The following is a 72,089-nucleotide window of genomic DNA, read 5'->3' on the forward strand; positions in this document are numbered from 1 at the left end:
CTTAGTGAAATGATTTTACACAGGAAAGAGTATTTTAAAAGAAGGGGGAGAGAAAGAAAGAGAAACTGGGTAAGAGAGTGAGAAAGAATTTGAAATAGGAATGGGCTTTGAATTCTGAAATATTTCTTGATCCCTGACCATGTGATCAGGTCAAGTTGGTCAAATAACCTAGTGAGGAAAGGAGAGTACCTTTCTGATGTCTCAATATATTCCCTAAATTATTGAGGTGCGGTCAGGATGTGTCTCTAGTATTTTAACACATATTTTAGCTTCTGGCCAATGACATTAGGGAGCTATAGTTTTAGCCTTGTGTTTTATTTACCTTTATATATAAATGCTGAGTTTCCAGGATGATAAATTCAGGGAAGTTCTAACTTACTTTTCAATATCTACCAAGAATTGTAAATTCTGTCTAGATGTTGAGAAAGTTGAAAAGAGACTATTCACACACATAAAGTAACTTTGGTAGTAGTGAGAAACACATCTGGTTAATAACATGATAATTAATAATGGAATCAATTAACATTATTGAACATTTAGTAGGTGGGAGAAGCTGCTACATGATTTTATGTGCATCACTTAACAGACTCATCCATGTTTTTAAACAAATATTTACTGAAGATCTATTATTTTCCAGAAACAGTTCCACTAGCTAGACACATAATGATTTTTTAAAAAGTGCTCAATATTATAGAGCTTACATTCTAGTGGGAGAGAAGGCAATGAAAAAGCTGGGCAATCAATACTTCATAAGCTATCAGATAATTATAAGTTATATGAAGAAAAGAAAATAATGTGTAAGAATAAAGAATAATGGAGGCCTGGGATGATTAATTGGAGAAGGAAATGGCAACCCACCCCAGTATTCTTGCCTGGAAAACTCCATGGACAGAAGAGCCTAACAGGCTACCATCCCTGAGGTTGCAAAGAGTTCAAGTCTCTGAGATAGTAGAAATAGTCCTTGAGATAGTACAAAGCTAGATTGGGATCACCAAACCAATAAGGCACAAAGCACTATGAATGAGGTCCATGAGTCAGGCAGGGTACCTGGGCTTTGAAGAAGAGGTTTGGATTTTCTCCTGAATGTGATGGAAAGCTCTTACAGGGTTTGGGAAGAATGACAAAATTAGATTTATTTGTCAAAAGATCTTTCTGGTTGCTGAATAGGGACTTATTTGTAGGTTATAAGGGTAGCAAGGGAAGAAGCTGGTAGAACACTTGGAAGCTATGAAGCCAGTCCAGGAAGGAGACAGTGGTGCCTGTGAAGGATGGAGGTTGGAGGGAAGTAGTCAGGTTTGAAAGAAGGCAGAATTCTCTTCTGATTAATTTCATTCTCTGATTAAAATTCAACTCCAGCTTCTTTGGCATTAGTGGTTGGGGCATAGACTAGGATTACTGTGATATTGAATGGTTTGCCTTGAGAGCAAACAGAGACCATTCTGCAAAAGTAGGAAGTCAAGAGATACTTGTAGTAATAGGCAAGTTTGGCCTTGGAGTACAAAATGAAGCAAAGCAAAGGCTAACAGAGCTTTGCCAAGAGAATGCACTGGTAATAGCAAATGTGCTCTTCCAACAACACGAGAGATGGCTTTACACACGGACATCACCAGATGGTCAATACCCAAATCAGACTGATATATTCTTTGCACCCGAAGAAGAAGAAGCTCTATACAGTCAGCAAAAACAAGAGCAGGAGCTGATTCTGACTCAGATCATGAATTGCTTATTGCCAAATTCAGACTTAAATTGAGGAAAGTAGGGGAAATCACTAGGCCATTCAGGTATGACCTAAATCAAATCCCTTATGATTATATGGTGGAAGTGACAAATAGATTCAAGGGATTAGATCTGATAGAGTGCCTGAAGAACGATGAACTGAGGCTCAGGATATAGTACAGGAGGCAGTAATCAAAATCATACCCGAGAAAAAGAAAGGCCAAAAGGAAAAATGGCCATCTGAGAAGGGCTGACAAATAGCTGAGAAAAGAAGAGAAGCAAAAGGCAAGGGAGAAAAGGGAAGACATACCCATCTGAATGCAGAGTCCCAAAGAATAACAAGGAGAGATAAGAAAGCATTCCTAAGTGAACAATGCAAAGAAATAGAGAAAAACAACAGAACGGGAAAGACTAGAAACCTCTTCAAGAAAATTAGAGATACTAAGGCAATATTTCATGCAAAGATGGGCACAATAAAGGACAGAAATGGTATGGACCTAAGAGAAGCAGAAGATATTAAGAAGAGGTGGCAAAAATACACAGAAAAACTATACAAAAAAGATTTTCATGAGCCAGATAACCATGATGGTGTGATCACTCACCTAGAGCTAGACATCCTGGAGTGTAAAGTCAAGTGGGCCTTAGGAAGCATCACTATGAACAAAGCTAGTGGGGGTGATGGAATTCCAGCTGAGATATTTCAAATCTTTAAAGATGATGCTGTTAAAGTGCTGCATTCAATATGTCAGCAAACAGAAAACTCAGCAGTGGCCACAGGACTGGAAAAGGTCAGTTTTCATTCTAATCCCAAAGAAGGGCAGTGCCAAAGAATGTTCAAACTGTAGCACAATTGTAGTCATTTCACATGCTAGCAAAGTAATGCTCAAAATTCTCCAAGAGAGACTACAACAGTATGTGAACTGAGAACTTCCAGATGTTCAAGCTGGATTTAGAAAAGGCAGAGGAATCAGAGATCAAATTGCCAGCATCTGTTGGATCATAGAAAAAGCAAGAGAATTCCTGGAAAACATCTACTTTTGCTTCATTGACTATGCTAAAGCCTTAGATTGTGTGGATCACAACAAACTGTGGGAAATTCTTCAAGTGATGGAAATACTAGACCACCTTACCTGCCTCCTGAGAAATCTGGATGCAGGTCTAAAAGCAACAGTTAGAACTGGATATGGAAAAACAGACTGGTTCAAAATTGGGAAAGTAGAACATCAAAGCTGTATATTGTCAACCTGCTTATTTAACTTATATACATAGTACATCATGTGAAATACCTGGCTAGATGAAGCATAACCTGGAATAAAGATTGAGAGGAGAAATATCAATAACCTCAGATATGCAGATGACACCACCCTTATGGAAGAAAGCGAGGAGGAACTAAAGAACCTGTTGATGAAAGTGAAAGAGGAGAGTGAAAAAGCTGGTTTAAAACTCAACATTCAAAAAACTAAGATCATGGCATCCTGTCCCATCACTTCAAGGCAAATAGATGGGGAAACAATGGAAACAGTGAGAGACTTTATTTTCTTGGGTTCGAAAATCACTGCAGATGGTGACTGCAGCCATGAAATTAAAAGTCACTTGCTTCTTGGAAGAAAAGCCATGACAAAACTTGACTGTGTATTAAAAAGGAGAGACATTACTTTGCCAAGAAAGATCCACCTAGTCAAAGCTATGTGTTTCCAGTAGTCATGTATATATGTGAGAGATGGACCATAAAGAAGGCTAAGCACTGAAGAATTGATGCTTTTGAACTGTGGATTTGAAGAAGACTCTTGTGAGTCCCTTATACTGCAAGTCCAGGGACCAAACAAGTCAATCCTAAAGGAAATCAGTCCTAAATATTCACTGGAAGGACTGATGTTGAAGGTGAAGCTCCAATACTTTGGTCACCTGATGCAAAGAACTGACTCATTTGAAAAGACCCTGATGCTAAGAAAGATTGATGGTGGGAGGAGAAGGCAACGACAGAGGATGAGATGGATGGCACCACTGACTCAATGGACAAGCAAGCTCCGGGAGATGGTGAGGGACAGGGAAGCCTGGTATGCTGCAGTCCATGGGGTCTCAAAGAGTCAGACACGACTGAGCAACTGAACAACAGAACTGAATGAAAGCAAGTTAAAGCCATTAGCTGAAAATGTCAAGGTTTGAAGAGCCTAGAGGAGGTGTGAGTTTGTCCTCAGAGAATAAGAAAGTGAATATACTAAGGCTATGTGAGAAGTAGTAGAGACTACTTGAAGTTTGTAGTCCTGAGTCTGATCTGGCACAAAACCACACGGTTGTGAGTTCTCCATCCACGTTCTGGTAAAGGCAGAGAATTGGGTGTAACTGTGCTAGGGTTTTGCCAGGTGAGTGTGGTGAACAAGAAGTAGAAACTGAGAGATTATACTTTTGAATTCTGGAACCTAAACCAGTAGGAGAAAGTAATGGTATGAGATGGCAGTGGTAGGTCAGAAATATGGACATTGGTAGATCAGACTGTCCTGATGCTGCCAAAGAGCGCCTGGAGTGTGTGATGGACTGAGTATTTGTGGCTCCTCAAAATTCATATATTGAAACCTAACCCCCAAGATGACAGCATTTGGAGGTGTGATCTTTGAGGGGCAGTCAGATTTAGATGAGGTGATGAGGATGGTTTTTCTAGTAGTCATGTATGGATATGAGAGTTGGACCGTAAAAAAGGCTGAACACCGAAGAATTGATGCTTTCTAACTGTGGTGTTGGAGAAGACTCTTGAGAGTTCCTTGGACTGCAAGGAGATCCAACCAGTCAATCCTAAAGGAAATCAACCCTTAATAGTCATTGGAAGGACTGATGTTGAAGCTGAAGCTCCGATACTTGGGCCACCTGATGCAAAGAGCTGACTCATTTGAAAAGACCCTGATGCTCGGAAAGACTGAGGCAGGAAGAGAAGGGGGTGACAGAGGATGAGATGGTTGGATGGCATCACCGACTCAATGGACATGAGTTTGAGACAGCTCCAGGAAGATGGTGAAGGGCAGGGAAGCTTGGTGTGCCGCATCCAGGGGGTCAGAGAGAGTCTGACAGGACTGAACAACTGAAAAATAACAACAAACGAGGGCAGTGCCCTCATGATGGATTAGTGCCCTCATAAGAAGAGATCAGAAAAGTAGCTCTCTTTTTCCTTTAGGTAAGCATACAGCCAAAAAGAGAATCCTCACCACAACCTGATCTTGCTGGCAGCCTGAACTGGCACTTCTAGCTTTCAGAATGGTGAGAAACTGTTGTTTAAACTACCCAGTCTATGTGTTTGCTTGTTTGTTTGTTTTATAGAAGCCCAAACTAAGACAGGCTAGCAATTGGAGTGAGTTGAAAAGTGCGGTGGGAATTGGCTCTCAGATGCTTAATGTGGAGACTTTGAAATGACCAGGGCCATGTAATCCTGGAAGTGGGTTATCTTACTTAGCATAACACAGTATTTTATATTTTTGAGTTTTTTCTCCTCTATATCATTTGACACCTCTGGGTTGCCAAAATAATCCTAAAGTTGAGACAAGCCAAGAACATCACCAATAAAGTGAAGGACTTAATTTAGATTGTCAATGGCTGAGAAGTGTCTCCTTTTACGGTGATGACTGTAACATTGACGTGGTTCCGGGGGTGCGATGATGAGGTAAGAGCATAATATCGTGGCTTTGGGGCTATATGAGGATGCCCACACATCCGCCTCCACCAGTGCCTCACCATTCCCAGACAGGCAACAGTGAAAGTTTATCAGCAGGTTAAGTCTGCGTCCTAGGGAGCCAGGGAGTCTCCTAGGCAGAGAATCCTCAGTCGGGGAAGTCATTCCTGGATGGCAGCCAGCTCTCAGTGAGTTCCCACCACGGCCTACTTTTCAGTATGGGATCTAAGTTTTAATCTTGCGCAGGTGGAGGTCGGTTTTCGCGCTGCGGGTCAGTGCGCAAGAGCTGAGCTTCCGCTCTCCAGCAATCCTGAAGTTAGAGTTCCTGGAGGGATCCAGGAGGCTTCCCGGGGGGCCGTGGGTGCCTGGTCTCCTCAGCCTCTCTGCTGCAGCATCCAGGGGTGCGTCCCCCTTTGCCGATTCTTGACGTCAAGCCCCGACCGCCACGAAGCCTCGCCAGGGCTGTGGAGAGCAGCGGGAGGGTGGCGGGGAGGGGAAGCCATTGCAGCAACAGCTTGGAGGAAGGAGCTGGACGTCTCCGCCGAGAAAAACCGGGGGTGGCAGCCAGAGTAGAGGAGGCGGAGGACCTGCTCGCTCTGGGAGCCGCTGGGTTGCTGCAAAGAGGGGCGGGGAGAGGCGGGGGCGCTGCCTGCACCGCGCTGGCTCCAGCGGTGCCCGCGGGGAATGTGACATCAGCGGCGCCGGGCGCTTGCGGCTGGAGGAGGCATCTCGCCTTGGCTGCGCTGTGCACACCTCGCCCCGGGGAGGACGCATCCCGGGCAGGCGGCAGGGATGTCGGCGAAGGAGAGGCCAAAGGGCAAAGTGATCAAGGACAGCGTGACCCTCCTGCCCTGCTTTTATTTCGTGGAGGTGAGTTGGCCCAGCGCCTTGGCGTAATGCAGATCCTCCGGGGGGCTCCGGAGCCAGTTCGGGTCCCGGGAGGTGTTGGAGGCGCAGAGACCGTGCTGGGTGCGCGCTGCTGCCCCCAAATGCCCCCACGCTCCCCTTTCCCCCTAGGTTTCTCGGGATCTCCCCGGAGTGTGCCTGTGAGTGCCCGCCAGCCAGGGCTGGTTGCCAGTAGCGTTGCCACTGCTAGGTGGCCTGCAGACGGGGAGATACCTGTGTGAGTGAGTGTGGGGCTAGTTCCCTGGCCCTCCTGGACTGCCTGTGTGCACAGCGTCGTCCCTGGCCCGGAAGGGCCATGATGCTGATATTTTGGGATTTGTGTCCTCAATCTACGAGTACCTGTCTAGAACTCTGTGAGCTTTCTCAGGGAGTTCAAATACACAGTCATGCCCTGGGTGTCTGAGGGCTGGGGATGTTTATATAGGATTAGGAATATCGATTGCTTTATTACACAAAAACAAAAACAAAAAGCCCCTCCCCTATTAAAATTACTATGGTGTTCATATCTGCTTCTAAAATTGGGCCCACATCTCTAGGTATCAATCTATTGGCTTTTTTCCATGGTTAACAAAAATTATATGCATATATACATGTATATGTATATTTATGCATATGTATACGTATGTATATTTTTAAAATAAATGACATCATCTGATTTTACATGTTTGTACATGTGCATTTATTCTGTGCTGAGCAGTATCACAGATAAGCAGTTAGCATGCAGATATATTCATAATGAGCGTCTAAGTTACCAAAATGCGGTATTTAAGGGAGGAACAATTTATGGGAGGGTTATAAAGATTGACAGGCCCAGTGATTCCATGCACTGTGGTCCATTGCATTAGGAAGACATTTTTAAGCAAGAGGTTTATTAAATCATAGGTAGAGAAAAGATGTGTTGGATATGTTTAGTGAAATCATATGTTTTTTAAGCATAAAACTATATTCTGTGTAATTAGAGCCTGGATTGCAGAGAGAAGTATAAGACCATTGCTGAATTATAAATATCCTTCCTTGGCTGTCTTTTCAGCCAAATATGGAGGTTTAGCACTTACAAGTACAGATAGTAGATTCTGTATCTGATAATTGTGAGGCTTATCTGTGTTGAGGTATAGTCACTGTTTTGAAACTTGAGAGAAGTGACATTGTCAGATTGTTTTTATAGATAACAGTATACCTGCAAGTTTCTCTTAGGTTTTGCAAATTTTTTAAAAAATGGTTTCAGGATTAAGAAAGATGTACATGATTTGCATAAGTCTCAGAGAAATGCTGAGTGATTCCTTCATCCATGACCCATAGAAAAGAAGGGAAAAAATTGACCTGTTTATTTAAAATAATTAATTGATTCATTTATTTTTGTCCTTTCTCTTTTCACAAGGGATTTTGAGGCCATGGTTTAGATAATTTTGTTGAAAGCTTATGAAGAGTTTTCCCGAGGAAAAAAATGTGGGCACAGAAGATTTCATGATGAACAGGGTAAAGGGATAGAGAGATGAGATTCCTGCCTTCAAGTTAAATCCTGTCAGGCCACTTGTCGCATTGCTAATCCGCTGTGGTTTTGTGCAAAAGCACGTTCATTCCCTTCTGGATCTATTACATCTGTCCAGGAGAAATCAGTTAATTGCTGGCTTCTGCCTCCAGGACAGAGCACACCTGAGGTCAGCTAGAATCTGACCACATTTAGATTGCAGCTGTATGGCTTCGAGGAAAACACTTTCATGAAAGAGGATGCAAACCAGAGAATTAAGGATGTACCCTAAAAGAATCTATGTGTGCACTTTTGAGGTGCCTTTAATAGGAGTACACTATTTTTTAATTTAAAATTTTAAAAGTAAAAATGCCTCAAAAGACATTTGAAATATGTTCTCTAGGAACAAACATCTCACAAATGTTTGTTCTTTTCCATGAATGGAAACAGCCCAAAATCATTACCTTCACTTTGACCCATTCAGATACCCTCTATGGATTCCCTAGTAGGGCAAGCTATAGAGCAATTGCTTGAAAACAATTCATGGAGCCTGGATGTGCACTTATGACATTATGTCTTGAGAGTAACAGATTTCAAAGGAGGAGCCACAGAACTGGATTGCAAATGATCTCTCCGAAATTCATATTCATGATGAACCACTAAAGAGCCTCTCAAAATTGGAAGGAGACATTAATACACTGATTATTTAAAGAGTAATGGCACTTTGCTTTCCAGCATAGTTTCCCCAGACCTTAGTAATTAAAATGGAAGAACGAAATTGAGTGAGTCTTTCACCACATATCAACCCAAAGCACATATTCAAATCTTTTCTGCTACGTCAGACAATAATGTCAGGAGTAAAAAGGTAAAAAAGACCAGAAGTTGAGGAGAAAATGGTGCCTAAGAATTAAGTTAGGTTCCTACCATATCCCATACAAAAATAAATTCCAGATAGACCAATAATTTAAATTTTAAGAAATGGCTAAAAACTAAACAGTAATAATAGCATAACCATGTATTTTTTTTAAGATTTTACAGTGTGAAAGACCTTTCTTAACATATAACTAAAGTCAGAAATAATATAGGAAAAGACTAACACATTTTCCTACCATCCCAAATAAAGTTTCTCTATAACAGAAGATAAATTTTAGAGAAAAAGTCTCTTGAGTCTCAAGTCAGTGATACCATGGACAATTTAAACTTTGCCTTTCTTTTGGAGTTCAGGCTGTTTTAAATTGCTATTCATGATAGGCATTAAATATGAAAAAACTAGGTCTTCCTTGGTAGCTCAGTTGGTAAAGAATCCACCTGCAATGCAGGAGACCTGGGTTCAATTCCTGGGTCAGGAAAATCCCCTGGAGAAATGAAAGGCTACACACTCCAGTATTCTCAGGCTTCCCTGGTGGCTCACATGATAAAGAATCTGCCTGAAATGCAGGAGACCTTGGTTCGATCCCTAGGCTGGAAAGATCCCCTGGAGGAGGGCATGACAACCCACTCCAGTATTTTTGCCTGGAGCATCCCCATGGACAGAGCAGCCTGGGTCCCTGGGGTCACGAAGAGTCAGACATGGCTGAGCCATTAAGCACAGCACAGCACATGAAGAAACTAACTAGGGAAGTGAAGAACAACATTCATTCCAACCAGAGGGGGCTGAAATCAGGCTAAACTGAACTATGGCCAGAAAGCCTGGTCTGATAGACAGGCTGACCTGGTTCATATACCACCTGTTCTACATACTACTTGGATAATTCTGGCCAAGGTACTTCTCTCATCCTCAATTTCTACATATGTGATAAAAATTATATGATATGACATAAATATGTTTATTCATATGTACTAGAAATTATAATATTCATGTATCTTAGAAAATATGCAGTTAAAGCATGAAATATACCAGCTATCATACCTGAACTAGAATATGCACTCAGGATGTATCAGGTGCTTTTGCATGGTGACAAGGTATAGAAATTATATCCTATATACAGGCTGAGGTACTCAGTCAGTAAAATCAAGTAATCATGTCTCAGGTGATGTCCAAACTTGATGGTAAGCAAATGGTAAATTAATGGATAGAATTCATTTTTTCTTATGTTTTTGGTTTATGCTGCCAATTGTTTATGCTGATAAAGGGGTTTATGTTTGACAGTAATTAAATATACCAATATTACATGTTAATTTGAAAAACAGAAATTATTTCCAACATGGTACCTCACTTTATGAACATGTTTGACAATTCAATTTTGCACTGTTTAATTTGGGAAGAGAAAAGTCAAGTTATGAAAGGAACTTTAAAACAAGCATACCCTAGGCCTTATCAGGTTAAACAGAAGAGCGGGTGAAAAGGAACATTCCACTGAAGAAAAGGTTTCTGTTGCCTTTGAAGTTCCAAAGCCCTCTCCAAGTGATGGTTGTATCACTTACAGTGCAATTGCAGCCAGCAGCACACCTCAAATTAATAAAAGGTGTTGTAGCTTAGGAACCCAATATTATACATGAGAAGGCTAGTTGTGTGCCTAATTCATTCCCTTTATGCAAAGCTTAACAATGGTTCCACCTGTGCTCAGACTCACAATTTTGTTCTCGTTAGTCATCCTTTTCCAAGATATGAGTTCACATTGACTCAGTATCTACTAGAAACAAATGGCAAATTAACCTTGAAACCAAAAGTTGCAAGTTCTTAATAAATAAATGGGGAAAAGATTCTCTGTCCTTTGAATGTGAAATAACTACCTGAAGCCAATTCAAAATATTTTAAAGATGACAGGCTTGAAATCATATAGAAAATTTTCACTAATTGAATATTGTACTTAATGGATATATTTCAGGATTTTGTTAATGCAGGTTAGTTACTATAGTTTAAATCAATATCTAGACATTGTGTTCAGGAGTAAAAGCCATCATTTCTCTGTTACTGTCCTGCCTGAAGAAGTTCAAAAGGCCTTTGTTTAAGCAAGCAAAGATACCCTGGTTAGTTCAGTCTGAACATCATGCCTAGACATTATTGTGTCTTGACAGAACCTTAATATATTTTTATGTTTTTCCTCACTGGAAAGTGTCCACTGTATCTTAATTGTAGCAAACATTAATTCATAAGATTTCTGTTTAGCTCAAGATCTATGTGAAAATTTTATAACTCACACTATCTTCCTGGGAAATATAGCTAGCTGATTTCCTTTTACATAAACTTTAGCATCAGCAGGAAGTACAAAATGACAACATTTCTACATCGCACATACCAAAATAGTAGTTGTAGGATTTTTCCCTTTTCAGCGTGGCATAGGTGGTCCACTCAAAGAAGTAGAAACCCTACCAAGAGAGACAAGCTGACAGATCTTTCTTCCTTTTTTAAAGTTACAGTGCAGAGACCTTTGGTGAAAAACGAAAAGGAAATAGAAACAATAATAGAGTCCTGGGTTTTAGAGACACTAAATGAGGACATTTCCACAAATACTGAAACCAGGTCTGAACATAGAACCAACTGTTAGGGAATCCTATATTATTCCTAGGTTGCTCCACTTTATGGTCAAGTCACTCATAGTAATCCCTATCCTAGTAAGGAAAAAAATGGGTGCCTTCTACCAACCTTAAAGGGATGTTTATAATAATGATAATAATAATAAGGAATAGTCGATTTCAAGCCTCCTTTAGATTACAGACTCTATGTATACATTATCTTTAATCCTGAGAACTACTTTAAATGGTAGTATGATTTGTATTTAGGTAGTATCAAGAAGGGGCTTCCCTGGTAGCTCAGCTGGTAAAGGATCTGCCTGCAATGCAGGAAACCCCAGTTCGATTCCTGGGTCAGGAAGATCCCCTGGAGAAGGGATAGGCTGCCCACTCCAGGGTTCATGGGCTTCCCTGGTGGCTCAGACAGTAAAGAATCTGCCTGCAATGCAGGAGACCTGGGTTTGATCCCTCGGTTGGGAAGATCCCCTGGAGCAGGGCATGACAACCCACTCCAGTATTCTTGCCTGGAGAATCCCCATGGATAGAGGAGCCTGGCAGGCTACAGTCTGTGGAGTCACAGAGGGTCGGACACGACTGAGCGATAAAACACAGCACAGCAAGAAGGCATTATTATCCGTATTTTTTAAATCAATATATTGTAACTCAAAGAGCTAAATGTCTTTCTGGGGACACAGCAGTTAAGTGCTTGTCCATCTTCCTCTTGCATTACCATCACCCCCAGTCTACCTCACAATGACTCTAATAATGCTAACCTTAATGAGGGAGTGGGTTGGGGAGACCTCTCCTGTGACTTGGCTAGCTTTGTGATCTTGGAAGTCATGTGTGTGGATGATGTCTTGTGGGGGTTCTACTCTGTGGAACAGAGTTTTCTCTTCATTTAGCTACTGAACTTGGCTTTGATAGTGTTATCTTCTGCAGAGAGCAACTGGTTTAATTCTAACACAGATTTGTAGATGGCACAGGGGCTGTCTACCCAAAAAGATGCTTCCTTTGGGAAAGCACAGGTGGTACCCTTGAGACTCCTGTGAAGGAAGAGTGAACATGGAGCTTTGGGTAGACTGAGAGGGCAGAGTCGGAATTTAAAAAAAAAATTTAGAAAAATAGATTGTGTATGTCTATGAGAATAAAATCCCATGGATGGAGGAGCCTGGTAGGCTGCAGTCCATGGGGTCGCTGAGAGACTGAACGACTTCACTTTTACTTTTCACTTTCATGCATTGGAGAAGGAAATGGCAACCCACTCCAGTGTTCTTGCCTGGAGAATCCCAGGGACAGAGGAGCCTAGTGGGCTGCCGTCTATGGGGTCGCACAGAGTCGGACACGACTGAAGTGACTTAGCAGCTTAGCAGCATGAGAATGATAAAGCACAGAGGAAAGAATTCCTCATAGAAGAGAAATGGAGGGAGGTTAGACCAAGGAGGATTAGGAGAAAAGGCATGTGAAGGCAATGGACATTGAATCTGTGAGCAAGCCATGGGGATTCCTTTAGGGGACTGAGTTGTCTAAATTGGCTTGTTAAATAAAAAGCATTAAGGGTGCAATTTTTAGTGTTTACTTTGGGAATCTGTTACAAATATTATCACAAAGATTTCTTCCCTTCATGTGTATACATCACAGGCTATTTCTCATGCAACATATTAACAACAAAATGTGAGGAAATGTCTCATTGCTGAATTAGGTCTAATAAAGTCATGTACTCCCAGAACACTTGGTTTGAGTCTCCTATCACAAATGAGAAAACTGTGGCTTGAAAAGGTTAACTGAGTTACCTAAAAACACTATGGTTAATATCAGACAAGAATACAGCCTGTCTCCCCACTGCTGTTCTGGTGCTCCTCTCTGATTATACTATTTCTAGAATTCCTTACATTACAGGATTTCCCTCTGGATTATAACACAATATAGGTCATTATAATTCTACACATAAACAAATTGTGTTCACTTTTTGAACTTTATGTCTACATACCTTTACATATTTCATATCACATTGCATTAGCAAGTTAAAGCAATTATGAATGGATCTTCTGCTTTTCCAGATTGTTAGGCTTGTTGAAAAGCATGTTTACAGCTAAAAATCATAAAATTGTAAGTGATGTTTTTATTTCTCATTGCCTAATTGTCTACTTATCATTTCACAATGACTTCTCTGGACATGATGAGGTCTCTGACAGACAGGAAAGGAAAGTGGAAACATTGAAAGGAGTGAGGATATAATTTACAATATCAGTGACAAAATAACTGAATTTTCTTTACAGTTTGTTGTTTTTTAGTCTCTAAGATATGTCAGACTTTGCAACCCCATGGACTGCAGCAAGCCAGGCTTCCCCATACATTACCAACTCCTGGAACATATTCAAATTCATTTCCATTGAGTAGTGATGCCATCCAACCATCTCATCCTCTGTCACCCCCTTCTCCTCCCACCTTCAATCTTTCCCAGCATCAGGGTCTTTTCAAATGAGTCAGTTCTTCTCATCAAGTGTACAAAGTATTTGAGTTTCACCTTCAGCATGAGTCTTTCCAATGAATATTCAGGACTGATTTCTTTTAGGATTAAATGGTTTGGTCCTTAGACTTGCAATCCAAAGAACTCTCAAGAGTGTTCTCCAACACTATAGTTCAAAAGCATCAACTCTTCAGTGTTCAGCTTTCTTTATAGTCCAACTCTCACATCCAACCATAGCTTTGACTAGACAGACCTTTGTTGGCAAAGTAATGTCTGCTTTTTAATATGCTGTCTAGGTTGGTCATAGCTTTTCTTCCAAGGAGCAAGCATTTTTTAAGTTCATGGCTGCAGTCATCATCTGCAGTGATTTTGGAGCCCAAGAAAATAAAGTCTCTCATGGTTTCATTGTTTCCCCATCTATTTGCCTCGCAGTGATGGGACCAGATGCCATGATCTTGGTTTTCAGAATGTTGAGTTTTAAGCCAACTTTTTCACTTTCCTCTTTCACTTTCATCAAGGGGCTCTTTAGGTCTTGTTCGCTTTCTGCCATAAGGGTGGTGTCATCTGCATATCTGAAGTTATTGATATTTCTCCCAACAATCTTGATTCCAACTTGTGCTTCATCCAGCCTGGCATTTCGTATGATGTTCTCTGCATGTAAGTTAAATAAGCAGGGTGACAATATACAGCCTTGATGTTCTGCTTTCCATTTGGAACCAGTCTGTTGTTCCATGTCCAGTTCTAACTGTTGCTTCCTGACCTGCATCCAGATTTCTCAGGAGGCAGGTAAGGTTGTTTGGTATTCCTACCTCTTTAAGTTTTCCACAGTTTGTTGTGATCCACAGTCAAAGGCTTTGACATAGTCAATAAAGCAGACATTTTTCTGGAACTCTCTTGCTTTTTGATGATCCAGTGGATGTTGGCAATTTGATCTCTGGTTCCTCTGACTTTTCTAAATCCAACTTGAACATCTGGAAGTTCTCGATTCGCATACTCTTGAAGCCTGCCTTGGAGAATTTTGAGTATTACTTTGGTAGCATGTGAGATGAGTGCAATTGTGTGGTAGTTTAAGCATTCTTTGGAATTGCCTTTCTTTGGGATTGGAATGAAAACTGACCTTTTCCACTTCTGTGGCCACTGCTGAGTTTTCCAAGTGTGCTGACATATTGAATGCAGCACTTTCACAGCATCATGATTTAGGATTTGAAATAGCTCAACTGAAATTTCATCACCTCCACTAGCTTTGTTCATAGTGATGCTTTCTAAAGCCCACTTGACTTCACATTTCAGGATAGCTGGCTCTAGGTGAGTGATCACACCATCGTGTATCTCAGTCATGAAGATCTTCTTTGTATAGTTCATCTGTATATTCTTGCCACCTCATCTTAATATCTTCTGCTTCTGTTAGGTCCATGCCATTTCTGTCTTTTATTGTGCCCATATTTGCATGAAATAGTCCCTTGGTATCTCTAACTTTCTTCACGAGATCTCTAGTCTTTCCCATTCTATTGTTTTCCTGTTTCTTTGCATTGATCACTGAGAAAGGCTTTCTTATCTCTCCTTGCTAGTATTTGGAACTCTGCATTCAGATGGGTATATCTTTCCTTTTCTCCTTTGCCTTTTGCTTCCCTTCTTTTCACAGCTATTTGTAAGGCCTCCTCAGACAACCACTTTGCCTTTTTGCATTTCTTTTTCTTGGGATGGTCTTGATCACTGCCTGCTGTACAGTGGTGTCATGAACCTCCATCCATAGTTCTTCAGGTGCTCTGTCTATCAGATCTAGTCCCTTAAATCTATTTGTCACTTCCACTGTATAATTGTAAGGGATATGATTAGGTCATACCTGTATGGTCTAGTGGTTTTCCCTGCTTTCTTCAATTTAAGGCTGAATTTGGCAAGGAGTTCATGATCTGAGCCACAGTCAGCTCCAAGTCTTATTTTTGCTGACTGTGTAGAGCTTCTCCATCTATCGCTGCAACGAATATAATCAGTCTGATTTCTGTGTTGGCCATCTGGTGATGTCCATGTGTAGAGTCTTCTCTTGTGTTTTTGGAAGAGGGTGTTTACTATGACCAGTGCATTCTCTTGACAAAACTCTGTTAGCCTTTGCCCTGCTTCATTTTGTACTCCAAGGCCAAATTGGCCTGTTACTGCAGGTATCTCTTGACATCCTACTTTTGCATTCCAGTCCCCTATAATGAAAAGGATGTCTTTTTTGGGTGTTAGTTCTAGGAGGTCTTGTAGGTCTTCATAGAACTGTTCAAGTTCAGCTTCTTCACCATTACCAGTTCCAGACATAGACTTGGCTTACTGAGATATTGAATGGTTTGCCTTGGAAACGAACAGAGATCATTCTGTCATTTTGGAGATTGTATCCAAGTACTGCATTTGTTTACTATGATGGCTACTCCATTTTTTCTAAGGGATTCTTGCCCACAGTAGTAGATATAATGGTCATCTGAGTTTAATTCACCCATTCCAGTCCATTTTAGTTCACTGATTCCTAAAATGTTCATATTCAGTCTTGCTACCTCCTGTTTGTCCACTTCCAATTTGCTTTGATTCATGGATCTAACATTCCAGGTTCCTATGCAATACTGCTCTTTACAGCATCAGACTCTGTTTACATCACCAGTCATGTCCATAACTGGGTTTTGTTTTTGCTTTGGCCCCATCTCTGCATTCTTTCTGGAGTTATTTCTCCACTTATCTCCTGTAGCATACTGTGCACCTACTGAACTGGGGAGTTCATCTTTCAGTATCCTATCTTTTTGCCTTTTCATGCTGTTCATGGGGTTCTCAAGGCAAGAATACTGAAGTGGTTTGTCATTCCTTTCTCCAGTGGACCTCGTTTTGTCAGAACTCTACACCAAGACCTCTCCATCTTGGATGACCCTACACTTCATAGCTCATAGTTTCATTGAGTTAGACAAGGCTGTGGTCCATGTGATCAGTTTGGTTAGTTTTCTGTGATTGTGGTTCATTCTGTCTGCCCTCTGATGGAGAAGGGTAACAGGCTTGTGGAAGCTTCCTGATGAGAGAGACTGACTGAGGGGGAAACTGGGTCTTGTTCTGATGGTCAGGGCCATGCTCAATAAATCTTTAATCCAATTTTCTATTGATGGGTGGGGCTGTGTTCCCTCCCTGTTGTTTGACCTGAGGCCAAACTATGGTGGAGGTAATGAAAATAATAGGACCTCCTTGAAGAGGTCCCATGCAGGCATGTCACACTCAGTACCCCTGATTCTGCAGCAGGCCACTGTTGACCCATGCCTCCACCGGAGACTCGTGGACAATCACGGGCAAGTCTGGGTCAATCTCTTGTGAGATCATTGCTTCTTTTTCCTGGGTCCTGGTGCACCCAAGGTTCTGGTGTGCCCTCCAAGAGTCTGTTTCCCCGTCCTGTATAAGTTCTGGCAGCTCTATGGTGCGTTTAATGGTGACCTCCTCCAAGAGGCCTTATACCATGCCCGGGTCAGCTGCACCCAGAGCCCCTGCCCCTGTGGTGGGCCACTGCTGACCTATACCTTCTCAGGAGACACTCAAACACAGTTCTGGTCAGTCTCTGTGGGGTCTCTGGGTCCTTGTGCTCACAAGGGTTGTTTGAGCCCTCTGAGCATCTCTGGTGGGTAAGGGATTTGATTCTAAATTCGATTTTACCCCTCCTATCGTCTTGCTGTAGTTACTTCTTTGCCCTTGGATGTGGAGTTTTTTGTTTTTTTTTTTTGTTTTGATGGGATCTAACATTCTCCATTTGATGGTTGTTCAGCAGCAAGTTGTAGTTTTGGAGTTCTCACAGAAGATGAGCACAATTCCTTCTACTTTGCCATCTTATGCCACAAAAACACTGAATGCCAGAAAGGAACCCTTCCTGCTCACACCTCCCAGGGACACCTTGGGCCTGGTTTTGAAATCAAGATGGCTTCCGTACATTCTGCTAAAACTGACATTAGGTCATTTAGGTACAAATTAAAGAGAAGAGGAAATAAAGGTAATAAAAATCAATGTATTTTCAGGAAAAGGTGAACAAGTTATCAGTACCTTTAATGGACAGTTGTTTGTGAGTAATAACCATGGAAATATGTGGGGATGTATGGTCTACAATTTAATGTCCTCACCAAAGCCTGTGCTCTAGGAATGCTTTGGTGGTAAAATCATCATTTAATTAAGTTCTATTCATGCCTCAGAAACTGGGCCTTCATGGATGGTCTAAAAGAGACCATTTTTATATTAAAGATACTCTAAAATGGGTGCCAAAGTAAAATAGCAGAGTGTATTCTGTTTGTACTTTTATGAAAATTCATTTATTCATTTAATAAATACTTATTGATTGTTTATTATATGCTTTTTAGTTAAATTAATGGAAATAATATGGAATCATTACTGGCATACCTTCTAATCTATAGTAGAATTTCAATAAAGTTCTATTGAATGGATGGAGTAAAATAAGACTAATAGTTATGAACATAATTGTTTTTCTTAACTTTCTTTTCTCAGCTAGTGGTGACATTTGTATATGAAAAAGTTGTGATGAAGGTTAAGATTGAATCAATCTCTAAGATCTCTAAGTCCTCATTCTTAATTATATTTTTGCTCATTTATGATCTGGAGCATACCTACAGATTATTTGAGATTTGCAACTTCAAAGAGAGGCATATTTAAACAAAGAACTTGTAGTTTTAATTTTCATAGAAAATTATTTGATATAAAGTACACATGCCAGCAAAGGCATTTTTTTATTGTTGCTTTGGGAGAATAAATTATTAGAATTGTTAGTAATAAAATGTGTTTCTTTGTGAGATATACTTTTATCCCATATTAGATTTTATTTCTTTTATATATTTTGTTCATAATTTGACTTTTTGGTGCATCTCACAATGAAACACATAACAATCATAATTTAATCATACCCTTAGGATGTTGGAAAATTAAAGTTATTAATGTCCCACATTAACAGCCCCCCTTGGATATCTCTTATTCATCAACCCCTTTTATAGACATATTTAAGTAAATAAGGTCTTAAGCAGCCTTGGAAAGATTTTAATCCTGAAGGTTGGCCTATAATGTGCATTTAAATATGATCTAAGAGTCAGACATGACTTAGCAACTGAGCAACAACAATTATATAGGAGACAAATTTGAAAAGACAGTGGCTAATGATATACTGCTGAATTATCATCTCCCAGAGTAGATTAGATCCCTTCTCTGGATAACTTATGGATTGAATGAAATATATCAGGCACATGGTATACACTCAATAACCATTTGCTAGATAAACTAATTAGTTACTACATAATATAAAACATAAACTTTTATAGTCCTTAAATAAAATGGTTTATTTGTAACAGCGTGGATATACCTAGACATTATCATTTTAAGTGAAGTAAGTAACAAAAGAAAGATAAATGCCATATGACATCACTCATTTGTGGAGTCTAAAAAAAAATGTACAAATGAACTAATTTACAAAACAGAAATAGACTCATAGACCACAAACTTATGGTTACCAAAGGGGATAGCTGAGTGAAGCAAGATAAACTAGGAGTTCGGGATTATTAGATGCACACTCCTATATATATAATCAACAACAAAGACCCACTGTATACCACAGGGGACTGTATTCAGTACCTTGTAATAACCTACAATGGAAAGTAATCTGGAAAAGAACACACACATAATTGAGTCGCTTTGCTGTACACCTGAAACTAGCACCATATTATAAACTACCTATACTTCAATTTTAAAAATGGTTAAAGAAAGTGGTGGAAACTACATTTTGAATAAACTTTGAAGTTAGTATGACATGAAATGTTTTAAGGACAAATTTGATACTTAACTTAGTAAACAACTCAAAAGAAGTAGTTTACAAATATTGATGTCTCAAAGTCAATAATTTATGTGTATATAACTTAAGATTGTCACATTAAATATCAAAATCAGAAATTTGTTTCTCTTATTCCATATCTCAAATAGAGAACTTTTAGTTAATTTTATTACTCTGACATCATTGAATATTTTTTCCACTTTTTCATTACCTCCTATTTCATTTGATATTAAGACATATGTGTTGGATCCCAAAATACTATGTGTTCTTTTATTAAACTATTCAGGTCCAAATATATATGTTTTTTCTATATGAATAAAATAATTACACTAATAGTTAAAATATTATTTGAAAGTGAAGGTGAAGTCAGTTAGTTGTGTCTGACTCTTCATGACCCCATGGACTATATAGCCTGCCAGGCTCCTCCGTCCATGAGGTTTCCCAGGCAAGAACTGGGTTGCCATTTCTTTCTCCAGGGAATCTTCCTGACCCAGGGATTGAACACATGTCTTCCACATTGCAGACAGACTCTTTACCATTTGAGCCACCAGGGAATCAAAAAATACTATTTAATCAAAAATTACTATTTAATCTGAGTTTATGAAGATCTTACTTTTTTTAGGAGTACCACTCACAGCAGAAATTGTAGGATGACATTCATAGTATACAAAGAAAAAAATGTGCATTATATTAATTTATTTTCTGCTATTTCTCAATTTCTGCTGGAGAGTAAGGTCAGTGGTAAAAATTTTTAGGAAGAGGGAGTTGGTATACAAACATGAACTCAAATACTAGATTTCTTTATTTTATAATCTAGTTAACAAACTGTATAATGTTGTATAAACCATGTGATACTTCTGTGTTTCAGTTACCTCATCTGTAAGATGGGGATAGTAATAGTACCTTCATCAGATGGGTGTTTTGAAGATCAAATGAATTCAGAAATGTAAAAGTATGAACTTTAAATGATACCTGTCGAATATTAGTAGCACTAAGTTGTGATTTATACTCATGTTTTTAAAAGACAGGTATATGTTCTATGAGCAAAGAAATTATAGCTGTCAAGGCTATGGTTTTTCCAGTGGTCATGTATGGATATGAGAGTTGGACTGTGAAGAAGGCTGAGCGCCAAAGAATTGATGCTTTTGAACTGTGGTGTGGGAGAAGACTCTTGAGAGTCTATTGGACTGCAAGGAGAGCCAACCAGTACATCCTAAAGGAGATCAATCCTGGGTGTTGACTGGAAGGACTGATGTTAAAGCTGAACTCCAACACTTTGGCCAGCTGATGCAAAGAGCTGACTCACTGGAAAAGACCCTGATGCTGGGAAAGATTGAGGGCAGGAGGAGAAGGGGACGACAGAGGATAAGATGGTTGGATGTCATCACCGACTCTGTGGACATGGGCTGGGTAAACTCCGGGAGTTGGTGATGGACAGGGAGGCCTGGTGTGCTGCGGTTCATGGGGTCACAGGGAGTCGGATATGACTGAATGACTGAACTGAACTGAAGAAAATATTTCAAAGCAGGTACTTTTAAGAATTAAAAGGTCTCCAGCCTCAGGTCTTAGTCTCAAATTAGCTTTAAAGAACAAAATGCTTTCCAAGACAGTACATATACTTGTGTAATTATGTAAGAGGAGCAAATCAGAACCTGAGGATAAAGCTGGTGACTACAAACTTAGTTCAGTTCAGTTCAGTCGCTCAGTCATGTCCGACTCTTTGTGACCCCATGAATCACAGCACGCCAGGCCTCCCTGTCCATCACCAACTTCCGGAGTTCACTCAGACTCATGTCCATCGAGTCCATGATGCCATCCAGCCATCTCATCCTCTGTTGTCCCCTTCTCCTCCTGCCCCCAATCCCTCCCAGCATCAGAGTCTTTTCCAATGAGTCAACTATTCCCATGAGGTGGCCAAAGTACTGGAGTTTCAGCTTTAGAATCATTCCTTCCAAAGAAATCCAAGGGCTGATCTCCTTCAGAATGGACTGGTTGGATCTCCTTGCACTCCAAGGGACTCTAAAGAGTCTTCTCCAACACCACAGTTCAAAAGCATTAGTTCTTCGGCTCTCTGCCTTCTTCACATCCATACATGACTACTAGAAAAACCATAGCCTTGACTAGACAGACCTTTATTGGCAAAGTAATGTCTCTGCTTTTGAATATGCTATCTAGTTTGGTCATAACTTTCCTTCCAAGGAGTAAGCGTCTTTTAATTTCATGGCTGCAGTCACCATCTGCAGTGATTTTGGAGCCCGAAAAATAAAGTCTGACACTGTTTCCACTATTTCCCCATGTATTTCCCATGAAGTGATGGGACCAGATGCCATGATCTTCGTTTTCTGAATGTTGAGCTTTAAGCCAACTTTTTCACACTTCTCTTTCACTTTCATCAAGAGGCTTTTTAGTTCCTCTTCACTTTCTGCCATAAGGGTGGTGTCATCTGCGTATCCAAGTACTCCAATCTTCATGCTAGATCAATATTCAGGTGATAAAACAACCTGCATAATAAAAGAATCCTGCTTTGCAGGCAGATTCTTTACCAACTGAGCTATCAGGGAACCCCAATAAAACAAGCACATACCATTATTTAAACTTTACTGTTAGATCACAGTGATTTTAACTAGTCTTTTTAGATCTGTAAAGATATAATTTATATTTGGGCATGAAGATATAAGGGGTCTTCCCTGGTGGCTGAGTGGTAAAGAATCTACCCGCCAAGCAGGAGACCCAGGTTCAATCACTGTCAGGAAGATCCCCTGGAGAAGGAAATGGCAACTCACTCCAGTACTCTTGCCTGGAGAATCCCATGGACAGAGGAGCCTGGCGGGCTACAGTCCACTGGATTGCAAACAGTCGGACACAACTTAGTGACAGACTTCACTTTTCATAAAGACATACAATACATTTTCCTCCTTAAACCTAACATATATATTGGATTTGTTCTCTCTTTCCTATCAATTACCATTATTATTTGAAGCACTCAATCTGAGTTTCTTGTGTTCTGTAATGTTGAAAAGAAATTATTAGAATTCTAGAAATTCACAGTAGGAGCATTTTCTACAGTAGAAGTAAACAAGGGTCTTTTAACTCGGGGGTTTTTCTTTAGTCAAGTTAACTACACTTATAAGAACCATGTAAACATTGACATCTCTATTTAAATCATCCACATATGCATTAATTTGGTACATCAAGTTTACCCAGTATGGCAGGTCCTCCCGTAATACTAGGCCCTTTGGATAGAGAAGTGAATGGGATCATTTCCCTGCTCTCAGGATCTCTTCATTGAGTAAGAGAGAAAAGCAAAGAAACAATTGCCATCCCAAATGACAGTTGCTATGTCAGAGGCACTCACTGGGCCATCTCTGTGCAGTTAGAGAAAGTGATCCAAAGGAAACACAATAGGAAAGCATCCGGGGAGCTTGACATGTGCCAATTCCTGGTATCTTGTATTTGAGTCATTTGCTATGGCAAATAGAAGTGAAGATGAAAGTCGACCATGTCCAAGATATAATTAAAGTTCTTAAGATATTTTTTAAAAAAATTAAAGAAAACTGAACAGGAAAAAAATAATCAAGACCTTAGAATACCATATAATTAAGAGCATGATTCAAAAGTGCCTGGCACCCCTTTGCTCTGGGTGTCATTAAACCTCTTGTACACATGGCCATCTTGAACTTCTGCCCTCTGATCTGGCATTTCCAGTGAAGCCTGCGGCTATTCTTTCCTGAAAAGCACCAGAATAGTGCCAGATGGCCGTGGTGACATGTACCAAAGTGGCAGCAGGGTGTAATGGGACTCATGCTTCCAGGAATTTAACAGATTGGGTTCCTACAATTGGCCTGTACTTAGAATCCAGGCATGCTGTTCACCTTATCTTGAGCAGGGTCTTCATCTTAAAGTTTATCTTAAGTTCCCAGAAAACTTATGGGAAAATGTTTAAATAAAAAGTCAATATATTCTTTTTTTTTTTTTTTTTTTAGGAAGAAATGCTCAGTATCTTTTTTTCGGAAACAAAATGAAGAGAGCTCTAGTAAAGATAGATACCAGATTTGCTCAAAAGAAGCAGTTTTCATGTTTGAGTGATACAAAATCGGCAGAGAAGCTGTTAAGCGTATTTCAGCATTAAGAGCAAGGGCGGGGTGTTTTCATATTGCACACTTCCTCTGGAACACCCTCTTCTCATTTGGGAATTTCAGCCACTGTAGCAATGTCGAGAAGGAAAGCAGTTTGAAACCCAGGAACAAAGCAGTTTAGAGCATTTTTCCTACACTTAGGCACTTAGGCAGGAATCTGGGTGATCCCCTTTAGCTGCTTTGTGACCACTGGCCAATTGAGGTGACCTCTCTCAGTTTCCTCATCTGTAAACTGGGGATACCAATAGAGGGTATATAGGGTTGCACAACCGAATGCAGCAGTCTATCATAGAACTAGCCTAGTATCTTTCACCTAGGGCCTCAACACATTCTATGTACCGCTAAGAAGCTGTCCATGTTTTCTGTTTATTTAATAGTAATATCCTGATTTCTTTCAATTAAATTCGGCAAGCATTTTATTGGACACCCCAAATTTTCAAAGCACTGTGTGAATTACAAAGGTCTTACTTTGTAGTACCAGATCTTAAGACAAAGGCTGATAATAAATAACTATAATCCAAGGCAGACTAACAGGTCCTACAATAAAGATATACATAAGCACATGAGGCAAAATCTTCAGTTCTGAAAGGAGACCATGAGGGAGGTTTCAGGGAGAAAAAGGTTATGTGATCTCAGTTTCTACGAGGATAGTTTTTATGGGAAGCAAATGTGAAAATGTAAATCAGAGGCTTGAACATGTCTGTCTGGGACATAAGTGTAAGGGGATCATAAGTGTTTGTGGTTGAGCAAGTGAAGAGTAGGTACAGAGCACAATTAAACAAGAAAGGCAGATGGAAGTTGTAATATGAAAGATCATGTATAATACAAAAGGTTATTCTGGGAAATTTGCATTTTATTTTGTAATTAGTATGGAATCATGAAAGGCATGATTAGAGGTGAATTCCAGAAAAATTAGACTTGAAGTATTATGGAGGATGAAACAAATTATAGAGAATAGAGGTAAAAAAAATCTAATATGTTATATGTGGTAGTAAGAGTATAAAAGAAGTGTGAGGGATGATTTTTACATCATGACAGCACATAGAGAATTTTAGATCTAGATGACTATTAGAAGCCCCCCATTTCAGTGATGACAGATAAGGCCTAGAAAGTTTAAGTGACCTGCTCCAAATCCCAGAAGCCGTGTATGTGCTCAATTCCTCGGTTGTGTCTGACTCTTTGGGACCCCATGGACTGTAGCCCACCAGACTCCTCTGTTCATGGGATTGTCCCAACAGGAACACTGGAGTGGGTGCCATTTCCTTCCCCAGGGGATCTTCCCAACCCAGGGACCAAAACTTCATCTCCTGCACTGCAGGTGGGTTCTTTACCACTGAGCCACCAGGGAAGTCCAAAAACTAGTGGAATAACTGAGGGAAGAAACTGAATTTTTCTGGTCCTGAGGTCAGCATTGATTTCCCTCAGTCACACTGTCCTGTTTTAATTTGTATCAATGCATGTCTTTGATATAAGCCACATCCATTCTATTTGTGAAAACTTGTTTAGATTTCTAGACCTTGAATACATTACAGACACATTCTGACCTACTCTTAATGATGTTACAAGTGTTAGTATGCTTTTCATGATCTATATTCTTGAGGTTCATTATAGTTAACCTAAATATGCTACAGTTATGTTGAAGATAAACCATAAAGCCCTATACTATATTATTAGATATTATTATTTTCAGTATTTAAAGGAAATATTTATCTCTATTAACTATAAGGCAAAAATGCTAAGGAATATCATTAAAGGTTGCACTATAGGAAATGGAAAAGTCTATCACTGTGTGTTGACCTATGACCACATTCTTATTGGCCACCAGTTTTAATAAAATTACTTTCATCTGCTAATATTTCTTCCATTTTGAATTTCATTTGAATAGAATGTGTGTTTTAAGTTTCATATTTTGTATGCCTGGGGGATACTTGAATTGATTCAGAGTCTGACATTTAAAATTTGTTATTAAATAAAAATGTTCTTTTTCTCTTAAATTATCTCTTGCATATAAGTGGTGTGAATATACTCAATTATATTCTTTGATTCTTGTGACATTATTTGTATCAAAACCAAGTTAATTTAAGTTTGAAGTTTCCTGTGCAAGTGGTGCTTTTCAAAACTAAAGGTAATGGTGTTCAAATCATCCTGTATCAATGACATGCAGCTTTCTCCCTGCAACTTTGGACTCTCTTTAGACCCAGATTGGCATCTTACTCTCTTCTTGGTATTTTGATATCTGAGAGGCATCTCAGTTTGAATATTTCCAAAACAAAGCCTTAGGTTCCTCCTAGTTAAGCTTCTCCTAGCCTTCCTCATCCTAGTAAATGACACCCCCTAGCCCAATCACTCAAGCCTCCAATCCTTAAAATCAACCTTTATTGTTTTCTTTTCAATAACCAGCTCATCAACAAGCCCTGTCATTTTTGTCTCTAAAGTTATATCCAGAATCTGCCAGCATCTCTTTGTCTCAGTGTTGTGTGCTGTGTCTTATACTAAGTCGCTTCAGTGGTGTCCACCTCTGTGCGACTCTATGGACTATAGCTTGCCAGGCTCCGCTGTCCCTGGGATTTCCCAGGCAAGAATACTGGAGCAGGTTGCCATTTCCTCCTCCAGGGGATCTCCCCGACCCAGCGATAGAACCCATGTCTCCTGCATTTGCAGGTGGATTCTTTACCACTAGTGCTGCCTGGAAAGCCCTAGCACATGCTAGGCACTCAATAAGTATTTGTTGGGTTTTGAAGAGCCTTCTAATTTTCACCCTGCCTTTACCTTTGACCCATCACAATCATTCTCAACTCAACTGCCAGAGTGATCTTCCTAAAATATATTTTGAGTCTTACTGCATCTCTGCTTAAACACTCCAAAGTTATTTCCAAATGTACTTTGAACGAATAAAATACGAACGCCTGCCATGGACTTCAATGCTCTGCAAAGTCTGGTCCCAAATCCACCTCTCTGACTTTAGCTTTCCATTTGGCTATACCTTTTCTCTGGTTTTTATATGGTTAGTTCATTCTTGCCCACTCAAGTCTCTGTTTTAAAGATACTTACCTAGGTAGGTCTTCCTTGATCTAAAATAGCAATATAGGCAATTACCACAGCCCCCTGTCTTGTCTTCTTTATAATATGTGTTTTTGCTGATATTGTAATTTTTATTTTTTATCTGCATTCCTCAGAAAGAATGAAATCTTCATCAGATAAGGACTTTGTCTTTTACCGCAGTTGTATTCCCGGGATGTAGAACAATGCCTTGAACTAGTAGGCTTCAAAAGACATTTGTTGAATGAATAAATAAATGAGGCATGGATACAATGTATGTAACTGACCTTCTGTTACCATGATCCTACCAGTTTATGAATATCTCAGTGGACTCCAAATTTACCATGTCTGTGTAAAAGGAAAAGAATGGAATTGATAGGTCTCTAGGCTGAGAGCAAGTGAACTCCCTGAATGAGAAAAGTTTGTTATTATCAAGATGCTAAAAACAAGTAAGCTATCTGACCTAGATAGAATGTCATGATAGATTCCATAAAATGTTTCACTAACATTGATGTACACCTTGTATCTGTCTTTTTCAAGTTGGCATTAGAAAAATCAATATTATCTAGTAAATGCCATCTTTTGAAATACATTTCTTTTGTTTGCTCTGTTCTCTAAACTATTATAATTTTTTCTCTAAAAATTGCCCTATTATTTTTCTCACAAGTCTCGTATCAGAGGATAATTATAAAAATCAATCTTTTCCTTTTGAAAACCACGTTCCCAATCTTCAGATAATTTCCTTTCTCTGTATTGCTGCATAAAAATAGTGTGGTTTACACTTTTTCCTTTGCTCTGACATAACTAGAAAATAAAATTCTTAATACTTGACTATATAAGACTTTAAAAATCTCTTTTTAAATCTCATCTTAAATGCAATCAAAAGCTGTCTGTGTGATTTTATGTATATATATCATTTTATATATATATATATATCAATTCTATATCTATGCCAAAGTTAGCACATACTGTCTGTTAAATTTCTTACATTCAAAAGAAAGTTATTGTTGTATACTTCAAGAGGTAAAAATAATCTTTGAAGATAAGTATGTTAGAAACAAACATTGCCATTTAACCCATTGCACTGTCCAGTAGTAAAATACAGTATAGGAAAATAAGGTCTAAAATTACTTTTACCCCAAATATTTTAATAAGTATTTTGTTTAAATCTCTTTCGTAAAAACCAAAATTGATATAAAAGGCAAAGAGTAAAAGATACCTTTTTTAAAAAGTCAGAGAAACAAATATCAAAAGGGAATGAAAATATGATTCTTATTTTGAAGACAGATGAAAATCTTGAAACAGGCTTCAATAGAACCATATAAAAGATATTAACATATGGATAGAAAGATATATGGATTAGAAAAACTGGAAAAATTAGCCATTTCAAGAAGGCTAATGTCTTAAAAGGCTAAACTGCATAATATTAATAATGAAGGAAATTATTTTCACACATATTTGTTTATAATATATATGCATATATATTTGAAAGACACTATGATATTATATTATTAGTTTAAATATTAAAGTGAATAAGCTTAGGCCCCATCTTAAGGATATTTTCATTGGAGAAGCAGAAGAAAGGCTGTAAGTAATCTATACCAGATCACTGTAATAAAGAACAGTGTGTAGAAATTTCCAAAGACAAAGTAGTGGGAAATTAAGAAAGAGGAAATTACTCTCAAAAAGGACTACCAAGTAAGGTAAGCGGGAAAGGTTACATTTGAAAAGTGTATTATTATTAATATGTATAATAGCAACAACCATCTCAAACATGACTCCTGGTTAAAACATATATGTACAAGGTCTAAAATATGAACTAATGGCATCAAGGGGAGAATGTAGATCATCAAATCTGGTTAAATATTTGACATTCAAAATAATTGAGGGATTTTTTTAAATTTATTGAAACCACATTTCTAAGATTGTTTATGCTAAGTGAAAGTGAAGGTGAAGTCGCTCAGTCGTGTCCGACTGTTTGCAACTCCATGGACTGTAGCCTGCCAGCTCCTCCGTCCATGGGATTTTCTGAGCAAAGGCACTGGAGTGAGTTGCCATTCCCTTCTCCAGAGGATCTTCCTGACCCAGGGATCGAACCCAGGTCTACCTGCATTGCAGGCAAACGCTTTACCCTCTGAGCCACTAGGGAAGCTAGTGAAACTTACTGTTAACTACAGATTTGCAAATATAAACTCTTATTTAAACAGAACTGCAGGTTAAACAATACCCCCATTCATTGATGCTAACTGTATTTCAGAATACCAGACCACCTGACCTGCCCCTTGAGAAATCTGTATGCAGGTCAGGAAGCAACAGTTAGAACTAGACATGGAACAGCTGACTGGCTCCAAATAGGAAAAGGATTATGTCAAGGCTGTATAAGGTCACCCTGCTTATTTAACTTATATGCAGAGTACATCATGAGAAACGCTGGGCTGAAATACAAGCTGGAATCAAGATTGCTGAGGGAAATATCAATAACTTCAGATATGCAGATGACACCACCCTTATGGCAGAAAGCAAAGAAGAACTAAAGAACCTCTTGATGAAAGTGAAAGAGGAGAGTGAAAAAGTTGGCTTAAAGCTCAACATTCAGAAAACTAAGATCATGGCATCTGGTCCCATCACTTCATGGCAAATAGGTGGGGAAACAGTGGAAACAGTGTCAGACTTTATTTTGGGGGGCTCCAAAATCACTTCAGATGGCAACTGCAGCCATGAAATTGAAATACGCTTCCTCCTTGGAAGAAAAGCAATGACCAACCGAGACAGCATATTAAAAAGCAGATATGTTGTTTTTTCCAATCCAAAAGAAAGGAAATGCCAAAAAATGCTCATCTCACATGCTAGTAGAGTAATGCTCAAAATTCTCCAAGCCAGGCGTCAGCAATACATGAACCATGAAATTCCAGATGTTCAAGCTGGTTTTATTAAAGGCAGAGGAACCAGTGATCAAATTGCCAACATCCACTGGATCATCAAAAAAGCAAGAGAGTTCCAGAAAAATATCTATTTCTGCTTTATTGACTATGTCAAAGCCTTTGACTGTGTGGATCACAACAAACTGTGGAAAATTCTGAAAGAGATGGGAATAGCAGACCACCTGACCTGCCTCTTGAGAAACCTATATGCAGGTCAGGAAACAACAGTTAGGGACATGGAACAACAGACTGGTTCCAAATAGGTAAAGGAGTCAAGGCTGTATATTGTCATCTTGCTTATTTAACTTATATGCTGAGTACATTATGAGAAATGCAGGGCTGGAGGAAACATAAGCTAGAATCAAGATTGCCAGGGGAAATATCAATAACCTCAGATGTGCAGATGACACCATGCTTATGGCAGAAAGTGAAGAAGAACTAAAGAGCCTCTTGATGAAAGTAAAAGAGTAAAATGAAAAAGTTGGCTTAAAGCTCAACATTAAGAAAACTAAGAACATGGCAATTGGTCCTATCACTTCATGGCAAATAGATGGAGAAACAGTGGAAACAGTGGCTGACTTTATTTTTCTGGGCTCCAAAATCATTGCAGATGGTGACTGCAGCCATGAAATTAAAAGATGCTTACTCCTTGGAAGGAAAGTTATGACCAACCTAGACAGCATATTCAAAAGCAGAGACATTACTTTGCCAACAAAGTTCCATCTAGTCAAGGCTATAGTTTTTCCAGTAGTCATATATGGATGTGAGAGTTGGACTGTAAAGAAAGCTGAGAGCTGAAGAATTGATGCTTTTGAACTGTGGTGTTGGAGAAGACTCTTGAGAGTTCCTTGGACTGCAAGGAGATCCAACCAGTCAATCCTAAAGGAAATCAGTCCTGAATATTTATTGGAAGGACTGATGTTGAACCTGAAACTCCAATACTTTGGCCACCTGATGCAAAGAACTGATTCATTTAAAAAGACCCTGATGCTGGGAAAGATTGAAAGCGGGAGGAGAAGGGGACAACAGAGGGTGAGATTGTTGGATGGCATCATCTATTCAATGGACATGAGTTTTAGTAAATTGAGTTAACTCTGGGTGTTGGTGATGGACAGAGAGGCCTGGTGTGCATGGGGTAGCAAAAAGTTGGACAGGACTGAATGACTGAACTGAACTGAACTGATCCTAAAACTCTACTCCCATTTTTGGAAATGAAGCACAGAACTATGTTTAAGAAATAAGACCTTGTGGCTACAATTCGTGGATTCAAAATCCAACCACTTCTACTTGCTAGAGGATACTGAGCTTATCTATCTGAAAAGTATAAATAATTGTTTAGCATAAGTACCTCCCAAATAGTTAGCACTTCTGTTATAATTGAAAGTTTTTAATTAGATGAATTAAAATTAATAAAGTTAATTAAAATTTCAAAAACAGAAAATTATCTGTCATATTGAGTGCTATTTAAAGTATTTGTTGAATTTAAGATAGAATATATTTAACTTGATTTAAATGGAAAAATCTTAATTGTGCACAAAAACCATAAAGTGTTGATTTATTGGTCGAGTCTGGAAGCTACTACTTCTTACAGGGGAGGGAAATGGTGAGGAGGAATGACCAGATATTTAGAGTGGTCAAACAGTCATGGATTTTAATAAGAAAAATGTGTTTTTACAGGCTTTTGTTCTCTCTATTGAAAAACACCCAGGTGAAAAACAGAAAGACAATGCCAGATTAGTTTCATACATTCTTAATTTTTCCAATAAACTTAATTCTCACCTCATTACAAAAACTATATTGGGAATAGAAGACATAATACTGTCTTGTAAATTTATTTATTTTTAAACCAGATGACCGAAATTATGGATGGTCAGTAATATTTTTTTAATGAAACTTGATCTGCTTTGTTAAATAAATATTGTATCCTCCACTAGTAAGTCAGCCTTAAGATAGAAAATTTTTTCAATGTTGTAGAAATCTGTGTCTTCAGATTCTGAAAGACCTGGCATTGGACATTATATTTGAAGTAGCTTTCTCTAGCTGAGAACAGGTGTCTAAGTAAGCTTATGATCTTTAATCACCAAGCCCATGTCTTGTTTGCCATATCACAGTAAGGACCCACATAGTTCCTGACACATTGTAGGTTGAACAAATGAATAATTCAATCTATGACACAAAGGCTAGAAAGTGAATTGTGCCTAGTTTAGATTTAGTAGACAAACTGGAGGACATCCAGTGAAATTAGAATTTCAGATAAACAATTTTTAACCTAAGTATCTCCCAAATATTACATGGGGACCACTCTAAAAGTGATTTATTGCCTATCTGAAATTCTAATTTCACTGAGTGATGTATTTTCATTTGCTGAATCTGGTAACTCTAGTCTAGTTATTGTAATGAATTAATATTTGCTTGTTTATTCAATTAGTCATTTATCAACAGGCATTTATTGTTTTATTAAATTATGAAATGATATATTGCATGCCTACCATGTGCCAGGAATAATTCTATACCTTGTGGACTCAGCAATAAATAACACTGGCAGACTCTCACTTCATGGAGCATGTATTTCAGTGGGAGATGAGGGGAGAAGAAAAATAAATAAGTGAAGTACTAAATCAACAAGACAATTTCAGTTAATGATAAACATCATGAAGAAATGAAATGAGATGATAAGGGTAGGGGGAAAGATGGATCAATGACTAATGATGATACAGAAGTCATCATTAAATAAGGAAAAGCCATTCAGACAAAGAGCTGGGGGAGAGCACAAGAGAAAGAAGAAACAGCACATGCAAAAACCCTAGGCAGAAATGAATTTGACTGCTACAGGGTAAGAGTGAAGACCGTAAGACTACATCAAACTAAAAAGCTTCTCCACAGCAAAGGAAACCATCAAAAAATGAGAAGATAGCCAATCAGATGTAGTGAAAGTGAAAGTCGCTCAGTCGTGTCTGACTCTTTGCGACCCCATGGACTGTATCGTCTATGGGATTCTCCAGGCCAGAATACTAGAGTGGGTAGCCTTTCCTTTCTCCAGGGGATCTTCTCAACCCAGAGATCGAACCCAGGTCTCCATATTGCAGTCAGATTCTTAACTGACTGAGCTATAAGGGAAGCCCAATCAGATGTAAAAAAGTATGTATAGATCATTTACCTATTATAATGGCATCACCAACTCAGTGGACATGAACTTGGGCAAACTCCAGGAGATAGTGAGGGACAGGGAGGCCTGGTGTGCTGCAGTCCATGGGGTTGCAAAGGGTCAGAAAAGACTTAGCGACTGAACGACAAAATCTATTATAATTAGGGCCAATGTCCAAAGTACATACAAGGGACTCATACTACCTAATAGGGCCTTCTCCAGTGACTCAGTAGTAAAGGATCCACCTGCAATACAGGATACGTGTGTTTGATCTTTGGGTTGGGAAGATCCCCTGGAGAAGGAAATGGCAACCCACTTTAGTATTCTAGCCTGGAAAATCCCATGGACAGAAGCTAGCATGTTGGGCTACAGTCCATGGGATTGCAAAGAGTCAGGGACAATTTAGCAACTAAACAACAACAACAACTTAATAGCAAAAAAAAAAAAAAAAAACCTCCCACAAAACAAGAAAACCCAAGCAATTTTATTATAAAATGAGCAGAGGATCTGAATAGACAGTTTTCCAAAGAAGATATACAATGGGCAATAGATATAGGAAAAGATGCTCAATATCACTAATTATGAAGGAAATGTAAATCAAAACCACGTGAGGTACCACCTCACACCTTAGAATGGTTATCCTCAAAAAGACAAGAAATAACAAGTATTGACGTGGATGTGGTGGAAAGGGAACCATTGTGCACTGTTTGGGTGTGGAAATTTGTGCATCCACTATGGAAAACAGTAGTTTTCTAAAAAAATTAAAAATAAGAGTATCATATGATCCTGTGGTTCCACTTCCAGGTATTTATCTAAAGAAAACTAAAACACCAACTGGAAAAGATATATGCCCCACTGTGTTCATTGCAGCAGAGTTTGCAGTAATCAAGACATGGATTCAACCTAAGTGTCCAATGATGGATGAAGAAGTAAAGAAAATGTGGTACATATATAGTATGGAATATTATCCAGCCTTCAAAAAGAAGGAAATACTGACATTTGAGACAATATGGATGGATTTTTAAGGCATTATGCCAAGTGAAATAAGTCAGCCAGAGAAAGATAAATATCATATGATTTCACTTATATGTAGAATCAAAGAAACAACAGCAATAAAAAAATCAAATTCATAGAAAAAGAGAACAGATTGGTGGTTGCCAGAGGTGGGGAATGACAATGGGCAAGATGGGTAAAGGAGGTCGAAAGTCACAGATGCTCAGTTATAAGATAAATAAGTCCTGGGGATGTAATGTTCATATGGAGACTATAGGTAATAATACTGTATTGTATGTTTAAAAGTTGCTAAGAGAGTTGATTTTAAAAGCACTAATCATAAAAAAGAAATTGTTGTGTGTAGTGATGGATGTTGACTAAATTGATTGTGGTGATCATTTTGTAATATGTATAAAAATATTAAATCCTGTGTTGCATACCTGAAATTAATATAATGTTATATGTTGATATATGTCAATTATTTCTCAATTAAAAGGGGAGACCCATTGGCTTATAGTGGTTAGGGGGCTGGTTGCTACTGCTGCTGTTTAGTCACTAAGTTGTGTCCGACTCTTTGCTACCCCATAGTCTGTAGCCCTTCAGTCTCCTCTGTCCATGGGGTTCTCCAGGCAAAAATGTTGGAATGAGTTGCCATTTGCTTCTCCAGGGGATCTTCCTGACCCAGGGATGGAACCCGCCTCCCCTGCTTGACAGGCACAGATCTTACCACAGATCCACCTGTAAAGTCCAAGGGGACTGGTAGTGGTAGTTTAGTCACTAAGTCGTGTCCAACTCTTGCAACCCTGTGGACTGTAGCCTGCCAGGCTCCTCTGTCCATGGGATTCTCAAGGCAAGAATACTGGAGTGGGTTGCCATTTCCTTCTCCAGGGGGTCTTTCTGACCCAGGAATCAAACCCAGGTCTCCTGCACTGTAGGCAGATTCTACAGTGAGGGGCTGGGGAATAGTATAAATATGGTATAAAAAGATGTAAGAAACTGAAGCAAGAGCCAGATCATGCATTCAATGGTGTGAAATTTGAATTTTATTCAAGCAAAATGGGACCCACTGGAGTAGCTAAAATCAGGATCAATATGACCTAAAATAAAATATTTTCCGAATATTTAGGATGCTGGATAGAAATTGGATAGGTGGGATGGGGAGGGTAAGTGTGAAAGTGGAGCAGCATTTAAAAGTTATCCAAGAGCAAAGGTGAGGCATGCCGTGGGTTCAGAGAAGGCTGGTGAAAGAGGTGGATGAATTGGAGTTTATTTTGAAGGCAGAAGCAATAGTAAGTATGAATGATTTTAATTCTGAGATCAGAGAGGAGTGGTAAGAGAAAATGGAAAACACTTGTGTTTCTAATTTCAAGATGTACTGACTCTATGTATGACCTGTGTAGAAAAATAAATTGATCTTCTCTGTCCTTCATTCTCAGTTGCCTATATTGGCATCATCGGTGGTTAGCCTGTATTTCCTTGAACTCACGGATGTCTTCAAACCCGTGCACTCTGGATTCAGCTGCTATGACCGGAGTCTTAGCATGCCATACATTGAACCCACCCAGGAGGCAATTCCTTTCCTCATGTTGCTTAGCTTGGCTTTTGCTGGACCTGCAATCACGGTAAGAATTGCCCCCAAATTGTGTTTGTCGGCCCTAGAAGACTAAGAATGACCACATTTATGTAATAAATGAGGTGTCCCTGGTGGCTCAGACGGTGAAAAATCTGTCTACAATGCAGGAGACCTGGGTTTGATCCCTGGGTTGGGAAGATCCCCTGGAGTCAGGAATGGCAACCCATTCCAGTATTCTTGCCTGGAGAATTCCATGGACAGAGGGGCCTGTCCATGGGGTTGCACAGAGTCGGAAGGACTGAATGACTAATTTTCATTTTCATGTGATAAATGGGTTAAAAGCAAACAATAAATTTCTGATACACTTTCTCATTAATATATTTTTCATGTTTTCATGGAGAAGGAAATGGCAACCCACTCCAGTATTCTTGCCTGGAGAATCCCATGGACAAATGGGGCCTAGTGGGCTGCTGTCCATGGGGTCACACAGTCAGACATGACTGAAGCGACTTAGCATGCATTCATGCATTGGAGAAGGAAATGGCAACCCACTCCAGTATTCCTGGCTGGAGAATCCCATGGACAGAAGAGCCTGGGGGCTGCTGTCTATGGGGTCGCACAGAGTTGGGCACGACTGAAGTGACTTAGTAGTAGTAGCAGCCTGCATTCATACCATATCTCAAGTCCTAGAAACTGTGGGAAAGAAACAAATAATTCTATAGCCAACAGACTTTGTTCTCCAAAGTGCGTGTTGCTATCAATTTTAACAGAATAGCACTTTTTATTGATTCTTAGCCCTGAGCATGCACAACTGTACAGAAAAGAGGGTACAACTCACATTCCTGCCCCCCGCAAAATAAAATAATTTAGATTCAGAATAAACATTTGGATTTTAAAATGTGTAACCTAAAGAAATGACCTAACCTAATGAAATTGGATTAGAAATGTAGTTGTTTTTAGTTTGCTAATGTACAAATTGGGAATTACATATTTTTCAATAAATTTATGAATAAGTAACACCAGCATAGTCTTTATAGCATCTCTTTTGCCCCCAAAACCTACCTAAAGGACAAGAATCATGTTTCAGGATTAATAATATTTATTTCTAATAGCAGAAATGCTTACTTTACTTTTATAATGCTAATGAATGTCAGAGGAAGTGGTCATTAAATAAAAAGCTGTGTTTGAATGGAGTTTTTATAGGATCCTCTAAAGAACTGGTCTATTCTGGTTCAGTATATGGCAGCAGTTTTAGAAAAGTCTCTGCATTGACCTTTTGTATACCCTTGGATTTGTTTCTTTTTTAATTTCCCCACATTAAACAACAACATTCTATTTACACTATAAATTACATGAAATATTATCAGAAGATAAAACTGAAACTTAATTTTTCTTAGAACTTCATCATACTTAAAAGATGAATTTTGAGACCTTTTGGTCTCAAAACACTTTGTAAGTTTTAAGAAATGAGTTATCTGAACTTCAATAACTCCAGGGTGATTGGAACTGTTAATGATGTACTTGGAAGTAGCTGAGACTCTGACTAAAAGCATATTTAATGTGCAGTATTGTTCAGAGTGGGCTTCCTTGGTGGCTCAGATGGTAAATTGTGTGCCTGCAATGCGGGAGACCCAGGTTTGATCCCTGGTTTGAGAAGATCCCCTGGAGAAGGAAATGGCAACCCACTCCAGTACTCTTACCTGGAAAATCCCATGGACGAGGAGCCTGGTAGGCTACAGTCCGTGGAGTCACAAAGTCAGACATGACTGAGTGACTTCACTTTCACTATTGTGCAGAGTAACAGTATTTTCTGGTCATTTCTCTAATGACTCACCAAAAAATCTATTATCATCCAGTTATTTGACAAAAACAAAAAGTATACATGTTTTAAATCCATGAAACTGGAGCCGATTATACAGAGTGAAGTAAGCCAGAAAGAAAAACACCAATACAGTATACTAACACATATATATGGAATTTAGAAAGATGGCAATGACGACCCTGTATGCAAGACAGGAAAAAAGACACAGATGTATATAACGGACTTTTGGACTCAGAGGGAGAGGGAGAGGGTGGGATGATTTGGGAGAATGGCATTCTAACATGTATACTATCATGTAAGAATTGAATCGCCAGTCTATGTCTGACGCAGGATACAACATGCTTGGGGCTGGTGCATGGGGATGACCCAGAGAGATGTTATGGGGAGGGAGGTGGGAGGGGGGTTCATGTTTGGGAACGCATGAAAGAATTAAAGATTTTAAAATTAAAAAAATTAAAAACTAAAACTTAAAAAAATAAAAATAAAAATAAATAAATCTAGTAGACCAGAAAGCATTTCTCCTAATTGGAATATAATGCAGAAATTTATTGTAATTAATATATTTGAAGTACAATTGTAAAATACAAATGCTTGTGACTCTACTGAAGAGACTATGATGATATTTCATCCATTACATAATTTCTTTTTTATATACCCAGAAGTCTTTCTTCCCTGGGTCTTAGACTAAGTGGCTAGGAGAACACATCTGATTGTGGCTTTTCCTGCCAGCATCATTTATTTCACACTGATCCCTTTGCTGACAGTTACAGGTCCTGGGGCCAATGACTTTGGCCTCATCATTGTGTTCCCGCTTTTCTGACTCCCTCATTTCCAGTAATTCTCAGTATGCAATTAAGGATGCTTTCTGGGGGATTCTGAGTCAACACTTTCTTTCTTGAGCCTTGAGAAGTGAAAGAACAAGTTTGCTATGACTACCTCTACCAAGTTGACCTGGGGAACCCAGTGCCAACTCCTTCAGCAAAAACTGCCTGAATTCCCAGGTTGCCCCTGGGCCTCCATAAGCTCTTGCATGCCTCTTTATGGGAGGAGAGGCAAACTAGGGAAATATTTACACTGCTGGGTCCCTGATCTTCCCCTTATCATTCAGGATATTCCAAGATGTCAGTGATTCTTTTCTTCCACACTTCCTTCATGGATTTTGAGTAAACAACTTGATGGTAAAACAAATCTTGACTTTATGGACATCAAATAACTGTCTTTTACACCTTACTCGCTAAACATACATCTTCTCTGAATTTCTAATTTCATTTTCCCTTGTTTTAAAGGCTTTTCCCAAAACATTGGTTCTATAGTGTCTGTGTGTCACTATAGTCCTAGAATAGGGGTCACCAACCCCAGGGCCATGGACCAGTACCAGTCCATGGCCCATTAGGAACCAAGCAAAGCTTCATCTGCATTTACAGCCACTCCCCATCACTCACATTACCCCCTGAGCTTCACCTCCTGTTGGATCATTGGCAACATTAGGTTCTCATAGAAGTATGAACCCTGCTGTGAACTGTGCATGTGAGGGATCTAGGTTGCTCACTTCTTATGAGAATCTAATGCCTGATGATCTGAGGTGCAGCTGAGGTGGTGAGGCAAGCGGGGTGGGAGTGGCTGCCGCTGTCATCACCCCCAAACCTCGTTGCAGGAAAACAAGCTAGGGCCCCCACTGATTCTACAGTATGTTGAGGTATATAGTTATTTCATTATATACCACAATGTAACAATAATAGAAATAAAGTGCACAATAAATGTGCTTGAATCATCTTGGAACCATCCCCCTACCCCCATCTGTGGAAAAATTGTCTTCCACAAAACCAGTCTGTGGTGCCAAAAAGGTTGGGGACTGCTATGCCAGAACCATGATCCTGTCCCTAAACTTTCTACATGTTACTGCTCCAACTTCTTTCCCTACTCTTCCTGAAAGTGAAAATAACAGACTCTCATTCCCCACTTTCAAGGTTGCCATTTTCTTTTTTTCTTTTTGGCAGTATTAATCTGTTCCAAGATGGAATGGTGGGGGAGACAGAGAGGCAGGATGAATGCTTCCTTTGAAAATCACTTTCATAGTCCATTTGTGTAAGGAGAGTTGCTTCTTATTCTCACCCATTCATGTGAAGAGAAGGCAAAGCAAAACAAAAGACCACACATGGGTAGTATTCTTTAAAAGGAAGTTTCTAATTCTTTACAAAAGGAAGATCAACTGATTTTTTTATACAGGCATTTACATATAAATCATTTGATGTTTGCTTCTCAGGTTTAAAATGTTTTTTTTTACTTATTTAGTTATTTTTGGCTGTGCTTGGTCTTTGTTGCTATGTGCTGGCTTTCTTTAGTTGGAGCAAGCAAGCGGGGGCTACTCTTCATTGTGGTATGCGGGCTTCTCTTTGTGCTGGCTTCTCTTATTGCAGAGCACAGGCTCTGGAGTACACGAGCTTCAGTAGTTGTGGTACATGGGCTCAGTTGCTTCAGGGCATATGGGATCTTCCCGGACCAGGGATCAAACCAGTGTCCCCTGAATTGCAAGGTGGACTCATAAGCACTGGACCAACAAGGAAGCCCCTCAGATATTTTTTTTGATGCTGTGAAAGATATTTTAAAAATTACCTGCCTTTGTATTGTTACACAAGAAATTGTAAAACTTCATTTGTGTCTGTGAAATGTATATTCTTATTTTTTGAAACTGTCTTTAAATTTTCATCTTTAACATTAACTTTTAACTTACTTTTAAGTGATAATGAAACAAGCATTTTTGTTTAGTCCTTTGGAGATTCTCAGGGAAAATAGCACAGAATATTGAGGCTTATCATAAACCTTTCCAAAATCTATCTGAATAGAAAACATGTGTATGTTCTCTTCCCTGGAAGTAAAGGGATTAAAGGGTAAGTACATCCAGTTTTATAGAAGAATTATATTTAAATTTCTTATTGTTTCTGGGAGGTAACCTTAGCTTTATGAGAGTATATACTCTCCTTTAAGTGGCTTTTCCAAGGGCAGTGTCCATATAATAATAAGCAATGTATTTCCTCTCTGCATCTCCCCTGAAACAGTCACTTTAGAATCTCTTTCAAAAACCTGTCCATGATACTGACATGCACAAAATGGTATTGTTTCTTTTCAGGATTGTGTACGGCATAAACAGAATATTGTGGGAAGATACTTGTCATATACTGTTTTCTATTTCCAAATGACAACAGCAACAAATAATTTTGTTGTCAACACCTAATCCTTTAAACTATATTGCATCACAACAGCATGTCATTCAGAATGGGGAGACAAGCAGGCATATTTGAAAATACATCAGGAAACATCTATCCTTTCCCTGAGGAGAATTCTATCTTTAAAGCAAATTAAATCATTTTGAAAATGCATACAGTGACATGTAGGTCAAGGTTAAATGAATAGTAGTGTGAAGAGAAAATTAATGTGCTCCTTTGAGAGTGGGAGAGTTGGATGATGTCAAAGTACTGACAAGAAACCTCCATCCATAATCAAACCAGGGTGTGAAAGCACTCTCCTGACATATGAGTTTTGAGCTTATTAAGCAAAAAGTGAAAACTCTTGAAATTTCAAGGTCACTTGAGATAATGACTGCTGTGTTATATGACAAGAAGCATTTCCCTAATGACACGAAACAAATAAATTCTTACATGCTTTAGCATTCAAGGATAATATGTGAATCACTATTTACATGTATAATTAAAAAGAAACAAAATTATTCACAGAATTATTATTAAAGAAATGGAAATGAAATGAGTCTCTCAGTGCATTTCAGGACACATTTCAGAAATGAGTGGTTAATTTTCTTGAAATGATGAATTTGGGATAACCATGATATTATTCTACTTGCATGGTGCAGCATGTCACATCTGTCTGTGCAGAATATTATAGAATCTTTCGTGTTTCTATGTCTAACTTGAGGTGATGATGTATTATGGTATTTTTCAAAAAGTATAATTAACTTAGTATTCAATGATCTGAAAAAAAATTCCTTCTGATTATTTATATAATTATCCATACAGGAGTTTATCAGTGTATGCCACAAGATTTTCACACTTGTAAGGTTATTGGTAGAATTTTATTAAGAAAATTATTTTTATACAAGTAAAGGTTCTTTATAATTGTACACACACCATATGGAACTAAATATATCAGACAGAACTTTTGAAGCATAAGGTCATAGACTTAGTCATGAGTTTTAAAAATCATAAATTTAAGAACTTTATAAAATAAATGTTAAATAGGTGTTGAGAACTGGGAACTTTCCCTTGGAAAGTATATTTCCGTTCCCAGTCACTGTGATAGTCTTTAAAGTGACATGATCACTTATATCTAAGGGACTGCCTGTTCCCAGTTTTTCAGTTCCACATTTTTAGCCATACTGATTCTAATTTCATAATAATCTCTGAGGCACAGTAACCCCAAATATTTGATTTTTTGCATAAAAAAAAACACATTATTTCAAGTCTTACTTTTCTTAATAACTACCAGCCCAAATGCCCAAGGTAATGAGCCAATGAGAATCCCACAGTGAAGGTAACAAAAGCAAACCCACAATGCAGGGCACTTTGCTAGACAGAATAAAAGGTAACACAAAAAAGATGGTTTCCCCACAGAGGGTCACAGTCAAGTGAGAAATAATCAAGCTATGCTAGAGAGAAGGACAAGATACCAAGGGAGCCACATAGAAGAGGGCATAATTCAGTTTAGGATATAGTAAGAGATTTCAAGGGAAAGTTCTTAAAGGAAATGATGCCTAAATGTATTGAGTTTTTCACTGATGTCCTGTGCCTTAGAATCCAACAGGAAGTGTGCTGTTCCTTATTATAAGTACGGTCCTCTGTTTACTGAAAACACATTTTCTAAATATTTCATTCTTAAGACGTATTACTGGTACTGGTGGTGGTATAGTTGCTAAGTTGTGTCTGATTCTTGGACCCCATGGATTATAGCCCACCAGACTCCTTTGTCCATGGGATTTCCCAGGCAACTGGAATGGGTTGCCGTTTCCTTCTCCAGGAGACCTTCCCTACCCAGGGATTGAACCCATGTCTCCTACATTGTAGGCAGTCTCCTGCATTGCAGGAGGATTCTTTACCGCCGAACCACCATCACTCAGCATTACTCAGTATGAATGGATAACTCTTCAGAAATTAACCACATCAAATTCTGTTTCAGTTGTCCTGGAGCATTTTCATCCAAATGTTACTGCTTACCTAGATAGATTCTCTTATAATCTACATTCTCCAATAAGATAGTTACTAGCCACATGCGGCTATTTCATTTTAAATCTGATTAATTTATATTTTAAATTGCAGTAGCAAAAAAATTTCAAGTGCTCAATAGCCAACAGTGCTATTTCAAGTGCTCAATGGTGGCTGCCATATTGGACAAAGCAGAAAATATGTCCATCATCACAGAAAATTTTAGCAGATAGCTCTGCTTTGGACTGTCTTTCTACTTTCACGTCTGCTTTACATGGGTGATCCTCCTGCCCAATCCCAAATTTTATTGGAATAATATGCTAATAAAATATTCCTGATTCTAACTCTGGTACTTATTTTATTCTCTCCTCGGGCACCTTGTTTTCATGGTTTTAAGGATAAAATGACAAGACTCTAAGCGTCAGAGCAGAGTCAGTCACCATGTGATTAATCAGCTAAGTAACACTGGGTATTGTTGGGCATAGGGCCAAAGTCTGGGTGCTACAACCACATTGCAATGCCAGGATGCTATCACAATTTTGACCAGTATGTAGGAGCACAGAAGATCCAACAACGCTAGTTACAATGCCCTGATTACTTCTCAGTGCTTCTGCAAATACTCAGGAGAAATCCCCCCATCTCTAAAGTGCCTACAAAAGGTACATCTTTACTTAATTTAATTGATGGCATGTTAAGAGATAACTTCCCCTGTAGGAGGAAATGGCAACTCACTCCAGTATTCTTGCCTGGAAAATCCCATGAACAGAGGAGCCTAGCAGGCTATACAGTACATGGGGTCTCAAAGGAATCAGACATGACTAAGCAACTGAGCATACATATGTAAGAGATAACTTATATAATTCATGTGCACCCGTTGAATCCATTTTGCATACCCTCTTGTCTTCGCAGATTATGGTAGGGGAAGGAATCCTCTACTGTTGCCTGTCCAAAAGAAGGAATGGGGTTGGCCTGGAGCCCAACATTAACGCTGGAGGCTGCAACTTCAACTCGTTCCTTAGAAGAGCCGTCAGATTCGTTGGTGGGTGTGGGAAACCACAAAGAGAGAAAATGTTTTTCAAATAGAAATGTTATATTTAATTACAGATATTGTCTTTAAAGCTGTAATTTAGATGTATAATGTCAGGTACATGACAAATTTTACATTATACAAAAAAAAAAACCTTGTTAAAACACCCTAATTTAAGTTTTGTATCCACAATGTGTTATTTATAGTTATAGTCCTTGTTTTGAGAGCCAGTATGCCATGCATTTCAGTTTATTTTTGTCTTAGCTCTGGTAGAATCATGAATTTACTTTAAAATGGTTTCTTGGGTCTGGGTTCATTTTTTTAAAATGGAGAATAAATATCAGCAGACCAATATAAATGGATAACCCTTCAGAAATTACTTTAGCTGCATCAGCGATTCCATTTCAATTGTCCTGCGGTGTTTTCATCCAGAAGTTACTGTCCATGGAAATGTCACCATGCAGCACAGCATCAAGGCTATTTTTCCTTGGTTATATCATCTAACTCTACCTCCTATTTTTATTGGACCTACAGAATATCCATAGGCCTATATCAGAGTCAAATGAGCATCTAAACCCTCATCTCTTCTGATTAGCATGTGACTATCTTAATATTATTTGAGTCACAGACCTTTCTTTTTAACTGAATTGAAAAGTCAAGCCACAGTACATCACACCACTGTGAATGTTTTAATTCATTCCCAGTAAATCAGTAAAAAGTTATTTTCACCTGTAACCTCTGAGTTCAAAGGAATAGGTAGCTTCATTTAATACCTAATAGAAAATTAAGTACCATCGTCTCTTCCACTGGGAAAAAAATCTGGTCTAAATCATGCCCTAGACTCTGCCCCACTAAGAAAGGCACATTTTTGCTCCACGAAGACTGTACAGCAAGAATAATCCCCCTACCAGGATCATGGACTAAGACCAAGAAGTAAAACTTTAGGACATCTAGCTGATCTCAGAGGAAGTTTTCCTAATGTAACACAATGCTGTGGCAAAGGGGCATATAACCTCTCTGAAAACCTCATGACTGTGAGGATGCTCCATCTTATCCTGGAGAACCCAATCCCAGAGTCAACCACACCCATGCCCTGGGGGTCTAGAGATGGGTAGGTTTCCTCACTTACTCATACCCCTCCCCAAGATCTTACATGCTGCTAGGAATTAGAATATAGAAATAAAGGTCCAGGGTCACGAATCTGAGGTGAGTAGGTGGAGAAAGAACTGGGAGAGCGGTTGTTAGGTGACAACAAGCAGAGAAGGAAAATGCAAAAGGGGCCAGGCCAGGAGAACACTGTCGGGTTACCTGGCTGCCTGTCACAGTGATTTCTATGAGCAAATCTTGAATCAGAATCCAGAATCTCAAGTCAGAATGACTCCGGGGTGTAGAGGGAGCAGGCAGGCTAGATTCCCAAGGATAAGACCAGGCAAGGAACTCGAAGCAAGAATGGAGTTTGAATGGACAAGCCTGCATCAGGGTTTGTCAGTTTATGGCTTCAAACTAGTCCCGGAAGAGAAAAGAAATAACTTTATCAAGAGGTTTAAGAATGTCATTTCTGTATTCCAAAACGAAGGAAGCCTCCCATAGCCTGGTACTTGTATGATTATTGTTTTCACCATAGGGCTGGCTAGCTGTCTTCTCTGTTTTAATTAGCATTCCTAGTATGCTAGTCATCTGTACGTAGTCATACCAGGAACCAATCCGTAGGGTTTGTGTACTGTGGCTGGGGAGAGGAACTACTGGGGAGAGAGCCCTGGAAGCACAATTCTGCTAAACAGTTCACAGTGATTTTGAATTTTGCTTCATTCCCATATTGAATCCTTTTCGAATCACACAGTTGTCACCTTAACATGTTCCAGGTATCTGTCAAGTGACCTACAGTTAATAATATTAAGAATTGGCCTGATGTAACCAAACAGACAAAAATCCTTCAAATGACGACTTTGGAGATACTCATTGCCTTCAGCATCTGTTTGGAAGTTTAGAAATATTCTTTACTATCTTCCTGAAACAAACTCAGAGAAAGTGATTACAGTAGATGTCAAGGTTGTCGTGTTAGTGTGTAATACGCAAGATTGATGATGGCACCACATTGGCATCAAGTGCTCGCTTGGTAACAGGTTTCCTTTTCCTTATAGGTGTTCATGTCTTTGGACTCTGCTCTACAGCTCTTATCACAGACATCATCCAGCTCTCCACAGGCTACCAGGCACCGTACTTTCTGACTGTGTGCAAGCCAAACTATACCTCTCTGAATGTGTCTTGCAAAGAGAATTCCTACATTGTAGAAGACATTTGCTCAGGATCTGACCTTACAGTTATCAACAGCGGCAGGTTAGAAATGGAGATTATAAAGACTTCCATGTTGGTGTTTTTATTGTTCATTAATAGCTTGGGGTATCATCATAGGCATACCCTTTTCAATCACAATGACTTGGATTTTATTTTTCTTTTCAATTCAGTGATCTCTTTAGGGATGATACCATAGAAACCCATGATGGCTCATTCCAACTCCTCCTCTCTCTCCAAATTTCAGCCGCGTATTCATTCTGCTCATCTTCATATCACCAAACCCCAGTCATGTTCTATGATCTCCTCTATACTAATTATGGGTTTAGAAAGAAAGAAAGTAAAGTCACTCAGTTGTGTCCAACTCTTTGAGACCCCATGGACTGTAGCCCACCAGGCTCCTCCATCCATGGAATTTTCTAGGCAAGAGTACTGGAGTGGGTTCCCATTTCCTTCTCCAGGGGCTCTTCCCAACCCAGGGATGGAATTATGGGTTTAGATTATCAAAAATTGGTTTATTTTAGATGTTTATAGTTAGTCACGGCTTATCATCAGTATGTGTCATGTAGTGACTTAAGTAGAAGTTTTAATGATATTTCCAGCTCCATTACATATTTTATTAAAAAAGGAATCATATGCATTTTCCTTTTGGTAGAGTTTTAAAAGAAATAGCATCTAGGATTGCATGTGTCTCCTCTGAATAAACCCAGAAAGTCTGGACATACAGCTCCTGACCTTGCATTTCAGAAAATAAAAACCAAAAAGCTCAAGAAACTACCAAAGCATTAAACTGTTTTCAATCAATAAAAAAAAAAAGAAAGAAAGAAACTTAGATGGCAAGAGAAGTTCAAAAGAAATAAATTACAGAAGGGTGAAGGCAGCAAAAGACTGATATAAGAATTTTATTTTTCATTCAGTCAGTTCCCAAAGATTGGTTTAAGAGTCAAAAATAATTTAAATACACTTGAAGAATCAGAACCTGATATTATATAATTATATACATATGGTCCATTCAATTCAATTAATTTTGAACTTACATTTAAGACCTATATTCTATATTCTTTCTCAGTTTTTCTACATTATCTTATCTGTGTTGAATAATAGTCCTTTTTATTGGGTACCAAATAATTAGGAGGTCATTAATAAAACTAAATTTTTTCCCAATTTTTATTCATTAAAAGATCTCTGTTCTCCTTCTGTCTATCTTTCACTGTCCTCTGTTCTACCTCTCCCACCTTGCTTCTTATTTAACAAAACAATATACTTTGTGATTCTTGAGATAATAGTCATTTTCAAGTGGGATAGAGAAACATTTTGCTAAAATTAGATTTTTTTCCCATGCTTTCTAAAGTGTAAAAAACACTTCTAGACCCACTACTGCGAGAATATAATTATTCTTTCAAATATTTATGTAAATGAAGCTATATATTTAGGAGCATAAAGAAAGTTTAAAAGCATTAAAATCTTAGGTTTTATAGGCTTTTACTTTAACCTGATGTAATTATAATACCAATAAACAGTTATAATGCTTTCCACCCCATTTCTACTTTCAACCAGCGTTCTGATGGTGCAAAGAAGTGATCCCTTAGAAAGCTAACACTTTATATTGGAAAGTATATCACTACTCTTTTAATACTAATGATGATTAACAGTGTTTATTTTATCACTCAGATCTTTCTCCAGAAAACCAAACAGAAATTAAAGTTATTGCTTATTACCTTGCGGCTTTTTAGTTGAACATTTTAACCACTCAGTGTTCTTGAGATAATTGTTAGCGGTGTATCAGAAATAGAAGGCATAATTTGACTTCTTCCTTTGGCAGAAAATCATTCCCTTCTCAACATGCGACCCTTGCTGCCTTTGCAGCTGTGTACGTTTCGGTAAGTAACTGGGTCTTTTTCATCAAACTGTGTCCTAGAGAAAATCAGAGAAATGAGTGTTGTCTCCAAACACTAATTAGATTATATTATAGCTGGGTAATAACAGAAGAGTATAATGGCATAAAAAATAGAATTTAGATGCTACTATAAACAATATAATAGTAAGATAATTTTTGACACAGTCATAGTATTCATTTAGCCTCGTATTTCTTTTTTTTTTAGCCTCGTATCTCTTTAATGTGATATTATACTTCATGACAGAGTACTGTGAACTACATGAATGTTAAAAACTGTAAAACTGAAAGAATTGTGTTAAGTATATACATACACAGCACATGCTTTCATTTCAATCATTATGTAACAGCAAATGCTAAGTGAGTATAAGTTGATAAATGCTCTGCAATGAATTGTCACTATATCTTATTAATATAATAGTTTATTAGATTTTATGTGAAAAAAATGGATTGAAATTAAATGACAAGTAACATGGAGACTAACCAGTTATCTGGCTAATTCTACTGCTTTAATTTTTTTCCAGACTTTTCTGTAATCACATAAGTGGCCTGTTATTTATTTGATGAATTTTGTCAGGCATTCCTTTTTTTTCAGGTACAGAAATTAGCCATAGCAGGGGGAAAGGAATAGTAAAATTGACATCAAGTGTATCAGAGATTTGAGTTTACCTTTTTATTTGATTATAATTAAATGGAAAAAAAGACCTTTTAAACATACTTACCCCAGTTCTTTCATTTTTTAAAGATGTACTTCAATTCCACACTAACGGATTCCTCTAAGCTTCTGAAACCTCTCTTGGTCTTCACCTTTATCATCTGTGGAATCATCTGTGGGCTAACACGGATAACTCAGTATAAGAATCACCCAGTTGATGTCTACTGTGGCTTTTTAATAGGAGGAGGAATTGCTCTGTACTTGGTAAATAATTTACTATTATTCAACAAAGCACAGTTTAAAAAGGAAAATATGCACAAAATGTCTTGCACTGTAATAATTTACTTCCAATATAGTTTATATCTATGAGAAAATCGCTGACTCCTTCTCCATTCTAAGCCAAAACATATATTCTACTTTCAGTAAAGTAATTTATTAAACTCATACATTGGGCCAGAAAAGGTGATTTTAGAAAGCTTATCACATTTTCCCTTATCACTCTCCCACCAAAAAAAAGTCAAGGACTACTATTACTAGTATAATTTTATAGATGAGGAAAGTAAGTTAAAGAGAGTAGAAGTGTAATGGAAAAATTATATACTTTGCCCAATAACACAAATGTGGCACTTGGGTATAACTATAATCCAGCTAATATTTAATTTTTTGTGTATGTTTATGCTCAGTCGCGTCTGACTCTTTGCGACCCTGTGAACTATAGCCTGCTAGGCTCCTCTGTCCATGGGATTTCCTAGGCAAGAATACTGGCTTGAGTTGCCATTTCCTTCTCCAGGGGATCTTCCCAATCCAGGAATTGATCCCACGTTTCTTGCCACCTGCATTGGCAGGTGGATTCTTTACCACTGTGCCACCTGAGAAGCTCCATTGAATTCTTTAGCAACCTTCATTTCCAAACCTGATCTTCCTTTAAGGGAAATATCTTCAGCATAAAGGAACTGAAATTGTCCGTTTAATTCACGCATTCATTACCTTTACATTTATTCAAAATCTGATCTGTGCCAGGTACTATACTGAGCATCACGGCACTGATAAATAGATACATCATTTATGAGTTTACAGTGCAAAGATTAAGAAAAGTATAAATGGTTAAAATATGTTAAATGACAAAGTAGGGTATAAACAAAGTACTTTGAGGATAGCAAACTGCCTAAGGAAGCTAAGGAAGGCTTCACAGAGTTATACTTATGTTTTTAAAACATGAGAGTTTCTTAGGGTAAAGAAAGGAGGGCATTCAAGCTGAAGAAACTATATATGCAAAAAGATGGACTTATGAATGATCAAGTCTTTGTGGAGGGTGAAGGAACAAAAGGAATGAGAGATAATGGCCAGGTTTCTAGTTTGGAAGACCAGCAAATGGTGACTTCATTAGCTGACTGATGGATGTGTACAAGCTCAATTTAAAGATCAATAGGCAGTTGAATAGTTGGGTCTGGAGCTTAAAGAAGCAATGACTGGTGGAAGATAGATTTGGAAATCACAGACATTATAGGTGGAAATACCGTTATAGTTATGGGAATATATAAAATTGCCAGGTCCTAAGAATAAAAGGAGCCAGGAAATCACCAATATGCAAGCAGCATGCAGAGGAAAAGGCAATAATGAAAGAAACTAAGAGGATCTACAGAGAAATGAAAATTAACTGTCTGTTGGAGTAGTTCTAAATCTTGTGATCTTAGAATACTTGTGAAAAGCATTAATAAAAATGCGTACAAAAACAGGAAATGTACTAAAGTGAGCAATGATTTATTTTTTTCATTTTTATACACTAGTGGCATAGTCACGATTGTCACTTCAGATCTCATACTTCCTACTCATACTTTCTTCATTGAAGGAGAAAGCCATCGAAGAAAATGCATGCCAGGAACTGTGCATTAGCCTGGGTTGTCCTGGGAGTGTTCATTGGCAGCAAGTGCTACAGAATAAGACAGAACTGTCACTCTCCAGTTCATGCATTGCTTTTGTACCTGTCTGATTTTCATGGTGTCTTGGAGTCCCAAGGGTTTGGGCTCGAATCTCAGTTCTTCTGCTATTTGGCCAATTTTGCAGCCATATAGAAGCCTGATTCTTCATCTATAAAATGAAGATAATAACTATTTGCCTTATATCATACCAAGGAATCAAACAACTATATTTATTATGCCAACTTCTGGGCGCTGAATTTTGAACAATGTAGGTAGAGGTTACAGCTGTGAAAAGAAGAGAAGTGAAAAGCAAAGGAGAAAAGGAAAGATATACCCATCTGAATGCAGAGTTCCAAAGAACAGCAAGGAGAGATAAGAAAGCCTATCTCAGTGCAAAGAAATAGAGGAAACCAACAGAATGGGAAAGACTAGAGATCTCTTTAAGAAAGTTAGAGATATCAAGGGAACATTTCATGCAAAGATGGGCTCGATAAAGGATAGAAATGGTATGGACCTAAGAGAAGCGGAACATATTAAGATGAGGAGGCAAGAATATACAGACGAACTATACAAAAACGATCTTGACGACCCAGATAATCATGATAGTGTGATCACTCACCTAGAGCCAGACGTCCTGGAATGTGAAGTCAAGTGGGCTTTAGGAAGCATCACTGTGAACAAAGCTAGTGGAGGTGATGGAATTCCAGTTGAGCTGTTTCAGTTCCTAAAAGGTGATGCTGTGAAAGTGCTGCACTCAATATGCCAGCAAATTTGGAAAACTCAGCAGTGGCCACAGGACTGGAAAAGGTCAGTTTTCATTCCAATCCCAAGAAAGGCAATGCCAAAGAATGGTCAAACTACCACACAATTGCACTCATCTCACACACTAGGAAAGTAATGCTCAAAATTCAACAAGCCAGGCTTCAGCAATACATGAACCATGAATTTCCAGATGTTCAAGCTGGTTTTAGAAAAGGCAGAGGAACCAGAGATCAAATCCAACATCTGCTGGATCATGGAAAAAGCAAGAGATTTATAGAAAAACATCTGTTTCTGCTTTATTGACTATGCCAAAGCCTTTGACTGTATGGAACACAATAAACTGTGGAAAATTCTGACAGAGATGGGAATACCAGACCACTGGACCTGCCTTTTGAGAAATCTGTATGCAGGTCAGGAAGCAACAGTTAGAACTAGATATGGAACAACAGACTGGTTCCAAATAGGAATAGGAGTACGTCAAGGCTGTATATTGTCACCCTGCTTATTTAACTTAAATGCAGAGTACATCATGAGAAATGCTGGACTGGAAGAAACACAAGCTGGAATCAAGATTGCTGGGAGAAATATCAATAACCTCAGATATGCAGATGACACCACCCTTATGGCAGAAGTGAAGAGGAACTAAAAAGCCTCCTGATAAAAGTGAAAGAGGAGAGGGAAAAAGTTGGCTTAAAGCTCAACATTCAGAAAACGAAGATCATGCCATCTGGTCCCATCACTTGATGGCAAATAGATGGGGAAACAGTGTCAGATTTTATTTTGGGGGGCTCCAAAATCACTGCAGATGGTGACTGCAGCCATGAATTTAACTCCATGAACTTGCTCCTTGGAAGGAAAGTTATGACCAACCTACATAGCATATTAAAAGGCAGAGACATTATTTGCCAGCAAAGGTCCATCTAGTCAAGGCTATGGTTTTTCCAGTTGTCATGTATGAATGTGAGAGTTTGACTATAAAGAAAGCTGAGTGCCGAAGAATGGATGTTTTTGAACTGTGGTGTTGGAGAAGACTCTTGAGAGTCCCTTGGACAGCAAGGAGATACAACCAGTTCATCCTGAAGGAAATCAGTCCTGAGTATTCATTAGAAGGACTGATGTTGAAGCTGAAACTCTAGTACTTTAGTCACCTGATGCAAGGAACTGACTCATTGGAAAAGACCCTGATGCTGGGAAAGATTGAAGGCAGGAGGAGAAGGGGACAACAGAGGATGACATGGTTGAATGGCATCACCGACTCATTGGACATGAGTTTGAGTAAACTCTGGGAGTTGGTGATGGACAGGGAGGCCTGGCATGCTGCCTGCCATCCATGGGGTCACAAAGAGTCGGACATGACTGAGCGACAGAACTGAACTGAACTGATGTACAGTCTGGTGGAAGATGGTCCTAGACTTATGAATTTAAATACAATTATTAATGTAACGAGGTAGAGACTGTTTACTCTGAAAACTTTTGTAGTGAGAGCATAGATAGGTATTATTTAGAAGAAGGTTTTAGACAGGAATTAAAATACTTGGAGAGGGAGAAGCCTGACTTTATTCTGCTCCTGTTTACACTCTGCCCTGAAATTATTAGTTTATCCATTCTAAGCTAATGCCCTTGTTCATTGTTAGGCACTCTACATAATATCACATTGATGGAATTCCTTTGGCTTGATCTAAAAATTAGACAGTGGGTCCCTTCTGTTGAGATTAACACTCAAATAGTTATCTGCTTCTGGCTCTTATCTCTAAACTGAGCATCTCAAAAACTGAAAATTCAGCAGGGTTAAGACCTTCTACATTTAACAAGTTAAAAAATTCTGAATCTGATCTTTAACCTTTATCAGATTTTTACCCCCCAAATCTAAAAAAAAAAAATAATTGATCACCTGAGTATGAAGACAAGATTAAATAAAAATAAGCTCAAGTTTAGTGTAATAATACTGAGTTGATCAAATATTACCTTCAAAATTTAAGATAAGGTTTTAGTTGGAAAAGAACTTAGAACCCAATATAGGGACAGTTTCTGCCCTCTTTTCCCAGAACAGTCTATAAAATGCTGCACACATAGGGCTGAGCTCCATGTCAGCTGTGAAGATGTGTGTCTCTGACCTCAATACAAAACCTATGTCATATTTTATGAATGATTTGTTGTTCTGCATTTCCACATGCAGGTATGATTGAATGGTGTGATTTCAGTCATACCATCATGAGGTATGATCGAAAATGGAAGGTAAAATACATCAGTTAAGCCATCTGAGGTATCATTCAACAAGCAGTTCATAAATCCAGAAAAATGAATTGCTTTGAAAAAAACAGAAGATGGTTGATTCACGTTGTTGCATGGCAGACACCAACACAACATTGTAAAGCAATTTCCATCTAATTGAAAAATAAAATTTAAAAAGAAAAACAGAGGAATGCCCTTATTTCTCTCATTGTCTGACTTCTCTTCTCAAAACAGAGGATAAGATTGTCTAAAACATCTGGTGGGATGGAGAAAGGAGAGAAAATCCAACTAATAATGAAAAATAATGGACTTTATAGTTCTGAAGAGTTAGTTATATAACTTACAACTATTTCCTGAGTAATTGCACTTTTAGTTTTGGTTATTTGTGTTAGTCAGTGGTGTACAGTGAACCCATCTTTATGTGCCTCACTACATCCTCCAATGCAAACTCTCAGTAACCATGTCTCCTAGTGCCTGATGGATGTTTATTGTTTCTCCCAACACTAGGGTCTGTATGCTGTGGGAAATTTTCTGCCTAGTGAAGAGAGTGTGTTTCAACACAGAGAAGCCCTCAGGTCTCTGGCAGACCTCAATCAAGACCCCAGCCGAGTTTTATCTGCTAAAAACGGTAGCAGCACTGACGGAATTGCTCACACTGAAGGCATCCTTAACCGAAACCATAGAGATGCCAGCTCCTTGACCAACCTCAAAAGGGCAAATGCAGACGTAGAAATCATCACTCCGCGAAGCCCCATGGGGAAGGAGAACATGGTTACCTTCAGCAATACCTTGCCTAGAGCCAACACCCCATCCGTGGAAGACCCTGTGAGAAGAAACGCCACCATTCATGCCTCGATGGATTCTGCTAGATCCAAGCAGCTCCTCACCCAGTGGAAGAATAAGAATGAAAGCCGGAAGCTGTCTCTGCAGGTTATAGAGACCGAGCCGGGACAGTCACCACCCAGATCCATTGAAATGAGATCAAGCTCGGAGCCGTCCAGGGTGGGGGTCAATGGAGACCACCACGCTCCCAGCAGCAATCAGTACCTCAAGATCCAGCCTAGCACCGTCCCTGGGTGTAACAATAGCATGCCTGGGGGACCAAGAGTGTCCATTCAATCCCGCCCCGGGTCCTCACAGTTAGTACACATCCCTGAAGAGACGCAGGAAAACATAAGCACTTCCCCCAAAAGCAGCTCTGCTCGGGCCAAGTGGCTGAAAGCCGCGGAGAAGACCGTGGCTTGTAACAGAAGCAACAGCCAGCCGCGCATCATGCAAGTCATAGCCATGTCCAAGCAGCAGGGTGTCCTCCAAAGCAGCCCCAAGAACACTGAAGGCAGCACGGTCTCCTGCACCGGCTCCATCCGCTACAAAACGCTGACAGACCACGAACCCAGTGGGATCGTGAGGGTTGAGGCCCACCCGGAGAACAACAGGCCCATCATACAGATCCCGTCCACCGAAGGCGAAGGCAGTGGCTCCTGGAAATGGAAAGCCCCTGAAAAGGGCAGCCTTCGCCAAACGTACGAGCTCAACGATCTCAACAGGGACTCAGAAAGCTGTGAGTCTCTGAAAGACAGTTTTGGTTCTGGAGATCGAAAGAGAAGCAACATTGACAACAGTGAGCATCACCACCACGGAATCACCACCATCCGCGTCACCCCGGTAGAGGGCAGCGAAATCGGTTCGGAGACTCTGTCCGTTTCTTCCTCCCGCGACTCCACCCTGCGGAGAAAGGGCAACATCATTTTAATCCCTGAAAGAAGCAACAGCCCCGAAAACACGAGGAATATCTTCTACAAGGGAACCTCCCCCACACGGGCTTATAAGGATTGAGTGATAGTCATTCAAATCACTTGAGTCACCCCAAGAGACAACGTGTTGATTCTACCAGTGCTCTGTTCCAGCAAATCGGGAACCTTCTCACCAAACTAGATTATCCACCATCAGCCCGCGTGCAACTCACTAACTCTCGAGAACTATTCCACCCAAGCTTGTAGACTTCACATCAAGGGAGGGGAAAAGCACAATGCAAGAACCTAACTCATGTGATAATGTGAAGACTCTTCCTAAGACCTACCTTCAAACGCAAAACGTTTGCAGAGGGCAATATCAAAAGAAAGCGGTTTCCTTCAGTGTATACTATTGTACTTCCTGAATGTGCCAACTTTAGGGTTCTTTCTTTATAATTAGCTGTGGGAATCCAGAACACACGTTTTCCCTGCAGCAGAGGCCATGCAGTATTATATATTCTTTTTGCAGAATCTGCACCTAAAGCTCAATATGGGTGGTGCTGATTATTATAGTACATATATGGTGTAAACTCTCAATTTCTATTTAGCTGTGAAATAGTGGTGTGCAATTCCTTGTCAAAGAAATGCTACTGTTATTAAGAAGATGTTGGCTTCTTTGTGTTAGAATAGGACACCCTGCAGCTTCTCTGTAGTGGCTCTGTCACAGTCAAAAAATGAAAGGATTTTGTGCATTTCTTCAAAATTTTGCTTTCTTCAACAACAAAAATTTATAAGGATATTTTCAGTGAAAGGGAATAACCAGTACTTTTCTGCATAGCTTTTTGCTGCTTACTTTTTATTTCAAGTTACTGCTAATGAAAAATCTGTTTTTAGTGAGTAAATTTGCATAATTAAAAACATTATTTTAGAGTTTTTGAAATTGATGTTGATCATATTTTACATTTTACGGCTTCTCCTTTATTTATTGATTTAAATTTTTATGTTATAGATATGTTCTATTTTTAATGAAGAAATAACAGTTGATATTCCTTCAGCAAAATATAATGCTGTGAATTTATGAACAAGAAATATGAACCAAAACTTAACATTGTGGGTTACACTGCCAGCAGTGTTGATCATATGTTAACCTTAGATGTTTCCAGCCAGCTGGCTTAAATTTCTAATTTAAGTAATCCAAAATTTTCATTTTGTTCCAGATTATTAACATTTTTTGATATCCTGATAACCAGTTAGAGTCACAGTGGTTGGGTTTTACCATCTTCTCTAAAATATTTTGTTATTTGTATACTAACAGGATGAATCTGAAAAAAAATGAAAATTGATAAGTAAAAATATCTCACAGTGTACATTAAGAATGTATTTCTTCAAAATAGATAGGCACAGTTTTTGTGCTCAACATACAAATAACAGTTTTTGCTACCTATCCTGAATGAAGCCTTCAACTTAAATCAATGGAAACCAATATTGCCAATAAGAAGAAAGTAAAAGCAAAATATTTTGAGGTGTTTTAAGTATGAAGAAATATTTGGTTCTTGTAATTTCACATTTAACCTTTTTGCACCATTTCTTAAGAATTCTGATGTACATCTCATGATTGTCACGGGGACAAAAGGTAACAACAGTGCTGGTTAATCTGATCTCAGTTCAGTTTTCACTGAGAACAGAAATAGTTGTTTAGAGATGAGTAGTACCACATTCTTAATCAACTTCTACTGGAAAAGGGCAGAGCTTTCTAGAGTAACCAACCTCCTACGGCATTAGGGATTTAGCTGAAACCATCAGAATTGAAAACTCTGGCAATAAAATACAGATTCAACTATATCCCTTCTGGCAATTTCCTTCTCAGAGAGGGGAGTGGGAGTGAAATGTTGCCTTCCCCACTTCTCACCACCACCACCATTATGACACTCCTACTGGCTTTTGCCAATTTATAGAGAGAAAGGTGGATTGGTTTTCGTGCTCTGAAGAAAAAAAAAAGCTGCAGCATTTCAGGTGCAGTATGATATTTCCTAATCTTTCCTATTTCTTAACAAAAGATTTTAAAGTACTTCTCTAGTCATTGAAGTTTTTTTTTCTTTACATGAATATTGATATATTCTTTTTCTACTCAAAGTGCCAAAGGCTACAGTTTTTAATGACTTAAATTGTACCACATTGTTAAGGAAATATATGATAGTCGCTAGAACTCAGACCTCTGCATGTGTATTTGATAACACATCTTTTGTAAACAAAAGATTACAAAGAATTATTTGTTTACATTCCACTGGTACCTTAATTTAAAACAAATGAGACTAACAGGTGGTATCTCTTCTTAGTGTTCTATTTATCTTATTTGCTAATGAGAGCACTTCTTCCTTTGTTAGGCTGTGCTTTATTGATAAAACCAAGTATTGAATAAAGAGAGTTAATTATCTTTTTAAAGTAAATAAAATTATGAAGATATATATGATATATATAAAGTATTGTGTTTAATAAAATGTTATGCAATGTTTTCCAAACTGATAAAGTTTGTAAAGTGCTATAATGTATTTTGTTAAGTACAGATCAGAGCTATTGTGTGAGTATATTGTGCTAACATCATAGAAATAAAGATTAGATTTCTTCATCAAAATTGGAGCATTTTGGTCTTTTACTTCAGAGTATGAATTGATAATACTTTATAGGAAAACAGCTGAAAAAATCAGAATGACTCAGAACTGATTATAATTAGAAGAAAGAGTATTGCACTAAGAAGGAAAAGCTTCTCAAACTATGACATGTTTCCTTATTGTTTAGAATTTTGGTTTTATGCTTATTAAAGTTCTTTTAAATTTATTTAGAGCTAGATTTTTCACATATCAATGTTACAGAGTATTGAAAAAGAAAATATGAAAGAATCATTTGTGTAAGTACCCCTTATACTATGACTGGATAAGTAACCCTGATCCTGATACATTTCTCATGAGGTATCAGGTGAGTGGTTTCTGGGTTATACACATAAGAAGTTATCATTAGAGCCATATCATTTATGCCTTTTACAGGTCAAGTCTTTACTTGATATCTATGGGTTACTTCATATTCAAATTCAAATGGAATATGGAAATTCATTATTCAGAAAGCAATTTAATTGAAATAATTGAAGGAAATCAAAAGGAAATGGTTTAATCTAAAAGGGAAATGTGGCCTGGAAAATGGGTAATGGTTTGTTTGTGACTGAGTGTTTCATTTTCTCTGCTTATTAAATGTCTCCTGTCTTTATTCTGTAGAAAGTTTCTACTATGCTCTAAGAACAAATGCTACAGTTTGAAGGAAATGTAGATTTCAGTCATAGTATATGATATTATAGGCTTCCCTGGTGACTCAGATGGTAAAGAATTTGCCTGCAGTGTGGGAGACCTGGGTTTGATCCCTGCATTGGGAAGATCCCCTGGAGGAAGGCATGGCAACTCACTCCAGTATTCTTACCTGGAAAATCCCCATGGACAGAGGAACCTGGTGGGCTACAGTCCATGGGGTCTCAAAGAGTCGGACATGACTGAGCAACTTCACTTTCACTTTTCACTTTCGTGCATTGGAGAAGGAAATGGCAACCCACTCTAGTGTTCTTGCCTGGAGAATCCCAGGGACGGAGGAGCCTGGTGGGCTGCTGTCTATGGGGTCGCACAGAGTCGGACACGACTGAAGTGACTTAGCAGCAGCAGCAGCAGAGTGGCTAAGCACAGCACATATGATATTACAAATGAGACCCAATAATGGGAGATTCCCAGTGACAATGCTTCCTAATAGTTAAAAAAAAAGAAACAGAAGAAAACAAATGTCTAGATGGGTCCTCTGATACAGAAATGACTCTCATTTCACTGGCCATACAATTATCAATAAAATTCCCTAACTGCTAGTATTTATTCACTATCATCAATGAGAAGGAGGGGCAATCTGAGCAAAGCTATAGTGCTGCCACCAATTCTATTTAACAAACTTATTGAGTGTTCATTTTGTCTCCTTTACTTCTTCTTCATTAAGATTTTCAGTCATAGCCTAAGAGAAAAACATATCTAAACTCTAGGGTTAGATTTTACAAGTAATACAGTTGACAAGTAGATGAATGAGTTTAAAGAAGAAAAAAATATGAAATCATATTCATGTATAATCTCATTTTCTCTCAATCACCTCCTGACACTTTACACCTTACACCTGACTACTAACTGGTTCTATTCCTGGGTTGGGGGTTGGGAAGATCCCCTGGAGAAGGAAATGGCAACCCATTCAGTATTCTTGCCTGGAGAATTCCATGACAGAGGAGCCTGGAGGGCTACAGTCCATGTGTTGGCAAAGAGTTGAACATGACTGAGTGACTAACACACACACACATTAACTTATAGAAAGAAAGCTAGACATTCTCTATAAGAGGAATTTTCCCCCCACAAACTCCCTTGTTGTAGTTTGTACCTTCTAGCCTGTGATATCCTTCTGAAGAAAGATATGTAGTTTTGAGTATCAGGTAAACCTATTTCACTCCATCTCTAGCCTAGTCTTTCCCATTTTGCATCTAAATTAAATAATCACAGATATTTCTGGAGGTATGTGTGTTTGTGTTAGTCATTCAGCTGTGTCTGACTCTCTGTGTCCCCATAGACTGTAGCCCAATAGGCTCTTCTGTCAATGGGACTTACCAGGCAAGAATACTGGAATGTGTTGCCATTTCCTTCTCCAGGGGATCTTCCCAACCCAGGAATTGAACCCCCTTATCCTGCATTGCAGGTGGATTCTTTACTATCTGAGCCACCAAAGCATAAAAAGAGGCATTAAAAAAAATCAAAATAAGTCAAAAACTTAAATGTAAAATGTAAAACTAAAACATATAGGAGACAATATTTAGGCTATAGAACAAAGACTAGCTGCTAGTCCTTGGTTAGATATGTGTTTGCAAATTTTTTTCTTCAGTCTGTAGTTTATCCATCATCCTTTGAATAGAGTCTTTCAAAGAGCAAAGTTATTATTTTTGATGAGGTTCAATTTATCTTTTCTCTTTATGAGTTATTTTTTGAAAGTCAGATCTAGACTATATAAAAAAATCCTCAAAACTCAACAGTAAAATCTTCAATAACAGTAAACAGAAGAGACTAAAAGAGAAAAACAGTAAAATAAAAATGGACAAAGACATGAACAGACATTTCAAAGAGGATATATAGATAACAAGCATGTGAATAGATGTTCAAAACTACTAGTCATTTCAGAAATACAAATTAAAATCACAATGAAATATTACTACATACCTATAAGGATGAAATTTAAAAAATGTTAATACCAAACACTAACAAGAATGTGGACAAACTGCATCACTGACACATTGCTAGTGGGAATATAAAATAGTATAACCTCTTTTTAAAACAGTTTGGCAATTTCTTTAAAAAAAAAAAAACTAAACTTACATTTATATTTCCTAGGATTTGTACTCTTGGGTATTTATCCACAGAAATAAAAATTTATGTCCACAAGAAAAATGGTACCCATGTATTCATTCAGTTTTATTAATAATAACCCCAAACTGAAAAAAATCCTAATGTCCTTCCTTGAGTGAGTTGTTAAACAAACTGTTATATAACCATATCATAGACTACTATTCAGCAATAAAAAGAAATGAACTATGATACATGCAACTGAATGAATCTCCAGAGTGCTATGCTGAATGAAAAAGCCGAAAGGTTACACCTGTATGATTCCATCTCACACAACACAGATAGGAGCAGTCCATGGCTAGAGAAGTTGTTTTTATCATCTTTAATATATGGCTTCCAAAGTTGCTCTAGTTGACATGATTTCCCAGAATGATTGGGGTTGGGAAGGAGGAAGTCAAGGATAAGCAGCTTTGTCTTGAATAAAATGACGCTGAAGTTGTATCTGTCATGCATAATCCACCCAGTGGGAGCAAACTGGACTATCCTGTGGCAAAAGATGCCAGAGAATCTAGTCTCTTGGTCAGAGAACTTATTACCAACTAAAAGTTTGTGTCTTCTCTAACCAGATGGCAAAGAATCAGAATGGTTTCTAAATGAGAACAATCAGTCTCTGTCATACAGCTTCAAGACTCTTCATAGTACAACCTATAGACCCTTATAAGCCACTACTTTTCCATACAAGCCTATTGTGCAACAGGCTTCACTTCTACATTTGTGAGTGTATTTGGCTGTATGCCTGTGCTTTATTTTTAACTCTCCTTCCAGAAAGTCTTTGCATTCATTTTTAAATCTCTTTTGCCCTTCAAGACTAAATTTCAATTTTTCCCTATACAACTTTAGAACTAGAAGGGATTTCAGATATCTCACATCCTTTTAGGTATAATAGCCTAATTATCCATGTCTCAAGAAAAGTAAGACACATGAGAAGTGACTTACTCAGAGTCACACAACTGGTAGGTTCCAGGAGGGTATTGAGAGCAGGAAACAACTACCTTCTGTTCATTTTGTAATTCCTACTGTTTAGCACATCACCTACCACATAGGTTAGACACTAAGAAAACATTCACAATGAATGAATGTTTGAATGAATGAATGAAATATTATGACACCGGAGTTGGTACCTTTTTCAAAAAGGTCAAGTGATCTCTCTCTTTTGAGAATGTTTGTGGAGCTGTGTTTTTCATGACCAGTCTATTCACACTTATATAATTTGTACAATTAATCACCAATTAATAAGACATTGAATATTTACTACACACTAGACTGTAAGCTCCTTATATGCAGCACCTAACACAATAAATGATCAACAAATATAAGAATATTTGAAAGAGTACAGTATGTTCTACCTACTATGTGTGAAAAATTCATGAAAATAAGTAAATAGAATTTATTATATAAAGGAGAAAATACAAAGGGTCTTGGAACAGAAAGAAAGAGTTGTTCATTTGATTGCTCTCAGAAGTTCCACAGTTCTCAGAAATCCCTTCATGATTTTGAAGCCAAATTTATTTATATTTTTCTCTTTTTTCTTATTTGAAGCATCTTTTAAAAATGTTGACATGGTGTAAGCCAGATTTCTTGGAACAAGCTGTCTTCTCACAATAGATGTGATTTTGCAACAGTTGTTTGTTCAAATGTTCCCACCTCCACAGTAATTTCTGTAGAGGCAAGTGCCAATGAAGAATACTTATTATACTTAAGCTATCACTAAAATGTGAAAGTTGTTCAGTCCTTTCTGACTCTTGGTGACCCCATGGACTAGTTTTCCAAGCCAGAATACTGGAGTGGGTAGCTTTTTCCCTTCTCTAGTGTATCTTCCCAGCCCAGGAATCAAACCAGGGTCTCCTGCATTGCAGGTGGATTCTTCACCACCTGAGGTATCAGGGAAGCACCGTGTGTTTTTCATGGCCAATGTAGCCACACTTATATAATTTGTACAATTAGTCACCAATTAATAAGACATTAAGTATTTACTACACACTAAATTGTAAACTCTTTATATGCACCAGGACCCAGAGACCCAACAGAGACTGAGCCAGAACTGTGTTTGAGTATCTCCTGCAGAGGTATGAGTCAGTAGCGGCCTGCTGCGGGGGCAGGGGCTCTGGGTGCAGCAGACCCAGGTATGGCAAAAGCCTTCTTGGAGGAGGTCACCATTAACCTCACCATAGAGTCCCAGAACTTACATAGGACTGGGGAAACAGACTCTTGGAGAGCACAAACAAAACCTTGCATGCACCAGGACCCAGGAGAAAGGAGCAGTGAGCTCACAAAAGACTGACCAAGATTGCCCATGAGTGTCCAGGAGTCTCCAGCGGAGGCATGGGTTGGTGGTAGCCTGCTACAGGGTCAGGGGAACTGAGTGTGGGAGTGTCTGCATGGGACCTTTTGAAGGAGGTCTCCATTATCTTCATTACCTCCACCATAGTTTGGCCTCAGGTCAAACAACAGGGAGGGAACACACCCCCGCCCATCAACAGAAAATTGGATTAAGGACTTACAGAGCATGGTCTCACCCATCCCATCACAACAAGACCCAGTTTCCCCCTCAGTCAGTCTCTCCCATCAGGAGGCTTCCATAAGCCTCTTGTTCTTATCCATCAGAGGGCAGACAGAAGAAAAACCACAAACACAGAAAACTAACCAAACTGATCACATGGACCACAGCCTTGTCTAACTCAATGAAACTATGAGCATGCTGTGTGAAAGTGAAGTCGCTCAGTCGTCTCCGACTCTTGGCGACCCCATGGACTGTAGCCTACCAGGCTCCTCTGTCCATGGGATTTTCCCGGCAATAGTGCTGGAGTGGATTTCCATTTCCTTCTCCAGGGGATCTTCCCAACCCAGGGATCGAACCCGGGTCTCCCACATTGTAGACAGACGCTTTACTGTCTGAGCCACCAGGGAAGTCCAAACACAGAGCATGCTGTGTATGGCCACCCAAATGGATGGGTCATGGTGGAGAGTTCTGACAAAATGTGGTCCACCAGAGAAAGGAATGGCTAACCACTTCACTATTCTTCCTTTGAGAACCCATGAACAGTATGAAAAGGCAAAAAGATAGGACACTAAAAAATAAATTCCCCAGGTCAGTAGGTGCCCAATATACTACTGGAGATAGGTTGAGAAATAACTCCAGAAAGAATGAAGACATGGAGCCAAAGCAAAAGCAACACCCAGCTGTGGATATGACTGGTGGTGATGGAAATAAAGTCCAATGCTATAAAGAGCAATATTGCATAGGAACCTGGAATGTTAGATCCATGAATCAAGGCAAATAGGAAGTGCTCAAACAGGAGATTACAGGAGTAAACATTGACATTTTAGGAATCAACAAACTAAAATGGACTGCATTGGGTGAATTTAACTCAGATGATCATTATATCTACTACTGTGGGCAAGAATCCCTTAGAAAAAATGGAGTAGCCATCATAGTAAACAAAAGACTCTGAAATGCAGTACTTGGATGCAATCTCAACAACAACAGAATGATCTCTGTTCATTTCCAAGGCATATCATTCAATATCACAGTAATCCAAGTCTATGCCCTGACTAGTAAGGCTGAAGAAGCTGAAATTGATTGGTTCTGTGAAGACCTATGAGACCTTCTAGAACTAACACCCAAAAAAGATGTCCTTTTCATTATAGGGGACTGGAATGCAAAAGTAGGAAGTCAGGAGATACCTGGAATAATAGGCAAATTTGGCCTTGGGGAACAAAATGAAGCAGGGCAAAGGCTAACTTAGTTTTGCCAAGAGAATGCACTGGTCAGAGCAAACACCCTCTTCCAACAACACAAGAGAAGACTCTACAGAGGGACATCACCAGATGGTCAACACCAAAATCAGACTGATTATATTCTCTGCAGCCAAAGATGGAGAAGCTCTATACAGTCAGCAAAAACGAGACTGGGAGCTGACTGTGGCTCAGATCATGAACCCCTTATTGCCAAATTCAGCCTTAAATTGAAGAAAGTAGGGAAAACCACTAGACCATACACATATGACCTAAAATTATCCCTTACAGTGGAAGTGACAAATAGATTCAAGGGATTAGATCTGATAGACAGAGTGCCTGAAGAACTATGGACGGAAGTTCATGACATTGTACAGAAGGCAGTGACCAATCCCAACTCGAAGAAAAAGAAATTCAAAAAGGCAAAATGGTTGTCTGAGGAGGCCTTACAAATAGCTGAGAAAAGAAGAGAAGTGAAAGTCAAAGGAGAAAAGAAAATATATACCTACTTGAATGCAGAGTTCCAAAGAATAGCAAGGAGAGATAAGAAAGCCTTCTTCAGTGACTGATGCAAAGAAATAGAGGAAAACAATAGAATGGGAAAGACTAGAGATCTTTTCAAGAAAATTAGAGATACAAAGGGAACATTTCATGCAAAGATGGGCTCAATAAAGGACAGAAATAGTATGGACCTAACAGAAGCAGAAGATATTAAGAAAAGGTAGCAAGAATACACAGAACTATACAAAAAAGATTTTCATGATCCAGATAATTATGATGGTGTGATCACTCACCTAGAGACAGACATCCTGGAATGTGAAGCCAAGTGGGCCTTAGGAAACATCACTATGAACAAAGCTAGTGGAGGTGATGGAATTCGAGTTGAGATATTTCAAATCCTGAAAGATGAAGCTGTGAAAGTGCTGCACTCAATATGCCAGCAAATTTGGAAAACTCAGCAGTGGCCACAGAACTGGAAAAGGTCAGTTTTCATTCCAATCCCAAAGAAAGGCAATGCCAAAGAATGCTCAAATTACTGCACAATTGCACTCATCCCATACGCTAGCAAAGTAATGCTCAAAATTCTCCAAGGCAGGCTTCAACAGTATGTGAACTGAGAACTTCCATATGTTCAAGCTGGTTTTAGAAAAGGCAGAGGAACCAGAGATCAAATTGCCAACATTTGCTGGAGCATCAGCAAAACAAGAGAGTTCCAGAAAAACATCTACTTCAGCATTATTCACTATGCCAAAGCCTTTGGCTGTGTGCATCACAACAAACTGTGGAGAATTCTTCAAGAGATGAGAATACCAGATCACCTGTCCTGCCTCCTGAGAAACCTGTATGCAGGTCAAGAAGCAACAGTTAAAATTAGACATGGAACAACAGACCAGTTCCAAATTGGGAAAGGTGTATGTCAAGCCTGTATATTGTCACTTTGCTTTTTTTAACTAATATGTAGAGTACAACATGAGAAATGCCAGGCTGCATGAAGCAGAGCTGGAATCCAGATGTCCAGGAGAAATATCAATAACCTCAGATATGCAGATGACACCACCCTTATGGCAGAAAGCAAAAAAGACCTAAAGAGCCTCTTGATGAAAGTCAAAGAGGAGAGTGAAAAAGCTGGCTTAAAACTCAACATGCAGAAAGCTAGTCCATGGCATCTGGTCCCATCACTTCATGGGAAATAGATGGGGAAACAATGGAAACAGTGATAGACCTAATTTTTGCATGCTATAAAATCATTGCCGATGGTGACTGAAGCCATGAAATTAAAAGACGCTTGTTCCTTGGAAGGAAAGTTATGACCAACCTAGACAGCTTATTAAAAAGCACAGACATTACTTTGCCAACAAAGGTCCACCTAGTCAAAGCTGTGGTTTTTCCAGTAGTCATATATGGATGTGAGAGTTGGACTAAAGAAAGCTGAGCACCAAAGAATTGATCCTTTTGAACTGTGGTGCTGGAAAAATCTCTTGAAAATTCCTTGGACTCCAAGGAGGTCCAACTGGTCTACCCTAAAGGAAATCAGTCCTGGGTGTTCATCGGAAGGACTGATGCTGAAGCTTAAACTCCAATACCTTGGCCACCTGATGCGAAAAACTGACTCACTGGAAAAGACCCTGATGTTGGGAAAGATTGAAGGCAGGAGGAGAAGGGGATGACAGAGATGGTTGGATGACATCACTGAATTTATAGACATGAGTTTGAGTAAGCTCCAGGAGTTGGTGATGGACAGGGAAGCCTGGTGTGCCGCAGTCCTTGGTGTCCAAAAGTTTGACACAACTGAGAGACCGAACTGAAATGATCACTAAAAAAATAGCAAGCACTGCATAGTCAGCATTCAAGTTTATTTTATTTTTCAAATTCAAAATTAGTTATTAGAGTCCATGAATTATAGCAATTTATTTAGTCCACTAATCTCATATTCTCACCCCATCTGCTGATAGGATATCACAATTAGTTTTAGAATTATGGGGTAGCAAAAGAGTCTTTGGGATCAGGCTGACAAGTATTCAAATTCTAAATCAGCCTACTGTGTTCCCATTTCCTATATAATAGGGATAATAATTTACAGTTGTTATGGTGATTAAATAAATATATGTAAATCGTTTAAAATACTCTGTGGCAGTGGCAATATATTTGTTCTTAATCTTGAGCATTGTTTTCTGATTTCTTTATCTCTAGTCCTCATCTCTCCTGCTGCTGCTGCTACTGCTACTAAGTCGCTTCAGTCATGTCCGAGTCTATGTGACCTCATAGACAGTTTGTTCAAAATAATAATAGCAATGATGTGTTTAATGATCATAACTTATAAATAAGTGCAATAAATGCCAGCAATGGGGTAAGGAACAGGAGAGAGAAATTAAGATACTCTTTTTTGAAGTTGCCTATCAGTTCAGTTCAGTCGCTCAGTCGTGTCCGACTCTTTGCGACCCCATGAATTGCAGCACGCCAGGCCTCCCTGTCCATCACCATCTCCTGGAGTTCACTCAGACTCACGTCCGTCGAATCAGTGATGCCATTCAGCTATCTCATCCTCGGTCGTCCCCGTCTCCTCCTGCCCCCAATCCCTCCCAGCACCAGAGTCTTTTTTAATGAGTCAACTCTTCGCATGAGGCGGCCAAAGTATTGGAGCTTCAGCTTTAGCATCATTCCTTCCAAAGAAATCCCAGGGCTGATCTCCTTCAGAATGGACTGGCTGGATCTCCTTGCACTCCAAGGGACTCTCAAGAGTCTTCTCCAACACCACAGTTCAAATGCATCAATTCTTCAGCGCTCAGCCTTCTTCACAGTTCAACTCTCACATCCATACACGACCACAGGAAAAACCATAGCCTTGACTAGACGGACCTTAATTGGCAAAGTAATGTCTCTGCTTTTGAATATGCTATCTAGATTGGTCATAACTTTTCTTCCAAGGAGTAAGCATCTTTTAATTTCATGGCTGCAGTCACCATCTGCAGTGATTTTGGAGCCCCCAAAAATAAAGTTTGGCACTGTTTCCACTGTTTCCCCATCTATTTCCCATGGAGTGATGGGACCGGATGCCATGATCTTCGTTTTCTGAATGTTGAGCTTTAAGCCATCTTTTTCGCTCTCCTCTTTCACTTTCATCAAGAGGCTTTTTAGTTCCGCTGCACTTTCTACCATAAGGGTGGTGTCATCTGCATATCTGAGGTTATTGATATTTCTCCCAGCAATCTTGATTCCAGCTTGTGTTTCTTCAGTCCAGCATTTCTCATGATGTACTCTGCATTTAAGTTAAATAAGCAGGGTGACAATATACAGCCTTGACGTACTCCTTTTCCTATTTGGAACCAGTCTGTTGTTCCATGTCCAGTTCTTACTGTTGCTTCCTGACCTGCATACAGATTTCTCAAGAGGCAGGTTAGGTGGTCTGGTATTCCCATCTCTTTCAGAGATTTCCACAGTTTCTTGTGATCCACACAGTCAAAGGCTTTGGCATAGTCAATAAAGCAGAAATAGATGTTTTTCTGGAACTCTTTTGCTTTTGCAATGATCCAGTGGATGTTGGCAATTTGATCTCTGGTTCCTCTGCTTTTCTAAAACCAGCTTGAACATCAGGGAGTTCACGGTTCACGTATTGCTGAAGACTGGCTTGGAGAATTTTGAAAATTAGTTTACTAGCGTGTGAGATGAGTGCAATTGTGTGGTAGTTTGAGCATTCTTTGGCATTGCCTTTCTTCGGGATTGGAATGAAAACTGACCTTTTCCAGTCCTGTGGCCACTGCTGAGTTTTCTAAATTTGCTGGCATATTGAGTGCAGCAACTTTCACAGCGTCATCTTTCAGGATTTGAAGCAGCTCAACTGGAATTCCATCATCTCCACTAGCTTTTTCCGTAGTGATGCTTTCTAAGGCCCACTTGACTTCACATTCCAAGATGTCTGGCTCTATATTAGTGATCACATAATCATGATTATCTGGGTCATGAAGATGGTGGAGAGGTCTGACAAAATGTGGTCCACTGGAGAAGGGAATGGCAAGCCACTTCAGTATTCTTGCCTTGAGACCCCCATGAACAGTAGGAAAAGGCAAAATGATAGGATACTGAATGAGGAACTCCCCAGGTCATTAGGTGCCCAATATGCTACTGGAGATCAGTGGACAAATAACTCCAGAAAGAATGAATGGATGGAGCCAAAGCAAAAACAATACCCAGTTGTGGATGTGACTGGTGATAGAAGCAAGATCCAATGCTGTAACGAGCAATATTGCATAGGAACCTGGAATGTCAGGTCTATGAATCAAGGCAAATTGGAAGTCATTAAACAAGAGATGGCAAGGGTGAACGTCGACATTCTAGGAATCAGCAAACTAAAATGGACTGGAATGGGTGAATTTAACCCAGGTGACCATTATATCTACTACTGTGGGCAGGAATCCCTCAGAAGAAATGGAGTAGCCATCATGGTCAACAAAAGAGTCCTAAATGCAGTACTTGGATGCAATCTCAAAAATGACAGAATGATCTCTGTTTGTCTCCAAGGCAAACCATTCAATATCACAGTGATCCAAGTCTATGCCACAACCAGTAACGCTGAAGAAACTGAAGTTGAATGGTTTTATGAAGACCTACAAGGCCTTTTAGAACTAACACCCAAAAAAAGATGTCCTTTTAATTGTAGGGGACTGGAATGCAAAAGTAGGAAGTCAAGAAACACCTGGAGTAACAGACAAATTTGGCCTTAGAATATGGAATGAAGCAGGGCAAGGACTAATAGAGTTTTGCCAAGAGAACGCACTGGTCATAGCAAACACCCTCTTCCAACAACACAAGAGAACACTCTACACATGGACATCACCAGATGGTCAACACTGAAATCAGATTGATTATATTCTTTGCAGCCAAAGATGGAGAAGCTCTATACAGTCAACAAAAACAAGACCAGGAACTGACTGTGGCTCAGATCATGAACTCCTTATTGCCAAATTCAGACTTAAATTGAAGAAAGTAGGGAAAACCGCTAGACCATTTAGGTATGACCTAAAGCAAATCCCTTATGATTATACAGTGGAAGTGAGAAATAGATTCAAGGGTCTAGATCTGATAGATAGAGTGCCTGATGAACTATGGAATGACGTTTGTGACATTGTACAGGAGACAGGGATCAAGACCATCCCCATGGAAAAGAAATGCAAAAAAGCAAAATGGCTTCTGAGGAGGCCTTACAAATAGCTGTGAAAAGAAGAGAGGCGAAAAGCAAAGGAGAAAAGGAAAGATATAAGCATCTGAATGCAGAGTTCCAAAGAACAGCAAGAAGAGATAAGAAAGCCTTCTTCAGTGATCAATGCAAAGAAACAGAGGAAAACAACAGAATGGGAAAGACTAGAGATCTCTTCAAGAAAATTAGAGATACCAAGGGAACATATCATTCAAAGATGGGCTTGATAAAGGACAAAAATGGTCTGGACCTAACAGAAGCAGAAGATATTAAGAAGAGGTGGCAAGAATACACAGAAGAACTGTACAAAAAAGATCTTGACGACCCAGATAATCATGCTGATGTGATCACTCATCTCTCCTAGAACTCTAGAAACAAATAAACAACTGACTAGTTGATTGATATCTCTACTTACGTATCTATCAGTTCAGTTCAGTTCAGTCGCTCAGTCGTGTCTGACTCTTTGCGACCCCATGAATCGCAGCACACCAGGCCTCCCTGTCCATCACCAACTCCTGGAGTTCACTCAGACTCGCGTTCATCGAGTCAGTAATGCCATCCAGGCATTTCATCCTCAGTCATCCCCTTCTTCTCCTGCCCCCAATCCCTGCCAGCATCAAAGTCTTTTCCAGTGAGTCAACTCTTCGCATGAGGTGGCCAAAGTACTGGAGCTTCAGCTTTAGCATCATTCCTTCCAAAGAAATCCTAGGGTTGATCTCCTTCAAAATGGACTGGTTGAATCTCCTTGCAGTCCACGGGACTCTCAAGAGTCTTCTCCAACACCACAGTTCAGAAGCATCAATTCTTTGGCACTCAGCCTTCTTCACAGTCCAACTCTCACATCCATACTTGACTACTGGAAAAACCATTGCCTTGACTAGACGGACCTTAGTCGGCAAAGTAATGTCTCTGGTTTTGAATATGCTATCTAAGTTGGTCATAACTTTTCTTGCAAGGAGTAAGAAATGCAAAAAAGCAAAATGGCTGCCTGGGGAAGCCTTACAAATAGCTATGAAAAGAAAAGAAGTGAAAAGCCAAGGAGAAAAGGAAAGATATAAGCATCTGAATGCAGAGTTCCAAAGAATAGCAAGAAGAGATAAGAAAGCCTTCTTCAGCAATCAATGCAAAGAAATAGAGGAAAACAACAGAACGGGAAAGACTAGAGATCTCTTTAAGAAAATTAGAGATACCAAGGGAACATTTCATGCAAAGATGGGCTCAGTAAAGGACTCAGTAAAGAAATGGTAGGGACCTAACAGAAGCAGAAGATATTAAGAAGAGATGGCAAGAATACACAGAAGAACTGTACAAAAAGGATCTCCACTACCCAGATAATCGTGATGGTGTGATTAGTCATCTAGAATCAGACATCTTGGAAGGTGAAGTCAAGTGGGTCTTAGAAATCATCACTACGAACAAAGCTAGTGGAGGTGATATAATTCCAGTAGAACTATTTCAAATCCTGAAAGATGAAGCTGTGAAAGTGCTGCACTCAATATACCAGCAAATTTGGAAAACTCAGCAGTGGCTCCAGGACTGGAAAAAGTCAGTTTTCATTCCAATCCCAAAGAAAGGCAATGCCAAAGAATGCTCAAACTACGTATCTATAATTGTCTCAAATTTAACATTTTCAGAATACATTTTCTGATTTATATTTCCAAATTTATTTCTCCATCTTAGTAGTAGCAAACTGTGTTTCCCCCACTACAACTACTAAAGCAAAGCAAAAAAAATAAGCTAAGCTATATTTTGGTAAAAGCTATATATATATTTTTTAATCTATGCTATATATTTCATTTCTTTTTCTTTTCAGTTATTATGGCATTTCCACAAGTGGTGAAAAGTAAACACAACTTGTGAAAAATGGAGAACACTGAGTACAACCCTGGCTCAATTACTCACCAATTCTGTGATCCTGAGCAACTCTTCTACCCTTTCTGAGAACTCTGCTTTTATTTTGTCAAATATAAATATATTAAAAGAATGGTTTGTTGGACACATTAAAAAGATCATACACCATGACCAAGTGGGCTTTATCCCAGGGATGCAAGGATTCTTCAATATCCTCAAATCAGTGTAATACACCATATTAACAAATTGAAAAATAAAAGCCATATGATCTAAATAGATGCAGAGAACGCCTTTGACAAAATCCAACATCCATTTATGATAAAAAAAAAAACTCTCCAGAAAGCAGGAATAGAAAGAACATATCTCAACATAATAAAAGCTATATATGACAAACCCATAGGAAACATTATCCTCAATGGTGAAAAATTGAAAGCATTTCCCCTAAAGTCAGGAACAAGACAAGGGTGCCCACTTTCACTACTACTATTCAACATTTTTGGAAGTTTTGGC

General features: G+C 38.9%; 1 protein-coding gene across 1 annotated transcript; it reads left to right on the forward strand.

The window, feature by feature from the left end:
• The first annotated feature begins 6,020 nt into the window (after window positions 1-6,020).
• PLPPR4 (phospholipid phosphatase related 4) lies at window positions 6,021-55,632 on the forward strand. The gene is made up of 7 exons (XM_069570837.1): window positions 6,021-6,244; window positions 35,163-35,348; window positions 43,241-43,370; window positions 45,500-45,695; window positions 47,473-47,530; window positions 48,290-48,463; window positions 53,620-55,632. The coding sequence occupies exons 1-7, from the start codon at window positions 6,167-6,169 to the stop codon at window positions 54,946-54,948; spliced, it is 2,151 nt and encodes a 716-aa protein (XP_069426938.1). The 5' UTR covers window positions 6,021-6,166; the 3' UTR covers window positions 54,949-55,632.
• Window positions 55,633-72,089: the final 16,457 nt, after the last annotated feature.

Source organism: Ovis canadensis, chromosome 1, assembly GCF_042477335.2.
Source record: "Ovis canadensis isolate MfBH-ARS-UI-01 breed Bighorn chromosome 1, ARS-UI_OviCan_v2, whole genome shotgun sequence".
Taxonomy (NCBI): Eukaryota; Metazoa; Chordata; class Mammalia; order Artiodactyla; family Bovidae; genus Ovis; species Ovis canadensis.

Coding starts and splice junctions, on each gene's coding strand:
- PLPPR4 (XM_069570837.1), top strand. CDS start 6,167: ATGTCGGCGAAGGAGAGGCCAAAGGGCAAAGTGATCAAGGACAGCGTG. Junction 43,371..45,499: donor AAGAGCCGTCAGATTCGTTG/GTGGGTGTGGGA, acceptor TTTTCCTTATAG/GTGTTCATGTCTTTGGACTC. Junction 45,696..47,472: donor ACAGTTATCAACAGCGGCAG/GTTAGAAATGGA, acceptor TTCCTTTGGCAG/AAAATCATTCCCTTCTCAAC.